Source organism: Capsicum annuum, chromosome 11 (genome assembly GCF_002878395.1).
Source record: "Capsicum annuum cultivar UCD-10X-F1 chromosome 11, UCD10Xv1.1, whole genome shotgun sequence".
In the NCBI taxonomy this organism is placed as follows: Eukaryota; Viridiplantae; Streptophyta; class Magnoliopsida; order Solanales; family Solanaceae; genus Capsicum; species Capsicum annuum.
Window position 1 is genome coordinate 220,097,638 of NC_061121.1, and position 72,089 is coordinate 220,169,726.

Consider the following 72,089-nt stretch of genomic DNA (forward strand, 5'->3'; position numbering starts at 1 on the left):
TCTTTATCTTAGCATGATTTGCGCTATAATGAGTTCTGAAAATGATGACAGGCTTAGAGGGTTAGCTTGAGGCCATGTGTTGGCTTAAGCACCATATGGCGGCTCGGGATAGGTTCTTGGGGCGTTATAGTTGCAGTGTCTAGTTGGTGAGCCTTTTATATTTTGGAAGGCCTGTTTATTTTCATACAATTATTAGTGGTTACGGTTTTAGTCTACTGGGGGCCTTGTCTCAGTTTTCAAATTATGTTAGAGAGTATGTAGTAGAGATTTTGCAGACAGTTTGCAGATGTTGCTAGTTAGTTTTGGATTTCGCTCTTCAACACTAAATTCATATTAGATTTATGACTATGATTCTGTATTGCTATAATTTTTGTATTTCCATATTTATGTATGAATGATGTATATAATTTCAAGATAAAAGGGTGTCCGGGCCTTCATAGTTTGGGATGCTCGTCACGGCTAGGGCCTCAGTTCGGGTCATGGCAAACTTGGTATCAGAGCATGGTTCATGGTCCCAGGGTGTCTGTATTATCACATTGGGTAGAGTCTTATTTATAGGTGAGAAGCGCGCCATACTTATAAGCAGGGGGCTACTAGGCATTTAGGAATGTTTCCCCTCTTTGTAATCTAGTTCGTGCTTTGGAGTCTAATCTGCCTCCAATCAATGCTCTCTAGATTTTTAGAAAAATCGATCATGCCTCCTCATCACACTATCGATCAGAATGCACAGACAGATGAGGTCTGTCCCAATCACGGGATGCAGACCCATAACAGAGCTCTCACCCTAGAACCTATTCCTACTTCGAGAGTACCTCCAGTACCAACCAGTCCACCTCGGGCTCCACAGACCAATGTTAATCGTCCCTGACTTCTCAGAGGGATATTTCTAATGCAGAATTCAAATAGTCTATTCATATATTGATCGAGTTGGTGGCCAATCAGGCTCAACGATCGAAAGATGTTGGGTTTGCATCTGTTACATCTGATGCTACTAGGGTGTTTCAGTTCATAAGAATGAACCCGCCCAAGTTTACAAGCACCAAAGTATAAGAAAATCCACAGAAGTTTATGGATGAGATGGAGAAGATCTTTAAGGTGATGCATGTGGAGGAGATAGAAGGGGTGGAGTTGGAAACTTATCAACTCAAGGATGTTTCAAATCAGTGGTATAACGAGTGGGAGGATGCGAAGGGAGAGAGCATTGAGCCCACAGTTTGGGGTGAATTTGTGAAAGCCTTCCTTGATCGGTTCTTTCTTCTAGAGTTAAGCGAGGCCAAAGCTGAGGAGTTTATGAATCAGTAGCAGGGAAATATGAGTGTCCAGGAGTACACTTTGAAGTTTAACCAATTACCCCGCTATACACCTGAGATGACTAGCAATATGAGAGCCCGAATGAGGAAGTTTACATCTAGCCTTTCAGATGATCTAGTGCTTGAATGTCAAGGGGTGGTGCTAAATAGGGATATGGAATTTGCTAGGATGTCAGTCCATATACAACAGGTAGAAGGAAAGAAAAAGAAAATTGTTGAGTCTAAAGAGAAGGACAGGCAGGCAAAAGAGCTAGAACAGTAGATCAGCATCACATCCAGCCATAAAGTGGTAAGTGGGGTAATAAATGGTAGAAGAAGAAGAATTGGGGTAATGCACAGTCTGAAGGCAACGCCCTGGTACCCAAACCTCCAGTTGACAAAAGATCTCAGAGTTTCCAGACTAATCAGGGATCCAGAGCTCAGGATACTCAGTCACAGGGTAGTGTGGCTCCACAGCATCGTACTTTTCTGCGGTGTGAGACTTGTGGTAGAAATCATCCAGGAAGGTGTCAGTAGGGTGCATTTGCATGTTATTAATGTGGTCATCTGGATCACTTACAGAGGGATTGTCCATCTACTAGAAGGAATGCGGTGGTGTAAAATCTCAGGAAAATTCTTTCGCACCACCACCACCTCAAAAGGGCACCACTTCAGCTGCCGAAAGCAGTCGCAATCGACTGTATGCTTTGTCTAACCGCCAGGAGGCAGAGACCTCACCAGATGTTGTCACCAGACGTTACAAATCTTTTCTCGTGATGTTTATGTTACTTGATCCCAGGTCTACTTTGTCTTATGTGACCCTATATATGGCTGTTAGTTTTGGGTTTAAGCTCGAAGTCATTACCGACCCATCTCTCTATTTCCAATTCGGTGGGTGATTCTTTGTCACTAGGAGGATATATAAAAATTGTGTTGTGTTTATTCTTAACTGGGATACTATGGCAAATCTCATAGATCTTGATATGGTTGATTTCCTTTCTGAATGAGCTAGCAATAAAATGGGAAGGGCACTCTTTAGCACCTATAGGGCACTTCATATCTTATCTCAGGGCCCATAAACTTATTTCCAAAGGTTGTTTGTATCATCTAATTTAGGTTAAAGATTCTAACACCAAAAGTCTTCCTCTTCAGTCTGTCCCTGTAGTAAATAAATTCTCCAAAGTCTTTCCAGATGATCTCTCAAGAATACCACCTGATAGAGAGATATATTTTGGCATAGATATGTTGCCAGACACCCATCCTATCTCTAATCCACCATATAAAATGGCTTCAACAGAGTTGAAAGAGTTGAAAGAGCAGCTAGCAGACCTCCTAGATAAAGGTTTCATCCATCCTAATGTTTCTCCCTGGGGTGCACCTGTACTTTTTGTGTGAAAGAAAGATGGTTCCCTGCGTATGTGCATAGATTACTGCTAGTTAAACAATGTCACTATCAAAAATAAGTATCCTCTTCCTAGGAGTTAGCAAAGACTCGTGTGAGGACGGTAGGTGGAGATTCAGAGCACTTCATAGTTTTGATAAGGTTGCACCAGGGATCGACTCTTAGCCCGTTTCTATTTACCTTGGTGATAGATTTTTTGATGTGACATATTCAAGAAGAGGTGCCTTGATGTAAGTTATTTGTAGATGATGTGGTTCTAATCGACTAGACTTGGGGTGGAGTTAATGATAAGTTTGAGATTTGGAGACAGACGCTTGAATCTAAAGATTTTCGATTAAGTAGAACAAAGACGGAGTACTTGGAGTGTAAGTTTAGTAATATGTCGCAAGAAGATGGAGTGGCTATGAAGCTAGACTCTCAGGCCATCCATAAGAAGGAGAGTTTCAAGTATCTAGGGTCTATAATTCAGGGTAATGGTGAGATTCACGAGGATGTCATGCATCGTATTGAGGTAGGGTGGTTGAAGTGGAGGCTCGCTTTGGGAGTCCTTTATGATAAGAAGGTGCCCCCAAAGCTTAAAGGTAAGTTCTACAGAGTGGTATTCCAGACGGCTATGCTGTATGGAGCGGAGTGTTGGCTAGTTAAGAACTCCCATATCCAAAAGCTTAAGGTGGCGCAGATGCTAATATTGCGATGGATGTGTGGACATACTAGGAAAGATAGGGTGAGGAATGAGATTATTCGGGAGAAGGTGGGAGTTGCCTCGGTGAAGGATAAGTTGTCAGAAGTGAGGCTACATTAGTTCGAGCATGTGATGAGGAGGGGCCCTGATGCTTCAGTGCGGAAGTGTGAGACTCTGGCTATGGATAGTTTTAGGCAAGCTAAAGATAGACCAAAAAATTATTGGAGGGAGGTGATTAGGCATGCTATGGAGCAATTACAGCTTACAGAGGGCATGACCCTTGATAAAAAAATACGGAGGATGAGGATTAGGGCAGAGGGTTAGGGGGTGGGAGCGTGGCAGTAGTAATAGGTGAGTGATCCTTTAGGTTTGGAGTTTCTGGTTCATAGTGTTGGGGCTATAGTTTTTGGGGTTAGTGGGGTTGGCTTTTTTGCATCCCATACTAGTTTATTATGCACTTATCTTTTGTGTTTGTTATACTGTTAGTTTGTTTTATGTACCATACTAGTTTGTATCCATTTACTTTTTGTATTTGTTATATTATTATTGGTCCTAAGCTGGGGGTCTATCGAAAACAGTCTCTCTACTTCTCTTGAGGTAGTGGTATGGTCTACGTACACTCTACCCTCCCCAGACCCCACTAGGTAGGAATACACTAGGTATGTTGTTGTTGTTGTTCCTAGGATTGATGATCTATTTGACCAAATTTAGGGTGCTAAGTGCTTTTCTAAAATAGACCTTCGTTCAGAATATCATCAATTGAAAGTTAGGGAGTCAGACATTCCCAAGACAGTTTTCCAAACTAGATATGGTCATTATGAATTTCTAGTCATGTCCTTCGGGTTGATTAACGTCCCTGAAACCTTCATGGACCTAATGAATAGGGTCTTTCGACAGTTTCTAGACTTATTTGTCATAGTTTTCATTGATGATATCTTGATTTATTCTAAAAGTGAGGAGGACCATGTCAATCATCTTCGAATTATCCTCCAGACTCTCAAAGATCATAGGTTATATGTAAAGTTCTCTAAGTGTCAATTCTGATTAAATCCTTTTGCTTTCTTGGGGCATATTTTGTCTAGTGGGGGGATTAAGGTTGATCCCTAAAAGGTTGAGGCAGTGAGAAAATGGCCCAGACCCACGACTCCAACCGACATTCGAAGCTTCTTGGGTTTGACGAGTTATTACAGAAGGTTCGTAGAGAGTTTTTCTTCCATAGTTGCACCACTTACTAAGTTGACTCAGAAAAAGGTGAAATTTTTGTGGTCTGACTCTTGTGAGAATAGTTTTGAGAAGTTGAAAGAAAAGTTGATTACTGCTCCTGTTTTGACTCTTTCGAAGGGTACAGAAGGTTTTGTTGTATACTATGATGCATCCCGAGTGGAACTAGGGTGTGTTTTTATGCAGCACGGTAAGGTAGTGGCTTATGCATCTAGGTTGTTGAAAGTGCATTAGCGAAACTACCCTACTCATGACTTGGAGTTACCGGCTCTGGTTTTTGCACTTAAGATCTGGCAGCACTATTTGCATGGGTACATGTTGATATATTTACTGACCACAAGTGTTTATAGTATGTTTTCTCGCAGAAAGAATTGAATCTCAGGCAGAGGCGATGGTTGAAACTTTTAAAAGACTATGACATGAGCCTGCACTATCATCCGGGCAAGGTGAATGTGATAGCCGACGCCCTCCGCAGGTTATCTATGGGCAATCTTTCTCATGTGGAGAAAAAAATAGGGAGATGGTGAAGGATATTCACCAACTTACAAATCTAGGAGTGCGACTTTTGGATTCCGAGGATGGAGGAGTGGTTGTTCATGAGATAGCAAAATCTTTCCTTTGTGCAGAAGTTAAATAGAAGCAGGTTGAAGATCCCATCTTGATACAGCTCAAGAAAGATGTGGGTCAATAAAAGGTAATGTCATTTGAAATTGGTGGTGATGGTATTTTGAGATACCAGGGTAGGTTGTATGTGCCAGATGTAGATAGTCTGAGGAAGAGAATGCTTGACGAAGGTCACACGTCTAGGTATGTTCTTCACCCTGGCTCTACTAAGATGTATCATGATTTGAAAACCATTTATTGGTGGAATAATATGAAGCGTGATGTGGCTAACTATATTGCCAAGTGTTTTAATTGTCAACAAGTTAAAGTGGAATATATGAGGCCAGGTAGTTCTTCTCAAGAGATAGCTTTGCCTTTGTAGAAGTTGGAGATGATTAATATGGACTTCATTACAGGACTTCCAAGGTCCCAAAACTAGTATGATTTTATTTGGGTGATTGTTTTTAGGCTGACCAAGTAAGCTCACTTTCTACCTGGTAGGACTAATTATTCGGGAGAGAATTATACCAAGCTGTTCATTGCAGAAATAGTTCATTTGCATGGGGAACCTGTGTCCATCATATCTGACCGAGGTACATAGTTTTCTTTATAGTTTTGGAGATTGTTTCAAAAGGGTTTAAGTCCCCAAGTGAATTTGAGCACGACTTTCCACCCTCAGACAGAAGGGCAAGCTGAGCACACCATCCAGACCTTTGAGGATATGTTGAGGGCCTGCGTAATTGATTTTAAAGGTAGTTGGGTAGAGTACTTGCCATTTATAGAGTTCGCATATAATAATAGTTTCCATTCCAATATTAAGTTGGCACCATTTGAGGCATTGTATAGGAGAAGATGTAGGTCTCCGATAGGATGGTATGAAGTAGGTGAGATGCAGATGTTTGGGCCTGATCTTGTTCATCAGGCAATAGAGGATGTGAAAGTCATTAGAGAACGACTTAAGATAGCTCAGAGTCGTTAGAAATCCTACGCTGATGTTAGGAGAAGAGATCTAGAGTTTGAGGTTAGAGATTGGGTGTTTCTCAAGGTTTCTCCCATGAAGGGAGTCATGCAATTCGGGAAGAAAGGTAAGCTGAGTCCTCGCTATGTAGGGCCATACTAGATTTGGAGAAGGATAAGTGGAGTTGCATATGAGTTAGAATTGCCTGCCAGTTTGGGTTCTGTTCATCCGATGTTTCATATATCTATGTTGAAGAAGTGGATTGGAGACCATTCTTTAGTGTTGCCTGTCGAAGAAATCAAAGTGACAAACTCATTATCCTATGAAGAAGAGCCTGAAGAAATTTTGGATCGCGAAGTTAGAAGATTGAGGAACAAAGAGAGCCTTAGTTAAAGTGTTGTGGAGAAATCAGAAAATTGAAGAACCAACTTGGGAATAAGAAATTGACATGAGAGCTAGATACCCAAACCTTTTTTATCCAATGGATGACGAATTGGAAGGTACAATCCTTGCATTATTCATTATATGCCTTAGTATGCTTGAAATTATGCTTGTCTGTGTCCCGCATCAACATTCGGGGACGAATGTTCCCAAGGGGGGATATTGTAACACCCCGAAGTTTTTTCTAGCTAAATTTTTATCCCTAAAGTATCAAGCATTGGCTTCTAAAATGATTTATACTTATTTCCCTATGTAATTCCTTAGATTTCAACTTTTCATTACATAGATGATTGAATAAGTTTTTCGTCGACATAAGATTCATCCAAAACGGACACTCGGTGAAGGAGTTATGGTTAATTTAAGTCCTAGTCATAAAACACTATCATTCCTGTCCTTGGCACATAGCGGAGAGGGTTTAAATGACGATGGTCAATTTCCAGTGAGATTCCGTGATGGTGGCGCATCGCAGACTGGGCCGAATTCTCATTCGTCAATTTCCAGTGAGCCACCGCGATAGTGGCGCGTCGCGGTGGTCCATAGGATCGGGTTCTCAGTTTAAATTTTTCCTGTTTCGTTCAGAAGCTGACAAAGGTAGTTTGGACTTTTTCCAAGTTTCTTAAAACATACAAATAGGAGATTAAGACCTCTACAAGAATAATATAAGACATTCTTAAGATTTTCCTCAAAACAAAACCCTAGTTCATATACTTCTCCTCCAAGAAACTCAAACTCAACCGTGGGTTTTCGAAATTGATCGTAGATTTGGAATCCCTAAATCGTAGGCTTCAAGGATCAGCCATTATTCTTCATAATCGAGGTACACGGGGTTTTCCTAAAATCTCATGGGCATAGAAATCATATTTTTAAGAAAAAGGTTTTCGGATTTGTGAATAAATTCATGTTTTAGAAGTTTTGATGGTATTGTTTTGGTCTTTAGGCCTTTCCCCAAATTGATTTGAATTGTATATATGTACGTATGCATTGAACAGCGTGAATTTTGAATCAAGAGCATGAAATATATAATCTCCCTCTCCTATTACTTTATTATTTGATTTACAAGTTATGAATCCTTACATTTCATGGTTTACAGAATAATTCAAGATACTATTTGTCTTATGTGAAATTTATGATGATTAAGAATGGGAGAGAGGAATTCTTTAATGATTTTAAGTGTTGAGATTGATAAACAAAGAAACTTCAGGAATGTTTTTGAGAAGTTGGCAACTACTTATTGAAATTGTTGAATGAATAGAAAGCCTTTGCATGATTTTTGACTTATGATTTGAGATATGACTCTTCTTACACTATATGCGTGATCAAGTGGCCTGAACATTGTTTTAGAATGAAATAATAATATATGGCTCAGAATAACGACTTGCAAGTCTTGGTATGACGACACCAACTCAGACAATGTCATAACAGACACAAACTAATACAGAAATCATAATACAGAAATCAGACTTTCCTGTTTTAGAATTTTAAAATGATGCATGTTCAGAAAAGGCTAAAATAGGGCATAAAGAGAAGTTAGGGCACGAGTTCAGATAACTCATTGTCCAAAACTGTGATTTGTCCATCCAGGTATATAATATTACACTGGTCTAGTGTCGTGTGGCGTATCAGAATCAGAGACTCCAACCCTTGCGGCATACTTGGGTTGGGGGCTTCCCCTCCGAGTCAATGGCGGATTCCATATAGCCCGTGGAATATCAGAGTTGTATGGGAGTGTCACCTAACTCAGAAGTAATACAAAGAACAAACATTGCATTGACAAGAATGAGTTATGATTTTCAAAAAAAATACCCATGTGTTTTGAGAACTATTTATGCATGATGTTTTAACAACTTGCTCTCCACTATTTTACTTATATAAAAGTTTTATTTTGGATTACTTTGCGTACCAGTACATCTGTATTGAGCCCCCCTTCTCCCTTCAGGTTCTGAGACTCAATCTAGGGGTCCAGATAAGCAGTAGATTTCATCAGACAGAGTTGCAGTGTCCAGTTGGTGAGCCTTCTATATTCCGTAAGGCCTATTTATTTTCAGACAATTATTAGTGGTTATGATTTTGGTCTACTGGGGGTCTTGTCCCAGCTTTCAGATTGTGTTAGAGAGTATGTAGTATAGATTTCACAGATGGTTTGCTGATGTTGCTAGTTAGTTTTGGATTTCGTTCTTCAACGCTAAATTCATATCAGATTTATGACCATGATTTCGTATTGCTATAATTTCCGTATTTCCTTATTTATGTATCAATGGTGTATATAATTTCAAGATAGAAGGGTGTCCGGGCCTTCATGGTTCAGGATGCTCGTCACCGCCAGGGCTTCGGTTCGAGTCGTGACATTAGTTTAGTTGTTGTTTTTTAGATGTTAGTTGTTCAATTTTTTAGGATATGGCTGATCATGAAATCATATACAAAGTAGTTGCTTAATTATAGGCTTTGGTTGTTGCATTTTTTTATCTATTTAAGCACAATTCCAGTTTAATGAAAAATATCTTTCCAGCTGCAAATATTCTTCTCTCTTTCTTGCCTTTGTTCTGTTTCTAAGAGTTGAAGTTAACTTAAAACTCTAACATTCCGGAAGACCCTCGGCTTAAGTGTAGCAAATTCAGGTATAAATAAGAGGAAAATAATATAGAATATATGACAACTAATCAGACACACATAAAAATAAAAGATTAATTAGCCATAAAATAGTGTGATAATCGGAATACAATAGACAACAACAATTATTGATATCTATGGTTAAACCCTACACTACCATACTACAGTGCACGACAACACTTCTACCTGATTAGCATTCCACTCGAATAACCTTATTTCTGATTCTATCATACATCCATCTAACATCCCTTTGCGACATGCATCTTCTAGATATGCATTTTTTGATTGGCCAATGCTCTGTCCCATATGCAATTTCGGTCTAACCGTCACTCTGTAAAACTTACCTTTAAGTTTCGATAGTATCTTTCTATAGCACAAGACTCTGGAAGCAAGCCTCCACTTCATATACACCTCATCAATATGATGAGGGACACCTTATATATATAAGATTTTGACACAGTCACTGACTAACTAAGCAAGATTAATACAGTAAAAATTGACTTTGCAGAGAAAAACTACTCTGGTGCTTTTTGTTCCTTTATTTAGTCACTTAATATTTGTTTTTAAAATTTTCCAAATATTTATAGGAAAAGAAAATAGTAAATGTATGAATATTGAACTAGCTCTAGGAAGGTAAAGAAATACGAAAAGGGATATACATGATGATCAAAATAATAAGTCACCTAACATTCCTAATATTTCTGTATTAGGAATAACATCTGCAAGTCCCTACTATATCAGGTCCAAAAAGAGTATCAATTAAGAGATCTCCCCTCTTTTAAACTATATGACTCAAAATTCCTTATCCACACAAAAAAAAAAAAACGAAAAGGCTCAAATATGTCATTGAACTATCAGAAATGGCTCATTTATGTCATCCGTTAAAAGTTGGGCTCATTTATGCCATCGCCATTACAAAATTGGCTCATCCATGCCATTACTTTTTAACAGCCGATTTTTAAAAACAGCCTTGTCACGTGGCAGCTTATTAGAGGGTCACGTCATTTTTTATTTTTTTATTTTTTAAAAAAAAATTAATTTTCTTTTTAATTTTTTTTTGATCCATTAAAAAGAATCCACCCAATTTTTTGATCCATTAAAAATTAATTTGATCTATGCTTTTAAAATTTGATTAATTTTTCATGATCAAACAAATATTTAATGATTTTTTTTTTAAATCTACTACTATAATTTATAACCAAACGCTATTCTAATTAAGCATATAGTATGTCTTAACATACATGAAATATTTTGTCAGCCGAATGTAAGTAACTTTTTAGTTTTTTATTTTTTTACTAAGCATAGAATGGCATCATCAGCATCAGGGGTGGCTAAAGCAAATTTATGGCCTAAGGCAAAAATCAAATAGAGGCCTTGCATTTTATTTTTTTATTTAAATTTTTTCTTTTTTCTATAAATAGTATTTAATATATTTCTTAAAATTTGTAATTTATTATTACTAAACAAAAATAGGCCCCTCAAATTTTGGGGTCTTAGGCGACCGCCTTTTCTCCTAAAGGGTTGAGCCGCCCCTAATCCGCATTCAACATTTGTATGTAACACTTTATGCATCATCATTTATCATTGCAAAAATAGGAAGGCGACAACATGACGACATATATAGTATACGTAGAGTTGGCAAAATGAGAAGCTAACTATTAATAATATAATAATAATATTTGATGTTTATATATCCCTTCAGTTTCAACTGAAAAATGACAAAAGCTTTAGTTAACGTGAATCTTTTAAAAAAAAAGTGATAAAAATCGTGGAGTGTATACTCTCTCCGTTCCCTTTTAGTTACTCTCCCGTCAATTAAAATAACTATTTTATTATAATATATTTATTAAATGATGTTTACTATTATATTTGAAATTAATTTGAAGAAAAAAATAATTAATATTAAAGGTAAAATATGAAAACAATCTTAATATGTCAAAAATGACAAAAAAAACAAATCGAACGAGAATGTTTTAAGAATATATTCATGAAAAATTAATCAAATTTTAAAAGCATAGATCAAACTAATTTTCAATGGATAAAAAAGTTGCATGGATTCTTTTTAATGGATAAAAAAAATTAATTTAAAAAAAAAAAAAAAGACGTGACCCTCTAATAAGTTGCCACGTGGCAAGGCTGTTTTTAAAAACCGACTGTTAAAAAGTAATGGCAAGGATGAGCCGGTTTTGTAACGGCGATGGCATAAATGAGCTCAACTTTTAACGGATAGCATAAATGAGTCATTTCTAATAGTTCAGTGACATATTTGAGCCTTTTCCCAAAAAAAAATTATAAGGCACAACGAAAGAAAATTGCGCTTAAGCTGAATTAAAAATAAAGCAATGAAACATATCGTTCTATATGTGTTAGAGACCATCAAGATAATATCTAAAAGAGATTTATAGCCTTGCACATAGAGGATGCAAAAGTGGCATACACAAGCTTGCTGCTATCATGTAGATTATATAGTTAAAAAACCTTAGAAGATATGCATTAATAACAAATTTGCACCCATTGTCACAAATACTTATGACTTAACATTCTCTTATGCTATTGGGAGAGGTGATAAGACAAGACAAGATAATATCTAATACAAGCTAAATTGCCTCTGAACATTTGGATGAGATACATATGATGCTCGAGGTGCTTGTTGACTGCTTAGTGCTTTTAAAAGATGACACATGGATGAATATTACCATTAAGGAGGGTCAAAGGAGTGAAAAATAGGGCTCGAAATTTTTGATAGAAGTTGTTGTCTTTGGTACTAGTATTATTTTACACTATCCAGGAACTTCCATAATGTTGGCGTGATTCGGTTTGAGCAACGGATCCTGACGTGATACATCCTCATAATGAAAATAGAGTGGAAACATGAGTTGATCCATAATGAGTATTAGATTGAAGTTCTCTTAAAGAAGACTGCCAACTCCTATCCCGAAGATACAAAGCGCCCGGTCCTCTACCCTTGGAAGGTTAATGCACCCAAGGCGCTTTGGATCCGCTTTTGATCCGCTCTAGCATTTCAAGAGCTAGTCAGAATAACCATAGTGGGTCTTTTATTACATTTGGGTCACTTTTGTCCCCTAACTATGTAATACTTTGTCAAACTATAAATACTTGGTAGCTAGACTTATTTTAGTTAGTTTTTGTTGATTGATAATGATGAATTCATGAACCTCCATTGGGAGTGTTTTGAGAGCTTGAAAAAATGAATGTTGATCTTTCATTAGAAACTTCGGTTGTGAGGGAGATTCAATCTCCTTTGTGGTCACATAAGAGTTAGGTGCTATTTGGTAATCTTTAAGGGAGGTTTTTGGGTTTGATACACCTTTTGATTGCCCTTTTGTTATCATATTTGTGTCTATCTTTCTATCTTTGATATCCTATCCCTCTATATTTACTTTTTTGCATTTAGGTTAGAGTCTTCGTGGAAAGAATCGAATCATTTGGTATCATAGCCAAGCTTGATTTCGATCCTATGAAGTCAATCTTGGGTTTGATATCTTTAAAATCAACAAAAAAAGAAGTTTCAAAATAAAAAAGTCACAAAAAAAATTACGATTCACTTTTTTTATTCTTAGGCTAAATTTTATATTTTTATTGTGTTTATTGTGTTCTCTAACACTATAGGAGTCTAGGTTTCAAATTTAAATTAAATTGGAGCTTATTTGAGTGTTTTATCCTTGTTGGAAGCTTGGGTCGAAAAAGTTTGCAACGAATTGAAATTCTAAAGATTTTGGTGAAAAAATTGGGCAAATTGATGAATTAAATGAGTTTATAAGGCTAAGAAGTGCTTACGTCCAAAATTTCAACTCATTACGAGTTAAGGAGAAAAAGTTGGAAAAGTTGGCGTTCTTGGAGAGATTGTTATCTTCATCTTGAAAGTTCATCCAAAATTGGTTGTTCGATCCAAAAAGAAGTAATAAAAATAGTGTACAAGTGTTTGTACTAAATCATCTCAAAATAGTTCCAAGCATATTCTAAGAGAAAGTGCAAAAAGGACCAAAAGAAGGCATTTTCGGCCATTTAGCAAGCAAGGGGCAGCCAACTTGCCTTGAACCTGCGCCTAGCCTGCTTTGCAGCTATGCCTGAGCTGCTACAACATGTCAAGGCAGTATTTAAGCTACTCACCCATGCCCAACATGTGTTGGACATGCTACCTCATTGTTTCTTTACCACTTTGGTGTTTTCTTGAAAGTATTCCAAAGACAAACACAAAGCCTTGTCTCTCTCTTCTCTTTTCAAAATCAAACAACTCCTTTTGTTGAACACCACTTCAAGAACAATATGAACAACAACAACAACAATATGAACAATAACAACCTCTTAGCCGTCCACCCTTCAACAAAACTTTGACAAGAGCTTAAATCTTGGACTTTAGACTCAAGGGATGTTGGTGAAAAACAAGCTAACACAAAAACTACTAAGACAACAAAAACACACCTAAATCTAGACACAAATCTCAACCCAAAAAAACAACAAGACACAATTTCGGCCAAGACAACAAGAATGGAAAGATTTGCTTCTTTTTGGAATTTTTAGTTTTTCAAAACTTATGTTTTTTATTTTTCGACTTAGAGAGCCCAAGATTGGTAGCGTAGGAACACAACCAGCCTTAGCTCTGATACCAAATGATAACGGAATCAATCCACAACACGGAAATAAGACACAAACACAAGACTAGGCCAAGAACAATAATACACTAACTCTCGGCCACAAGTCCAAAATCGAGAATACAAAAAAGAAAACAATGTAACAAGGTCTTTTTCACACCAAAACAGCAAACAACAAGATGAACACGAGACGAGGATAACAACAACAACACACTAATACACGGTTTTTACTAGAACAAGAACACAAACACGATTACAAGAAATGTAAAGATAGGTAGTGAAATGTCAACTCTTACAAGAACTAATAACCTAAGTGTATCTTAAACACTAAGACCCTTAAATATTGTAAAATCAACACCAAAAATCTTACCACGACACAAGAGGGAGTTAACCACTCAAGCACCAAGGTTTCTAACAATGTTTTGCAATACTAGTGATTCCACACTAGCATTACCCTCATTTCAGTTTTGGTGGCTTTTTCAAGCCCTACAACTAAGGTATTATACTCTGATACAAGAATGACCAAGGAAGACACAAAACCCACACACCAAAATAGTCCACTAGTCAAGAAACTATGGACTTCTTTGATAACCACACTCGGATTCAAGAATAATGACAAGAACACAAGAGAATAAGGTGTTTAACACCTATTGGCAGCTAACAATCCCAAACTATATTAATAATAATAGGATAAAGGACAAGAACATTATAATAACAAGAACAATATGGGTTACAATACAAGACACTACCAACGTTTACAACAAAATAAAGATAGAAAGATAGACAAATGGATGGTATAACCTAAGAACCCAAGAGCTTATTCCACTCTTAAACCCTTAACACTACACACAACCATCACCTATCTCTTACAATTGACACAAGAGAGGCATCCACCACCCAAGAACCAACGTATCAAGCAAAATACAATACATAAATAATTCCACACACTTGTGCAATGCCCTAGTTTTGGTTGGACTCTCTCTCACTCTAACAGAAGTGTTCTTCAATAATAATGATAAACTAAAGAAATAAATCCTACAATATTTTATTTATACTACATTACAATAATAGACAAAATAACAAAAGGGCCCTTTAGTGACTAGTCTTCAAAAATACTCAAAAGTGTCACGATCATGATCATACTTGTATCATCCTCTCCATCTTGAGAGAAATTTGACCACAAATACACGGTCTTACCTCTTTTACAAAGGCACTTCACAATCTCCTTCTTTCGGCCACATATCTTCTTCATACTCTTTATTTTGCTTTTCGGCTTCTTTTTGCTCTCCATCTTGCGGTTTGCCATCATTCTTAACTGACTCAATGCTCACCTCTTCTCCAAATAGTACAATCTACCCTCCCTTAGGATTATATTCCTCTGGTTTGGACATTCACTAGACTTGTGCCCCTACCCTTAAAACTTGAAGCATTTAAAACTCTTGGGATTGGAAGTAGAATTCAATTTACCTTCATACCTTGGTGGATATTTTTGGACAGCCTTGGTGACCTTGGGTTGGGCATCCATGAATGAGTTCTCTTTGAGCTCCCTCTCAACCTCTAAAGCTGCATGGAATATGCCATCTATGGTGTAGAATTTGTGAAGCGTCATATTAGTGGAGATGTACTTGTTTAACCCAACCTTGAAGTGCACAATGTCATGACTTACTTGCTCGTCTCGACGGTCAAGTTTCAATATCAATTGTTGAAATTAATCATAGTAAGCCATGACACTCTTGATCCCTTACCTCAAATTATACAATTTGGCAAGGAGCTCATGCCTATAAGTCTCGGGCAAGTAACTTTGTCGTATAAGGTTCTTTAACCGAAACTAAGGAGGAGCTGTCCTCCAATCATCTCATTCCCAAACCGTTTAACATACTCCCACCATGTATTAGCATATCCTTCGAAGTAAGCTATAGCATAGCAACTTTTCTTTTCTTCGGTAAGATCATTAAGTTGGAAGATCTTTTCACAAGACGACTCCCATGCAAGGTAGGCTTCAGGATCACTCTCACCTTTGAAAACGGGAAGGCTCACTTTGATGGAATTGAGACCTACACCTCGGTTTGGGTGGCCATCTCTCACCTCTCAGTCTAACTACCCATGTCTAACCCTCATTCTTTCTTCCCTCAAGTAAACATCATCATACAGCCCATAACCATCATGTTGTCCTCCCCTACCATAGCCCTTAACATGGATGGGTCTATTTGGGTTAAGTGGAGTATTTAGTGGCGGGATTGGATTTGGATAGTGAGGTCTTTGGTCAAGTGGATTTTAGATGAGAGGGTTCGGGTTTGGTGGTGGTATTTGGGTTCCAAGATCTTCTTGTTAGACTTGGTGGAGTGGAGGATGGTTTGGTCTATCTTGTTCTCGGCTTCGGCAGTAAAGATTGGTTGGATTTGTGGCAATTGGTGGATATAGCATTTGGTGCAAAGTCTTGGGAGTATTAGTTGGGGAATTATTTTGAGGGGTGGAAGGCGACTCCTTTGGCTTTACACACGTTCTAATCTCCCACTCATTGATGCCACATCCGCATCTAATTTCTCAAGACCTACATTCAACCTAGCCACATCTTGGGACATAGTTTCAAGGCAAGCCAAAATGAGATTGATGGCATTATTGTCCATTGTTTGAGCATTTGAAGCCTCCGGTTCCATTGTGGTTGCACCATAAATAACCCTTTAAGTTACGGTCCAACAAGAAACCCAATCAGTCCACAACATCTCACACAATAATAAAATACAAATCCTACAAAACAAAAAACACTCTAGTTCAAAACAACCTCTCACAATGAGATCCCACCTTCAAGTTTCTTCAAACTCAAGCTCAACAATGGTGGATGGCTCAAATAACCTCTAATTTAGCTCAAATTCAAACCCTACACTCCTATAGTGTTAGAGAACACAATTCTAACACTAAAAACACAAGAAAAACACAAAATCAAAAATTCAAAATTTGACCTAAAGGTCAAAAACGGATTTAGTATTTTTTTGGGGGGGAATTTTCGATTTTGACACTTCTTTTTTGTTGGGATTTTCAATTTCTAGACTCTAATAGTATTATAGAACAAGGATCTAACACTAAAAACACACAAAACAGACAAAAATCAAGTTTTTTGAAAGACCCTAAAAACGTGAAAAGTAACTTTTTCCTTTTTCTTCTTTTTCACTTTTTTTTCAAGATAATAATCCCAAGATTGATTTTGTTTGAACAAAATCAAACCTTACTTTGATACCAAATGATACAAGAATGATCAAGGAAAACATAAAAACCACACACCAAAACAGTCAACAATTCAAGAAACCATAGACCTCTTTGATGACCACACTCGGATTCAAGAACAACGACAAGAACACAAGAGAATAAGGTGTTTAACACCTATTGGCATCCAACAATCCAAAAATATTAATAATAATAGGATGAAGAACAACAACATTATAATAACAAGAACAATATGGGTTACAATACAAGATACTACCAACGGTTACAATAAAATAAAGATAGAAAGATAGACAAATGGATGGTATAATCCTAAGAACCCAAGAGCTTATTCCACTCTTGAACCCTTAACACTACACACAACTATCACCTATCTCTTACAATTGATACAAGAGAGGCGTCCACCACTAAGCACCAACGTATCAAGCAAAATGCAATACACAAGTGAGTCCACACTTGTGCAATGCCCTAGTTTTGGTTGGATTCTCTCTCACTCTAAGAGAAGTGTTCTTCAATAATAATGATCAACTAAAGAAATAAACCCTACAATATTCTATTTATACTACATTACAATAATAGACAAAATGACAAAAGGGCCCTTTAGTGACTAGTCTTCAAAAATACTCAAAAGTGTCATGATCGTGATCATACTTGTATCATGGTGACACCTGAATGTACATTCATCCGGTCACTGTACTAGAAGAGGGCACCTCTGGAGCGTGGCATGGGGTTGACACTAGGACCTCAACTTGCAACCATCAGTTGTTGGTGGCACCAGAATGTACTGTCATCCAGGGGTGAATCTAGGGGCCTGAGTGAGGGTTTCGGAACCCAGTAACTTTCGTGTGAATCTAGTATTTATATAGAGAAACCTAGTAAATAGATAAAGGTTATAAGTTGGGAACCATAAAAAAAGTGTGTTGTTGGTCTAGTAGAGTAGAGGGACTTGTAAAACTTTTATTAACCTCCACTTACCTTGCAACCATCGATTGTTCCTGGCACCAAATCACTTAGCTTGCAAGCAGTTGGTGGCACCGGAATGTACATTTATCCAGTCAATAATGTTCGGTGTGATCTTGAAGAGCTAATGACCAAATGGTTGGTTGGAGCCAGTCAAGTAGGTCCTTCCGTTAACACTGCGAGTTCATGGTTGTACAGCTTCAAGTGGTGGTGCTGAGATGGTTTTGCAATCAGCATGGCATTTCCTGAGAAAGGTTTTTTTGTCCATTCCATGCAATTACCATCTATTCCTGGTAGAAGTGGCAGTGGAACTTATCCCTGTGGGACTTCTAGCAGCAAGACTGATAATATCTTTGATTTGGAAGGCCTGTTCCCAGATCACATGTTTGGTCTTGGCAAATAAGAATCTGTCATTTATTGTGGTAAATGGTAATCTGTCCCTGGTTTCACTAGAGCGACTACTACTTTGTTGCGGATGAGCCAATGCAGCTGGGCCCTATTACTTCACTAACTTTTATGCCATTACGCGTTCCTTGTCCAGCTGGTTCATTTGCAGCATCTTCTGGTGGATTGTTCGTCATGTCCCTAGTAGAGATGTCTCTATTTGTGTATATAGTGTGTGGAATAACAAACTTTGTCAGTAGGCTATGTACATAGAACTCCTTTGTCAGCATGGCTTTAAACTCCTTTTTAGTAGTTTTGAACCTTATTTTCTGTCTACTTCAATGATATCTTAAATTATATACCTAATCAAATGTCGTCATATTAAAAAGAAGTAGGCAGTTAAAGGGAAATGGTCAAATAATTAACAATAATATCTAATAAGCTTTTTGAGGAATAACTAGCATTTAAAGATTTTTTTGTGCTAACCGTGGTTCGTTGGGACAACTTGCGCGCACCTTAACTAATTCCACGAGATGCTTGTCACCTCCCACCAACAACAAGTACCAGGTAACTCTATCCGCCAAGGCTAGAACATATGGAAAGAAATCACCTGTTGGAAATCAAATTTGAAACCTCATGGTGCTCAATTGAACTTCAAGGAACCACTAGGCCATACACTTGGGTGCCATTTAAAAATCTTTTATAGTTGGGCTCCAATACAGGTATCGAACACTGGATAAGAATACAAAAAAAAAAAAGACATGAAACTACATTACATAAGAGTAAATCTAGTTTATTTGATATTAAAGTTCACTTATTATCATGGACAAATTATACACATATATCTCATCATAGGCAAAGTATTATATGTAAACTATTTAGTGGCTTTGAGTTGTAGGTGACAAAAGAGTTTTAAAATGAGGTGTAGGTGACACGAGTCTTAATTATTGAGTGGAGGTGACAAGTACTTTATTATGGATTAAGAAAGTTTGTTAAGTTTGAGAATAGCCCAGAAGTTTTTAAAAAACCTACGACCTGGATTTTTTTCAGTCCAAGATGTCTTCAATAGAGCTTCATGACCGCACTTACAATATCGAAAATCTTTATCACAAAAAACAGTGGAAGATGCGCTCGACATTGTCAAGCTCGATTGGAAAAAAGATGAAAAAAAAAGATCAAATGCAAATAATTTGAAGAATTTGGATAGATAAAAAAAAGAAGTTAATGAAGAGAAGATTTGGGAATTTAGAGTAAAATTTTAGGAAGAAGATGAATATATATGACTATGGGGAAAAAACGATCATTGGAGGCCAAATCAGACGTCAAGTCAGCAAAAATGGGGTTCAACGAGCCTTGGCTGCGTGAATTACACGCAAGCAGCCAACAAGGCAAAAAGCTCCAAACTGACACATTTGATGCCTATTTTATTTTACGTGATTAAAATGAACATTGTCTACTTAATGTTAGGTGTTTTAAAATGAACACTGTCGATAGGTACCACCTTTTTTATTTCAATTCACTTTCACTTTTTTACATGTAGTGGTAATTATTTATGTCCAATGAAAATTGAATTTTTATAATGCAACAGATTCTCCATCCGCTGTAACAGATATTCTACTTGTTCTGACATATAGTTTATCTGTTGCAATAGGTTGGTCATCTGTTGCATTATGTCGATGTTTCTATCTAAGTCTATCTGTTGCAATAGTGGGAGGACTTGTTTGATAAATTCCAACAGACTAACTACCTATTGCAACATATGTCTAAATTTGTTTGATATTTTCCAAGAGATGTGTCGTCTGTTGCAACAGATACATTATTTGTTGTAATATTTGAATCTAGTATTCCATTTCAATTAATAAGTTCAAATCTAAGGAAAAAAATAAAATTCATAGACAAAATAAAATAAATCGAAGCCTTCAAAAATTAGTTGAAATAAATCAACAAATAAATGAAATGTAAAAAAAATTGTTATAGGTACAAATCTCAACAAATACATCAACAATTTAAGTATTGATGCCAAGGATTCCTAAAGAGGGATCAGGTTATTACTTTGACAGACTCAAGCCATAAAGATCTGCTTAATATAGACAAGTTGTTCTTCATCAGGTACGATGGAATTCTGTTTTGGTCGTCCTGGATCTTAATTGTTGCTTACATACGATTTATGCATTTTCTATTCTCCGTATTTCAATAAAAAGAGTAGCATATTATCAATGTTGTTCAGCAGTAGCTTCTACATCCACCTGGAAAGCCAAAATTGGTCAATGCTAATTACGGAGATATAGCAAAACAAAAAAAGATAACTCATCTACTCTATCAAATCAAATCGGTTTTCCTCTTATTTTAAATTATCCTAAATAGATTATATTTCTGTTGTAGAAATGAATCAACTGTTGGGATAAATTTCTACTGAGGAAGACCTGTATGATTATTTCCAACGGATGAACCATCTGATGCAACATATGACTCATCTATTGAAGCAGATAGGTCATCTGTTGGTACTAATAAAAGAGGTGCGAAGATCTGTTTGATTTGCTAAAACAGACGAGACATATGTCACAACAGATACTTTATCTGGTGCAACAAGTTAGTCAACTGTTGCAACAGATATATATATATATGTGTGTGTGTGTGTGTGTGTGTGTGTGTGTGTTTGATAATTTTCATCAGATGTGTCATCTGTTGAAACATATATGTGTCTATTTGTTAGTTGGAACAGACATATATATTCACCTTCTTCATCTCGTGTTGCTCTCCTTTGGACATTGTACATTGCTCAGTGCAACACACGAACAAAGGAGTTATAATTTTGCTTTTTTTACACTTGATAATGCATTGTAAATCACTCTCCTTATCCTCTTAGCCTTAATCTCTAATGGAGTGGATGAATATAAAATTCTCTTTGATAGAATGACACCCCTTTTAGATGTCAATTCCTTTACAAAAGCATTTAATGCATTAATAACATTAATCACTACATCATGTTTAGCCCTACAGTCTTGACATTTGCATGCAAAACATTCGCTGGGAAAGGCAAAATCTGTATAACCAGTATGATTATACTCATAATGATTTATTTTAAATACTATAAGAGGAGCATCATTAGCACCAACAGCAGCACCACTACCACCACCAACAGCTCCATTACTACTAAGACCATCAACAACAACAAATCCACCCTCCAAAATTATTTTTCTTGTAATGGTTATTGCTCCAAACAATTTTATTTTTATTCTGTCAATGGCCTTAGGGTCTGATAAAGTTTGTACAGACCGTAAAGTAAAAAAAAGACATCTTCAACTCTCGATTGGTCAGAACTAATGACAGATGCACAATCTAACATAAATCATTACATATATTAGAATGATAATTAGATCATTCAAGAAAATCATTAATTAAAATAAAAACTTAATTATAATTATGCTTACTGTATCCTTCGAGGGGTTGAAGAGATCAATAAATTTTGTATTTTTATCAGTTTTGGCAGACAACCATCTCAAGATTCTTGGACAGAAAACTTCTTCCTGGTAGTTCACTTGTTGTCTCAAATAAGGAATGGCTTCAAACGCTCAAGCCTATAAAATAACGCCAATAAATCAAAATCATTATTGAGGAAAAAAATGAATGATATCATAATAAAAGAAAGAAATATTTACCATGAAAGCCCATGGAAAGCCATATAAGTTGACTGTCTTTGGCACTAATGGAGTCAACAAATATGTGACAGTCATTTTGAAGCTTTCATAACCCTAAGTATAGCTCTTAAACACCTCAAGATCCTTGGAGAGCTTTATTAAACCGACATTTATGTTGTTGTTAATGTCTCTCGTCCAAAGAATATTATGTACAAACCAAACCAAGCACAATGACTGCTTGTGCTTCTTTGAAAGTCCTTTACCTTTCAATGTTTCTATCAAATTTTATTTTTGAAGCTTGGACCAACAATGGACACTAGTTCATCACGATCACACGACTTACTTTTTCCTTTTTTGGGTATGCGGGGTGCTTTTTTGGGTTCGAATAGGTATAACTTGAGAAGGAGGATAACATTTTAGTCCAGTAACTATGGCAAACTCCTTCAAACCAAAACAAATAGGCATACCACAGTAATTTATCCACACCTCATTCATCTTATCTTTGTTTTCATACATAAACCTATGCTTGAGAAGTTCATATACCATTTTCATTTGGAAGCGAGCATTGTTGTCCTCCGACAAATCAAGATATTTTTCAAACTACTTATTCCTGAAATAAGCATACAATTTTTGTTCATGAAGTATTTTTCTAAAGGCGTCAAAAGATTTTTCCATAACTGACTTAACCACGAAATCACCCGTTAAATTTGTGGCACCATCGCACTGCATTCTCACAAGATAACGATCAATGCTAAAGATTTTGACCAACTCTTCAGTGGAAGGGATATTAGCATTAGGATCATCTCTTTTGAAACATTCTTTCTCCCTGTGTTCATCATATTTTTTTCTTGATTGAGATAACGCTTGTAAAGCAAGCTCATAGAGTAGTGGATGTAGCCTAGTTGCTTCACTTGTTCCTTTACTTGGAGTTAATTTGATTTCTGTTCTTTTGGGAGCCATATTATCTAAAATTAACTGCAATATAAAAAAATATATTATAGTTAATTAATGCACCATTAAAAAGGATAACAATAAATCTAACAAGCAAAACAGTAAAATAACAGTTTCAACAGATCACTGATCTGTTGCACCAGGTAGTATATCTGTTGCAGTATATAACCAACATATTGCAGCGGATGAGTAACTGTTGCAATAATACAAAACGTATCACTCATCTTTTAAGACAGATGAATGGTTTGTGTAACAGATCACACATTGTTGCAACACATAAGTGATCTGTTGGAATAGTTAACTAACCTATTGTAATGGATGAGTAATATGTTACAAAAATATAAAATATATCACTCATCTATTAAGAAAAATGATGGTTTGTGCAGCAGATCACACATCTATTGCAACATCATTGTTGCAACATATGAGTGATCTGTTGGAACAGTTAAATAACCTGTACCAACGGATGAGTAATCTATTGTGATAATACAAAACATATCACTCATCTGTTGAGAAGGATGAATGGTCTATGTAACAGATCACACATCTGTTGCAATATATGAGTGATCTGTCAGAACAATTAACTAACCTGTAGCAACGGTTGAGTAATCTGTTGTGACTATACAAAACATATCACTCATCTATTGAGAAAAATGAATGGTATGTGCAACAGGTCGTACATCTATTGCAACACATGAGTAATCTATTGGAACAATTATCAACGGTCAATATTGTTTAGATTTCATCCAATAGAAGGGTCATCTATCACGGCAGATGAATGATCAGTTGGAAAAATCAAGTCTTGGACATATCTTGTTAGAAGAGTTGATAGGATTTTATCCAATAAGAGGTTCATCTGTTGCGTCAGATCTTTAATCCGATGGTTTCTTCGTTGCATCAGATGGTTAATTTGTTGCATCGGATTTTTTATCCGATGATTCCTCTGTTGCATCCGATAGTAAATTTGGTGCATCAGATGGTTAATCTATTGCAACATATGGTTAATCTATTGCATCATATAGTTAAATTGTTGCATCAAATTTTTTATCCGATGGTTTCTCTGTTGCATCAGATGATTAATCTATTACATCAGAATTTTAATTTGATGATTCCTCTATTGCATCAGATGATTGATCTGTTGCATCATATGAAAAATCTATTGCATCAAATGGTTAGTATGTTGCACCAGATGAATAATCTATTGGAGAAAAAAATAGTAGGACAATTTTGTTCAACAGAAAACAACAATATCACTATTTTTATCAAGAACAAGAACAGAACAAATCAACCCAAATCGTTGTTTTGTTTGTATAAACACAAACAACGAAAATCAAACTTCAAAAAAATGCAACAAACAACAAAAAATTATAATTCACTTCGAAAAGAGAAGAGAAGAAATACCAGGAATTAGGGATTTATTCAAACTGCATTTCAAATTAAAGCAACAAATATTGAAATTGTTAACCAATACTATAAGAGAAGTTGGCTCAAGTTCCTCGTTTTCTTCAAAACTAAAAAGGCCATAAATTTTTACCTGTAACGATGAAGAATTTGAAGTTGTTGTGGCCGGAGAGCAAGGTTGTCATGTCGATTAACGATTGAAGTCGAAAGGGAACTCGAAGCCCAACTATTTATCGTTGGAGGTTGAAGTCGCCGAGGATTGAAAGGAGAAATTTGTAGAACTGTTGGTTGGGAGAGAGTTGAGAGAAGATGTCGAGGGAGAGAGGAGAGAAACTGGTTGATTTGGATTGAAGAGGGGTATGGGCTGGGTTGATTTGTATTTTTGAAAACATTAAAAAGTTCTGAAAATATTAATCAAGTCCACAGTTAACTTAATCAAGTTTCCTAATTATGTTTGACCCTTTAAGTTGGTCAATGTCACCAATCCTTCATTCAAGACTTAAAAAGCACCTTTCCTTCAATTTTCTCAACTATTTATCCAAAATATCAACGAAGCTTAAAGAATTTACACGAAATACATACACATTTTACTTTTGAGGTAAAATGAGAAAAACATATAAGGTAAAGACGTGATCCTAATAAATCAATCATTGCATAAAATGAGATTTTTCATCATTATTTAACCATGAAACTTCATGATGAGATACAACAAATTAAGTAACAATTAAAACAAAATATTACGAGTAACAATACAATAGCATGGGTAACAACCATCCAATAATTGCATTATTAAAGTTGAAATCCCAAAATTACGGATCATATTAAAGTGTTATTTTTAGTGAAAACACTCATGTCCCCTTTCTTCCATTGTCCTTCTTCAGTTTAAACTCTCCTAAAAACTTATAAATCTCCCCAATTCACAACATATTTGCATTATCAAAGCTGAAAGATTGAAATTGTGAATCATATTGAAGTGTTCTTTATAGTGAAACACTCTATGTCACCTTTCTTCCATTGCTCCCTCCCCTCCCCTCCCCTCCCTCAATTTAAACTCTCCTAAAAAACAGACAAATCTCCTCAATTCACGATATATTTGTGTATCAAAGCTGAAAGCTCGAATAGATTGTATCAAAGTGTTATTTTTGGTGAAACACTCTGTCACATTTCTTTCATTATCCTCCATAAATTTAAACACTCCTCAAAAACTTATAAATCTCCTTATTTCACGAGATATTCACATTATTAAAGCTAAAAGCCCAAAATTAATGTCATTTTTCTTCTATTGTCCTCCCTCAATTTAAACTCTCCTGCAAAACTTACATTGTCAAAGTAGGAAGTCTGAAAGTATGTATCCTGTTGAAGAGTAATTTTTATTGAAACACTCCATGTCACCTTTATTTCATTGTCTTGTCTCAACCTAAACTCTCCTCAAAAACTTACAATTGTCTTCAATTCATGACATATTTACATTATCAAAGCTGAAAGTCCAAATTATAAATTGTATCGAAGTGTTATTTTTGGTGAAATACTCTATGTCACCTTTCTTCCATTGTCTTTCCTCAATTTACACTCTCCTCGATTCGTGAGATATTTGCATTATCAACGTTGAAAACCCAAAATTATGGATCGTATCGAAGTGTTATTTCGGGTGAAATATTCTACGTCACCTGTCCTATAACGTCCTCCCACAATTTAAACTCCCCTTAAAAGCATACAAATCTCCTCAATTCACGACATTTTAGCATTATCAAAGTTGAAACCCCGAAATTATAAATCGTATCAAAGTGTTATTTTTGGTGAAACTCTCTATGTCACATTTCTTCCATTATCTTCCCTCAATTTAAACTCTCCTAAAAAACTTATAAATCTCCTCAATTCATTAGATATTTGCATTATCGAAGCTAAAAGCCCAAAATTATGGATTATATCAAAGTGTTATTTATGGCAAAACACTCCATGTCACTTGTCTTCTATTGTCCTCCCTCAATTTAAACTCTCTTCAAAAACTATAGCTTTCCTCAATTCACAATACGTTTGTATTGTCAAAGCCGAAAGCTCGAAATAATGGATCATATCGATGTGTTTTTTTTTGGTGAAACAATCTATGTCACATTTCTTCCATTGTCCTCCCTCAATTTAAACTATCCTTAAAAATTTACAGATCACCTCAATTCACGATATATTTGCACTCTCTCCTCAAAAACTCACAAATCTCCTCAATTCACGATATAGTTGCTCGAAATTATTGATGATAGCTAAGTGTTACTTTGGATGAAACACTCTATGTCACATTTCTTCCACTGTCCTCCCGTAATTTTAACTTTCCTCAAAAACATCAAATCTTCAAAATCAAGAAGCTTGCTACTACGTTTTCTTTATCTCTTTATCATCCTATAATTTTTGCTTGTTTTGGTAGCTCCTGATTGTTCCTTTTTTTCTTTGGTGAGTCATTCTAACTCTGACTAAAAAAAAACAAAATTAACCAACAAACTCTAGAAGTTCTAGATTATTAGATAAGACATGGCAGAGTTTCAGCTTACCGAGGATATGACTTTAGATAGGAGGTTATGGATTACAAGGATCTAGGTAAAATGTTAGTTAGATAGTTAAGAGTTGTCTCACTTATCCTTCCATTTGCTGCTAGTCATACTAGTAGTAGTAGAAATTACTCTTGCTGTTTCTTGGTTACTAGTTGTTGTTGTTTGTAGTTTGATTATTGGTATTATCTTGTTATGAATACTGTTTAGGATGATTTGTTAGGTTGTCTATAGTATGGTATCGTGACTTTTTTAGTTTTGTTATTTCTTTATTTATACTGCTTTAGACGGGGTTTTTTCTTGATCTAAGGTCTATCGGAAACAACCTCTCTACCTCCAAGGTAGGGGGTAAGGTCTGTGTATACTCTAACCTCTCAGACTTGTTGTCCATCTCAAAAATAACAGGAAAAAATAAATGTTTTATTGCAAGAACATCTTGAAGCCACTTTTCATTCTTTACTGTAAACAATAAATCCTTAATAGATCGATTTAGCCAGAATATGCAGGAACTAGATCCCTTTTAATTCTTACAAAATATGCAGGAAAAACCTCACCTCACCTGTGTTCCTCTGCGGTCCAAGCAATCCCTTTTCGTCACTCTACGGTAGATCTGGGTAAAGCCAATGTTTTGGCTGATGGCCTTAATAGATTGTCTATAGGAAGTGTTGCTCATATTGAGAATGAGAAGAAAGAGTTAGTTCATGAGGTTAATTCACCAGCTTGCTAGATTGAGAGTTCGTTGGTTGATTCAATCGAAGGTAATATCTTGGTTCAGAATCTTCATTAATAGCTGAGGTGAAGGAAAAGCAAGATAGTGATCCCATTTTGCTTAAGTTAAAAGAAGTGGTCAGAAGGTTGAGGTTTTTTCCCAATAGGGAGATGGTGTTCTTCATTATCAGGGTAGATTATGTGTTCTAGATGTAGATGACTTGAGATAATGCATGCTAATAGAAGCTCACAGTTCTCGATAGTCTATTCATCCAGGGGCCCCTAAGATGTACCATGATCTGTGGGAAGTCTATTGTTGGAATGACATGAAGAAGGATATCGCTAAATTTGTGGCTAAGTGTCTGAATCGCCAACAGGTTAAGGTTGAACACCAAAGACCTGACAGTATGCTTCAAGATATCAGTATTTCTACTTGGAAGTAGGAAGTGGTGAATATGGTCTTCATTACAAGGTTGCCTTGGGCTCGTCGACAGCATGATTCTATTTGGGTTATTTTAGACTAGATGACCAAGTTAGCTCATTTCCTTCCTGCTAACACTTCAGATTCAATCGAGGATTATGCTAGACTCTATATTAGGGAGTAGGTGAAATTGCATGGAGTCCATTTGACCATCATTTCAGATGGGGTACTCATTTTACCTCTCGATTCTAAAAGACTTTTCAGGAGGGTCTTGGTACCTAAGTTCACCTAGTATGGCTTTTTATCCACAGATCGATGGTCAGGAAGTGAGGATCATTCAGACTTTGGGGACATATTGAGAGAGAGTGTCATCTATTTCAGGTGTAATGGGATGATTATTTAGATTGTTGCATTCTTCGATATTTAGATTGTGGAAATACTGCCAGGAATTGATGGTAATTGCATGGAATCGACAGAAAAATACTCCCTCTAGATCTCCCATGGTGCTCATAAAACCATTCGTAGAGCCACTGCTTGAAGTTGTACAATCATGGACTCCAATATGATCAGCAATTGGTAATGGCAAACTTGCAGTGTTAACGGTAGAACCTACTTGACTGGCTCCAACCAACTGCTTGGTTGTTAGCTCTTCCAAATTATACCTAACATTATTGAATGGACAAGTGTACATTCTGGTGCCACCAGCAGATGTTGATGCTTGCAAGCTAAGTGCTGGAAGCTAAGTGTCCTAGTGTCAACCCCACGCCTCGCTCAAGAGGTGCCCTCTGCCGGTATAGTGACTAGATGGGTGTACATTCCGGTGCCACCACCAATTGATGGTTGCAAGCTAAGTGTCAATGCCACGCCTCGCTCCAAAGGTGCCCTCATAGTCTGGATGAGTGTACATTCCAATGCCACCAGCATGGTTGCATGAAAAGTGATGCAAATGTCGTAGTGTCAACCCCACGGCATACTCCAGAGGTGTCCTCTGGCGGTATAATGACTAGGTATTCTACACTCCGTAGGAACTCAACTACACCGGGAAGTGAACTATTGAACTCGCTACCAACAGCAACACCAAGCGGGAATTTCTCCGGGTTAACAGCTGATGGTCCTTCAATAGCATCAGTCGTACATTTTTTTACTGGCCCGGGTAAAGATAGCATCCCTGTGTCAAAAGCATCAGTCACATAGTCGGTGATTGGCCACTGTAATTGTCCTCCACAAGGTCCTTTCAACTCATCAGATTTGTGTCCTTGTGAAGGTTCAGCAAGATCAGCAGCACTACTGACATCATGTATGCTTCTTCTCCTCTTTGCTTTATTGTTTTCATTTAATCGAGTGTAGAACTTCTGGGAATGGCTTGCCACCTGTGCTGGTGTTCTAGATAATACAAAGTTCCTCGATATACCCCGCCAATCACCCTTTCCTTATTTCCCCAACCCCTGCAGAAACTACCTAAGAAAAGAAAGAAGATAAAAGAAGTTACTAGCCTTGGAATATAATCCATGCAAGACAATATCTGCTTAAAAGTAATGCATCAGTATATAGCGAACATATCTCTGGGGAACTGAGCAACTTCTTGGCATTTGATCATATTCAAAAGTTTGTCATCTGTGATTTGTTCAAAATTGAAAAAGGATTTACAATTTGTTTGCTTCTAACTGGTGTCCATTTGATAAATATCCATCTTTGATGTTTCTACAACATTGTTCTTCCACAAGAGACTTTGTGGAAGTTATTCACCTTTTTGATTTTTTTCGAATTACTTGAACATATTTGTCTCTCCGGCGAACTAAATCTTGAGCATTTCGTTAGAATTTCATGCCAAAATATCTCAAAATCAAATCTTTTGGTACACAATTTGTTCAGCTTGTGCCTTTCTTTTACTTTATTTGGTGTGAGGCGAAAGGGAGATTAAGGATTTTAAGTTAGTGGGCGTAAATTTGTTTTACTTTATGTGGTGCGAGGCGAAAGGGAGATTTAGGATTTTAAGTTAGTGGGCGTAAACTTTTTAGAAATATGTTTTTCAACTATATAGTCTGCACGGTACCAGCGAGTGTGCATAAGTCGTTGTTGCATCCTTTATGTGCAAGGCTATATATCTCTTTCAGATATCCTCCTCTTGACTGATCTCTTAACTAATATAGAAAGATATGCTTCATTGTTGTAGTTGTAGTTCAGCTTAACAGCAATTTTCTTTCGTTGTATTATAATTTTTTATTGATAAGAATGTCATTTCTTACTGTATTAATCTTGCTTAGTTAATCAGTGACCGTGTCAAAGTCTTGTGTTTGTGTGCCACCTGTGAACTTTGGTTGCTTCCCACCATATTGATGTGCACCTTAACATCTAGTCTAGATACAAAAGTCATGTTTGTGGTCATTTTGTTTGAGTGTGCCACCTGCCTTTTCTCCTTAACAGTTGCTCACTACTGTAGTTAAAATCAACAACAACAGGAGTCTCTATTTAAATCAATAGCTGATTTTAATAAGAGTTTTGCCGCCATTCTTTCTGTTAACCAAGTGTCACAGGCTACAGAAAATCATAGCCAAATATATATATGCGGGCCTTTGTCATATATTTAAGTGAACCAACTTGTTAAAACTCTTCATACACTTTCCATAAGTAATCCATTTTACAATAACTCCTCATAACTTTCCAAAAGCCAAATTTAGAAAACACTTCGTAAACTTTCCATAAGTAAGCCAATTTGGGAAAACGCTTTGTGAATTTTCCCTTTCGTCTTAAAACGTCTCACTGAAGATCCAACAAAATGAGCCTCGACCGAACATGCAAGAGGTCCTCCTGGACTAAGGAGGAAAACAAAGCATTTGAAAATGCCTTGGCTGATTATTCTGGAGATAGAGATCTAATTCAGCAGATTGCTGCTGCAGTTCCTGGGAAATCTCTTGAAGAAGTTATCGAACATTATCTTGTATTAGTTGAAGATATTAAAGATATTGAGTCTGGTATAGTTCCGCTACCTAAATATCGGAGAATGCAAAGTTCTACCGAACGGCGAAAAGGGATTCCTTGGACAGCAGAGGAACACAGGTGAGGTTACCAACTTACCATGTTAGTTTGGTTTGGAACATCTGACTTAATAGATGGTTAGTTTGATTTGGAACATCTGAGTAAATTGATGGTTAGTTTGGTTTGGAACATATGACTAAATTGATGGTTAATTGATCTCTTCAATCATGTGTTTCTTGATAGTTAAATAAGTTTTATTGGTTTGAAACATCCGACTAAAAGTTGTTTTACGAAGTTCTTTGCAACAAAATGCTGCTTTTTTCCTGTTTGAGATTGCACCCAAAAAATTGACAGAAGTTGTGTTATCTTTAATTGTAACTAAAGTTACTTCTACTTTTATGGTAAATTATAGTAGAATCTAAGTTGATCTGGTGTGACATTTTTAATAAGAATATGTCATTCAGAAAATTTGGTGTCTGAATCTGCTTTGGTTAGTAATTTCTTAAATTTTTCTTTAGATTTCTTTTTCTTAAGAAAAATTAAATGCAGTTCTTTTTTTTCTGTGTAAGTTTGTCGGTGGAGAACAGCTTGATATCAGTTTCATAACGTAAGTCATTGCGTCGTCAGTATTATTGTTATTCGCAAACAAATGAGTGGCGTATTTTATATGAACAAGTTACTGTAGACATTAGACTTTTAAAGGCTTCAATCTACTCGTGCTGTAAACACTTGTGCACTGTTGCTGACAAACAGTGATGTGAACTTATTGGATGTGTTCATTGTATACAGATGGAAGTAAAAAATGTCTATATAATCATAACAACTGTAAGTAGAAATTCAAAGATGCATAAGAATGTGCTGATTGAGAGAGTGCATTAGTAACTTCTTTAATCTTCTTTCCTTTCTTAGGTTGTTTCTCCAGGGGTTGGCGAAATATGGAAAGGGTGATTGGCGGGCTATATCGAGGAACTTTGTGTTATCTAGAACTCCAACACAGGTGGCTAGCCATGCCCAGAAGTTCTACACTCGATTAAATGACAAAAACAACCCGAAGAAGAGAAGAAGTATTCATGATGTCACTAGTGCTGCTGACATTACTGAACCTTCACAAGGACCTTGTGGAGGACAATTACAGTGGCCAATCACCAACTATGTCACTGATGCTTTCAACACAGGGATGCTATCTATACCAGAGCCAGTCACAACCCGCATAAGTACTGATGCTATTGAAGGAGCATCAGCTGCTGACCTGGAGAAAATCCCTATTGGTGCTGCTGTAGGTAATGAGTTGAATAGTTCATTTCCAGGCATGGTTGAGTTCGTGCAAAGTATAGAAGGCCATATCATTGTACCAGCAGAGGGCACCTCTGGAGTGTGTCATGGGGTTGACACTAAGACATCTCCATCGCATAGCTTGCAGCCGTCAATTGCTGGTGGCTCTGGAATGTACATTCCTTCATTCAATAATGTTAGGTATGATTTGACAGCGCTAATGAGCAAGCAGTTGTTTGGATCCAGTCAAGTAGGTCCTACAGTTAACTCTGCAAGTTTGCCATTACCAATTGTTGATCGTATTGGAGTCCAGGATTGTATAGCTTCACCATCCATTCCTGGAAGTAGTAGCGGTGGAACTTATCCCTGTTGGAATCCTAGCAACATTGATGACAATACCTTTGATTTGGTAAACCTATTCCCAGATGGACTAGGCAAATAAGAATGTCATTTATATGTTGCTGGTTTCACTAGAACGACCAATGTTTTGAGATGGTTAATCCAATGCAGCTCTGGGGCTTATTACTTCGCGAACTCTCATGCCATTACTGGTTCAGTTGCAGCATCTTCTGGTGGATTATCTATCATCGCGTCCCTTTAGATGTCTCTATTGGCATATTCAATGCTGTAACGATTTGAGTATATAGTGTATGGAATATCAAACTTTTCTCAGTTTCTGTATTCAGGGCTTTAGTAGTTTTGGATCTGACAAAGATGTCTCACAAAGTTGGGGTTGACATTGTATATATTAGTAAACTAACCTTATTAATGATGTTTTGGAACTCTAAATTTGACTAAATTTACTACTTAAATAGTTATTAAATACTATTAAGGAAAGTATGAGAAACAAGTAATAAAATACTCTTGATATGTAAAAATAAACAAGTAAATTAAAATATCTGTTTTTTATATAGTAGATGTAGGTAGCATTTAGGACTTGAATATCTTCCACTTCAATAGTTAAGTGTCTAATTAATGTTAATTACTTTTCCTCTTTAGTCCTCAAATTTGTATTTTATTTTTGTTCTTTACCCTCGTAATCGGATTGTTCTCCCAACCCTGTGCAGAAGCTTTATCATATTGTACTTTCTTTATTAGATAAACGGGTAATTTCGCATTGATCACATTTTCAATCTTAAATCTTGTTTAAAAATATGTGTCGCGATAGATTAACAATCGACACAATTAATCAATCTATGATAATCCTAACAATACAAATATCATGATAAGGTTCACTTTATTAAAGGTAAAGTATTTATCCAAATTTACCTGTATGTAAACTATTTTTCTTGAGATACCCACAAAGCTCAAAAAATTTACACAAAATTTCCACATATTCTTTGGCATAATTTTACTTTTTAGGTGTCAAATTGAATCTTGATTATTTTTTGCCAGCTATTTTATCCTTTTCTGCCAACTGCTTTTGTCGTTTTACCAGTTTCTTTTCTTGATTTTTTTTTTTAATTGACATAAAAAGGTATAAAAGTATCTACTATATCATTTTTTTTATGGGATATATCTTAGCAAATATAGATTCCTAATTATCCTATTTAGCCTGAATTTTAATTAATTATAATTCATACACCCTTCTTACCTATTAATTATTCCTAATTACAATTCATAACTCTTCTTTTTCTCTTTTTCTATTTTCTATTATTCTCCCTTTTTTATACTTTTTAAAATTTTTTCTTCATTTTTTCTTTTCCTTTTTTTTTTGTTGGTTTCTCTTTCTTTTTTTCTTATTTCACTTTTTTCTTTTTTTTGTTTTTTTTCATCTTCTTTTTTTCCTTTTCATTTTTTCTCCTCTTTTTTTTCTTTTTTTTTTTGTATTTTTCCCTAATTTTTATTATTCTTATATTTTTTTTTTGTATTTTTTCTCCTTTTTCTCTCAGTTTTCTCCTTTTTTTCTTTTTTTCTTTTCATTTTTCTCCTTTTTTTTATTTGTGCAAACTATAAAATACAAATACAAATGCGAACTATAGCATACAAAAATAAGCGTGAACTAAAAAAATACAAATGTAAACTATAACATATAAATACAAGTGCGAAATATAAAATGCAAATGCAAATTATAACATGCAAATACAAGTACGAACTATCATTTGTATTTTTTAATTATTGAAAGGAACGATTGATTTTATTTCTACGAATACTTATTTGTATTTATTGATACGAGTTGTATTTATTGATACAAATAAATACAATTTAAATTTTTATACAAATACATATTGCATTTGTATTGTAAAATCACTTGCTCCATTTGTTTGTAATTGTATTTGTATCAAATGATATTTGTTTATTTTACAAATATGAATGATAATTTTGATATACAAATACAAAATGGTATATTTATATTAAATGATAAATTATATATTTATATATTTTAGAATCAAGAAAATACAATTAATGCATTTACTTATTTGTATACAAATACAAATTGTACATAGTCACGGCTAAATACAATATGCAATCAACTTACAAATACAGATACAAAATAATTTTTTAAAAATAAAAAGACATCAAAAAAAATAGAATACAAATACAAGTATAATCCAAATAACATCTAATTATACAAACACAATAAAATCATAATATAAATATAATACAATATAATATGCAGTCAATTATAAAATACAAATACAAAACAGTTCTTTAAAATACAAGTGTGAATTATATCGAATATAAATGATGATGCAAACTAACAAATACAAATATAAGTGCGAAGTATAAAATACAAATACAAATGTGAACTGTAAAATATAAATACAAGCACGAATTTTAAAATACAAATACAAATATAGTTGTATCAATTAATAAAAATATATAAATAATGGTGTGACTACAATTACGATAAACAATTATGCTCACTTACGTTATCATCCATGACTTGTGCTCGACTAGTCATATTTTTTTAAAATACAAAAAATATAAAATAGAATCAAAAAAATAATAAAGAAAATAAATATAAAAAAGAAAAAAATCAAACAAGAAAAGAAAAGAAGAAATATAAATAGAAGTAGAGAGTGAAGAGAGAAAAAAATAAAAAAATAAATAAAAAGAAAGAAACGAAAAAAATAAAAATAGGAAAAAAAAGAAGAAGAAAAATAGAGAAAGCACGAAAAAGAAAAAAAATAATGATAGTGTTTTTGGCGAGACTAAATATGTAGTGTATTTATATTTTTTATGAATACAGACCATTGAGTAAAAGCGAATACAACGGCTTAGAATCGAATACAGCGATTATAAATGGTAATTATGTAAAATGTGGCTATGAAAGGGAAGTTTTGTAGGAAATTGTCGCTATTTCTGAAAGATCCACTTTTTTTACTCATACAGTCAAAAAAAGGGATAAAAACAAAAGTAAAAGAATAAAAAAAGACATGTAGAATTAGATCATGAAAAAATAGAAAATAAAAAAAAAATAATGATATAAAGTTAGAAAGGGAGAAAAACTTTAAAAATAAAAAAAGAAGAAGAGAAGAAGATAAAAGTATTAAAGTACATAAATTGAGAAAATTGAAGGAAAGGTGTTTTTACGTCTTGAATGAAGGATTGGTGAGATTGACCAACTTAAAGAGTCAAACATAATTAGAAAACTTGATTAAGTTAATTATGGACTTGATAAATATTTTTAAAACTTTCTAATCTTTTCAAAAATATAAATCAACCCACACCCCTCTCCTCTCCCCCGTCTCTCTCGACAATTTATCTCAAACTTCTTCCAACCAACAGTTCTGTAAATTTCTCCCTTAAATCTCCGGTGACTTCAACCTCCAGCAACAAATAGTTAGGCTTCGAGTTTCTTTTCGACTTTCAACCGTCAATCGATGAGACAGCATTGCTCTTCGACGACAACAGCTTGAAGTTCTTCATCGTCCCTTTTCTTCTTTCACGGGTAAAAAATTAGGGCTTTTTAGTTACAAAGAAAAAGAGAAACTTGAGCCTACTTCTCTTCTAGTATTGGTTAACAGTTTCAATATTTGTTCCTTAAATTTGAAATGGGGACTGAAGAAAACCCTAATTTTTAGTATTTCTTCTCTTCTCTTTCTAGAGTGAAATATGATTTTTGTAATTCTTGTTGTCGAACTGTTGATTCAATTTACTAGTGTTTGTTATGTTTTTTGAAGGTTGATTTTTATTGTTTGTGTTTGTACAAACAAAACAACAATGTTGGTGTTTTTGTCACTGCTGATGTTCTTGGTTTGTATGTTTTTTGTGCATTATGTTGGTGTTGGTGGGTTGATTTGTTATTGTTCTTGGTAAACAAAACAATAATATTGTTGTTCAATGAAGAAAATCTTGCTACTTATTTTTTTTTTTTTTTGCAATAGATTAACCATCTGATGCAATAGATTAACCATCTGATACAACAGATTAACCATCTGATCCAACAGATTTACCATCTAATGCAATAGATGAACTATCTGATCAAACAGATTTACCATCTGATGCAACAGATGAACCATTTGATGCAATAGATGAACCATCTGTTGGATGAAATCCTATCAACTATTCCAATAGGACGACATGTCTAAGACTTTAATTTAGTCCAACAAATCATTCATCTGTTACGACAGATGACCCTTCTATTGGAAGAAATATAAACAATGCTGACAGTTTATAACTGATCCAAACAGATCACTCATATGTTACAACAGATGAATAATTTATTGCACAGGCCAGTAATCTGTTTCAACAGATAAGTGATTTGTTGGAAGAAATCACAACAGTATTGAAATTGTTTTTATTGTTTTTAAGAGATTACTCATCCGTTGCAACAGGTTAGTTATATGTTGTAATAGATAACTTATCTGTTGCAACAGATGAGTGATCTATTGAAACTGTTATTTTTACTGTATTGTACATATTAGATTTACTGTTATCATTTTTTTAATGATGCATTAATCAATTATAATATTTTTTATTTTCCTGTCATTCTTAGATAATATGGCTCCCAAAAGAAAAAAAAATTGAATCAAGTCCAAGTAAAGGAACAAGTGAAACGGCTAGGCTACATCCACCATTCTATGATCCTGCTTTACAAGTGATATCTCAATCAGAAGTAGAAGATAATGAACATAGGGTGAGGAATGTTTCAAAAGAGATGATCAAAATGCTAATAGCCCTATCACTAAAGAGTTAGTCAAAATCTTCAGCATTGATAGTTATCCTGTGAGAATGCAGTGTGATGGTTCCACAGATTTAACTGGTGATTTCGTGGTTAATTCAGCCATGAAAAAATCTTTTGACACCTTCAAAAAAATACTTTGAGACCAAAAATTGGATGGTTATTTTAGGGACAACTGCTTTGGGCAAAATTTTGATTTGCCAATAGATAACAATGCCCATTTTCAAATGACATGATATATGATCTTCTCAAGCGTTGGTTATGTTTGAAAATAAAGATAAGATGGATGAGGTATGGATAAATTACTATGGTATGCTTGTTAATTTTGGTTGGAGGGAGTTTGTCATAGTTACTGGACTAAAATATTGTCCTCCTCCTTCTCAACTTATTCCTATTCTAACCCAAAAAAAGCACCCCGCACACTTAAAAAAGGCAAAGGCAAGTCAAGGGATGGTGATGAATTGGTGTCCCTTGTTGGTCCACGCTTCAAAAATAAAAAAATTGATAGAAGCGTTGAAAGGTAAAAGACTTTCAAAGAAGCATAAGCATTCATTATGCTTGGTTTGGTTTGTACATAATATTCTTTAGGAGAGAGACGTTAACAACAACATAAAACTTGGTTTAACAAAGTTCTTCGAGGATCTTGATGCATTTAACAGCTATCCTTAGGGTTATGAAAGCTTTAAAATGAGTATCAAATAATTGTTGACTCTATTATTGCCAAAGACGAACAACTTATATGGCTTTCCATGGGCTTTCATGGTAAATATTTCTTTTATTATGATTCATTTATTTTTTATTGAATAATGCTTTTGATTTATTTTTGTTATTTTATAGGCTTGGGCATTTGAAGTGATTCCTTATTTGAGATAACAAGTGAACTACTAGAAAGAAGTTTCATGTCCAAGAATCCTGATATGGCTGTCGGTCAAAACTGATAAAAAAGAAAAATTTCTTGATCTATTCAACCCCCAAAGGAAGAAGTAAGTCTAATTCTAATTAATTTTTTGTTTTGATTAATGATCTTTTAAAATAATTTAATCAACATTCTAATATATATACTGATTTATTGTAGATTGTGCATCTGTGGCTTGTTCCAACTAATCGAGATTTGAAGATACCATTTTTATTACTATATAGTTTGTACAAACTTTATCAGACCCTGATACATGAATGACCAAGAACACAACAAAACAAACACTAAAAATAGTTCACAAGAAGAGAAACCGTGGACTATCTAGGTGACCACTCTCGGATTCACTACTTATAACAAGAATAGGGAGAATAACAAGTGTTTTACACACGAAGACAACCAACCAACAAACTATATTAATATAATATAATGAAGAACAATAAGGTTACACCAGTAAGAACCTACAGGTTCAACAACAAAACATGGAAAACCAAAACTAAAAACAAGAAACAAGGATAAATAGTTAGACACAATGAAGTCGTAATCTTAGGAACCCAAGAGCCTATTCCACTTTTGAACCCTTAACACCACACATAACATGCATCTAACTCTTACAATGACACAAGAGGGGATTCTACCTCTCAAGCACCGATGTATCAAGCAATGCACCACACACAAATGATTCCACCTTTGTGTTAGGCTCTAGTTTTGATTGGAGTCTCTCTCTCTCTAAGAGGGGTGTTATTACAATATCAATAATAAAATAAAGACATAAAACCCTACAATTTTATATTTATATTATAATTCAAGTAGTGGACAAAATATAAAAGAGCCCTTCCATTAAAAGGCTTCAAATATGTCCCATGGAGTGCACTTCAAAACCGGTTTTGGGCCTTATTCACACTTGGGCTTGTGTACTCTTTAGGTGGTCTTCAAAAATTCTCAAAAAGTTTCCATGTTTATGATTATACTTGTATCATCCTCTCCATCTTGAGAGAAATTTTTTGACAAATTTATGACCTTACCTATTTTAGAGAGGTATCTCACACGGCCACGCATCTTCTCCTTCCTCCTCAACTTGAATCTCAACCTCTTTGTGCTCTCCATATTTAGGCTTGCCACCAACCTTAGTCAATTTAATCACCACCTTCTCTCATAGGTAGTATAAATTTCCCTCCCTTAGGATCACATTCCTCAGGTTTGGACACTCACTAACCTCGTGCCCCCACCCTTGACACTTGAAAACTGAAACCCCTTGAGATTGGAAGTAGAATTCAATTTACTTTCATACCTTGGAGGCTATTTTTGGACAGGCTTGGGGATCTCGGGTTGGGAAGCCACGAATGAGTTCTCTTTGATCTCCCTCTCTACCTCTAAAGACGATTGGAAGATGCCCTCTATTATGTCGAATTTTTGAAGTGTCATGCGAGTGGAGATGTCCTTGTTTAACCTAACCTTGAAGTGCACAATGTCATGACTTACTTTCTCTCCCGGTGGTCAAGTTTCAACATCAATTATTGAAATTCATCGTAGTAAGCCATGACACTCTTGCTCCCTTACCTCAAATTGTACAATTTGGCAACGAGCTCATGCTTATAAGTCTCGGGCAAGTACCTTTTCCGCATAAGGTTCTTCAATCGAAACCAAGGAGGAGGTTGTCGCCCGATCATCTCATTCCTAAACCGTTTAACATACTCCCACCACGTATTAGCATACCCCTCAAAATGAGCTATCGCATAGCAACTCTTATTTTCCTTGGTAAGGTTATTGAGTTGGAATACCTTATCGCATGATGAATCCTAAGCAAGATACACTTTGGGATCACTCTCACTCTTAAAGATTAGGAGGCTACTTTGATGGAGTTTAAGCTCAAGTCTCGATTTTGGTGGATTTCCCTAACCTCTCGGCCTAGCTCCCCATGTATACCCCTCATTCTTTATTTCCTCAAGTAAGCATTACCATAGACTCCATACACTCCATTTCATTCTTCCTTACCATTTTCTTCCACATAATTTGGTTGGTTTGGGTTAGGTGGGTTTGGATTGGGTGGAAAGTAAGGTCTTTGGTCTAATGGAGCTTGAATTGGAATGTGAGGCCTTTGGTTAAGTGGAGGGCTAGGGTTTGGTGTTGGTATTTGGGTTCTAAATTCTTCTTGTTGGACTTGGTGAAGTGGAGGGTAGGTTGGTCTATCAAATTCTTGGCTTTGGGAAGTATTTGGTGGTTGTCTCGGTGGATTGATTATTTGGTGTAACATTTTGGAGGAGATGGTAGGGAAATTGTTTTGATCATGTCCAATCGAGGACACATAATAGTATTGAGGAGTAGAGGGGAGGCTCCTTTGGCTTTCCACTCGTTCTAATCTCCCACTCATAATAGATACATCCCCTTTCAACGATGACACATCCATTTCTAACTTCCCAAGACTCACTTGTATTCTTTCCAAAGTGCGGTTGAGGCCCTTAATAGAAGTCATGAGGATATTGGTATCATTGTTACCCACGATTTGGGAGGTCGTTCCCTCCATTGTAATGTACCTAAGAAAAATACCTACAAAATAATAAATGAGTTAGTTGTAAAGAAAGGTCCTCACACTCTTTCTTTAGTTCTTTGCCTCTCGATTTCTTCACTCAATCACACAAGTGTGGAAAGCTTGATTGTATTCCGTGCTTGAGAGGTGAACCAAAACTCTACAGCGACTCAAGGAAACAATAACAAAAGGACACATGAAGGATCATAAATACGAATAACGGCTACAAAACTAACTTACAATTTAGCGTTAACACTTAAGTTAGTAATGGAATCAACAAGAGAAACAAAAGATCAAAAATAGAAGATCTAATTTTGAGCTTAAAATGGTCGTGTGAACAGTAATTTTGGTGATGTGGCACCCCTTAATTGGTCACGGCCCTCATAAATTTTCAACAACTTGAAGTTTTTAGTCCTTATACACCTTTTGGAATGGATGACTTAATATTGGAGGGAAAATAAAGTCTTGTAATCCTTGTCAACTTTTCAAACTCAAAAGGGTGAGATTTGACTTTACTAGTCCCACAAAACAAGGCACCTTGATTTAAGGAAAAGTGGTTGTCAAGTCTAGGAAGTGATGTGCGCAAGTCTTCCCATAACAACTTTACAACCTTTGTCTTACAACTTTTTGGATCTATTTTAGTCTTTTGGTTGTCTTAAGTTGCAAGAATAGATGAAGAACAATATGAACACCAAAAAAACCTTCAAGAACTCAACAACAACACAACAACAAGGTTCATTCCAATGTCAACAATTGTAATGCCCCAATTTTGGTACCCAGGATGCTACACAGTGGTAATAATCTCGAAGGACCACTAGCTAACCCATGACTGATATCTTTAACTGAGCACTTAATAATAGTAATATTGTAATAACAATATAACTTAAATAAATGTGGAAATCTGGCAGAAAACTTACCGTAAGGTTTAAAATACTAAACAATACTGAATAAAATAACGTCTGAACAAGGTATGATAATACCAAGACTGAAATAACTGTTGAACATGCTATAGTCTGAAAAAGCCTCTAAATTGTCTGAATAAGAAGTTGATGGGACATGTCCCTAACTAACTCCATCTACTGAAAATGACTAAATACTAAAAGAATGAAATAATCATGTCCTCAAAATATAAGGACTCACCACTGACTCTGACTGCTGATATCTGAGTTGCTAAACGAGATTGGGAACCTGAGTGTTCGAACGTATGGTATAAAACACCATAGCGCAAAAACAAAGTATGCATCAGTACGTGTGAATGTACGGGTACGCAAAGTGAGGTAAGGCTGAATGCAAGAGTTCATATGCATGAACTAAACTGACTGAATAACATGAACATAACTACATTAGGATACATGCATAAATACATAACTGTAACTAAATTCATAAGGATTCTGAATACTGAGTTTACTGATAACATGAATTACTGATAACTGATAGAATTGATAACTGAGTGACTATGTCTGACAGTCCTGATTCTAATGGAACTAGCTGACTTTCGTACTAAGCTGAGTGACTGTATCTGACAGTCCTAAAATCTATAGAACTATCTGAGTTTTTTACTAAGGACTGAGACTGTGGGAGGTAGTCATCTAATTGATATGCCCCTAATAAAATATTATAACTGAGTTGGGGTCCAATCTGTAACCCCAATTAGAAGGGTGTCAATTCCGTGCCACTGGTAAGGATAAGTTGTGAGTGACCCTCATTTGTCAGTTACTCTAACGAGAATGGCGGGATCCTCATCTGACAGGTTAAGCCACCTTATCAACACTCATCTGACAGGTTTTTATGTCTCAAACTACGCTGGCTATATAGTTCTTGAATACAAGGACTGCTTCTAAGAATCACACCCTCTTCTGGTAGGTGAGTTCCCATCCTTGGATTCACTCGATGTTGAATCCTACTCCCAACTGAATAGACACTGAACTGAGTATACTGGACTGAACTGGACTAAATTCACTGAATTTCGTTGATAGATGGAATATTACTGAATTCTGTTAACTAACTAAGTTACTGAGGACTGAACTAAAAATTGCCGAGTTTTCCTGAGTTTTAAGACTGACTGAATTCTACTGATCATGGCTTGACTGAGGTTATCTTGAAAACTGACACTAGCTCTAGGCACACAGCTAAATTGTCGGGTATTAAATACCCCCAGGACTTGATAGCATTAAAATAAATGAGACATGACACTACTTGAACACATGACCATAGTCAACAATTCATAATACTATCATTGAGGGATTTCATGAAGCATACGCAAGTCATAAGCTTACACATGAATGGGAATACATGCTAATGTAGTATAATTTCATAAATCCATACTCATGATTATTCCACTAAATCATTACAAGACATAGCTTTAGCATGGGAGTCATTTTGAACATGTGTGTACATCATGAATTCATCATTGAGATCACAGATAGATTATAATACACAATTCTTATTCACTTAGGCATCTTTACAAACACATGGAAGGCATAACCTTTTCTAGGGAATGAATCAAAAACTAATAACATGGATATATCAAGCACTTTAAATTTAAGGATTTCAATCCACATACTAACATAAAGTCATGAGAATTCAGTAAAGATTCAATCTTGGAAATTATATCACAACATAAACATGTATACAAACAAACCTCCAACATGGAATTCAAATTCATATTTTGAAAAGGGTTTCTTGAGCTCCAAGGGTGGAAGGAACCCTTGGATGAACACTTTACATACCTTGGTTGACAATTTCTAGAAGATTGATGGAAGAATGCTTGAGTTCTTGAATTGAAATTAATCACCTAGGGTTTCTTGTTCTTGAGCACTTGTGAAATAATAAATGTATTTAGCCAAAAAAAGGCTAAATTTTGTGTTATGAGGGCTGAAGGTCAGGGGAAAATGACCTAATTACCCTCAAGTACTTGGGTTTAAAAGACCGAAAAACATGCCCAGTGATGCTGCATCTGACGCGGAGCGTCGAGGGTACCAATGCGATAACTGATACGACATACTGACATCGCGTTGGTTTACTTGAAATTACCATAAGCTGAGAAACATTTTCTCTATCGACGTGATTGGCAATGCGACGCGCCAATATCATATCGACTCACTATTTTAGGATTTCAAACAAGGTCTAAACGAGGTCCAAAAAATCCAAAACTCATCCGAGAACCCCTATAGACATTCCTGATCATGAATTAACAAAAATATAGACCATTAAAGGACATTAAGGTCACAAAAAGAGATTGCCAATTTTTGAAGGCTAAAAATAAACTAATTTTGGAAACTTAGCAAGAATTTTCTAAGTCTGGGATCCCTTGACAAGCTTAAAGGACTGAATTAAACTAGGAATTTTGTGGGGTCTTACAATATCCCCCCCTTGGGATCATTCGTCCTCGAATGAGATTGACTGAGATAGGAGAAATAATAAGTTGAAGTACATACTGAACATGAATAACTGAAACATAATTACATGACTAACATTACTGATTTTCTGCGATTCATACTGAGCATGCAAATCTGATGCATGATTTCATGATTGATCTGATACATGAATGCATGACTGGGAGTACTGATAAGCTGATCATGAATATCTGATGCATGAATACATGACTGAACTAACTCATAACATGCAACTGAACATGCAATGGTAAAGGATACCAAGTTTGTAATGGAAAACTGAGCATGAAACTGAATACCAAGTTTATAACTGAAATCTGAACATCAAATGGAATACTCTTAAGGAAAGCTATTACCTTGGGTTGAGCTTGAATTAGCGGAGAAGGGGTGAGGATACTTGGTCCACATGTCTGTTTTTTCTTCCCAAGCAGCTTCCTCAATGGATTGATTCCGCCAAAGGACTTTGACTAGAAGGAATTCTTTGTTCCTCAATCTGCAAATCCGAGAGTCAAGGATTTTGACTAGAATTTCTTCGTAAGAGAGACTATTCTGAATATCTACGCCCTCAATAGGGAATACAACTGTTGGGTCACCTATGCACTTCTTAAGCAAGGACACATGGAACACTGAATGCACTGAAGCTAGATCTGAAGGCAATTCAAGCTCATAAGCTACTTTGCTGAAGTAACTGAGAATTTTAAAGGGACCGACATATGGGGGACTGAGATTTCCCTTCTTGCCAAACCTCTTCACGCCATTCATGGGAGAGATTTTTAGTTATACATAATAACCAATCTCAAACTTGAGATATTTTCTGCGCACATCTACATATAATTTTTGTTGGCTCTGAGCTATCTTGATCCTCTCTCTGATTGACTGAACTTTCTCTAAGGTATCAAAGACCAAGTCAGGCCCTACCACTGTGGCCTCACCGACTTTGAACTAACCGATTGGAAATCTGCATCTCCTACCATAGAGAGCTTTAAATGGAGCCATTTGAATATTAGAATGATAGCTGTTGTTGTATTCAAATTCAATCAAAGGTAAGTGGTCATCCCAATTACCCTTAAAGTAAATTGCACACGCTCGCAGCATATCTTATAAAATCTGGATGGTCCTTTCTGCTTGACCATCGGTCTAAGGATGAAAGGCTATACTGAGGTGAACTCGGGTACCAAGCCTGTTTTGGAATGCTTTCCAAAAATAAGAGGTGAATTGGGTACCTCTATCTGATACAATAGACAACAAAACATCGTACAATCTAGATAACTCTCTGATGTAGAGTTTGGTGTAATCCTCAACTGAATAAAAGGTATGGACTGGAAAGAAATGAGCTAATTTGGTCATTCTGGCTACAACAACCCAAACTGAATTATGCTGACGACGAGTACGAGGGAAACCCATCACAAAGTCCATATTCACTTCTTCCCACTTCCAAGTAGGAATACTAAACTCCTACATGGACCTACTTGGCTTCTGATATTCACTCTTAACTTGCTGACATGTTGAGCACTTAGCCATAAACTCTGTAATATCTCTCTTCATCTCACTCTATCAATAGATCTCCCACAAGTTATAGTACATATTTATGGCCCCTAAATGAATAGAGTAATGCACACCATGGGCTTCTACAAGAATTCACTGCCTTAAGTCATCAACACCTAGCACACACAGATGACCCTGACAATGCAAAAACCCATATCCCCCTTGGGAGAAAACTTCTACCTTCTGATCTTTGACTGATTCTTTCATCTTGACTAAACTGGGATCTCTATCCTACTTTTCCTTTACTTTAAAAACTAGAGATAATTCTGAACTGTTCTGAACCCACACACTACCTTCTGCTGAATCGACTAAGAGAACACCTAGTCTGGCTAACTGATGAACTTCCTGGGCTAAATTTTTCTTACTATCGTCAACATGAGCAACACTACCCATAGAAATTCTACTGAGAGCATCATCCACTACATTGGCCTTGCCCGGATGATAAAGGACACTTATGTCATAATCTTTTAACAGTTCTAACCACCTTCTCTGATGGAGATTAAGATCTTTATGAGAGAACATATACTGGAGGATTTTGTGATCTGTCAATACATCAATATGCAACCCATACAATTAGTGCCTCCAAATCTTTAAGGCAAAGACCACTGCTGCTAACTCAAGATCATGAGTCGGATAATTATTCTCATAGAGATTAAGCTATTTGGAGGCGTAGGCTATGACCTTACCATTCTGCATGAGGACACAATCCAAACCTACCCTAGATGCATTGTAGTACACGACATACCCATCGGGACCATTTGGAAGAGTCAAAACTGGAGCTGAGGTGAGTCCAGTCTTCAACTCCTGAAAACTCTTCTCGCATGAATCTGACCACTGAAATTTAACTTTTTTCTAAGTCAATCTGGACATAGGGGATACAATAGACAAAAATCCCTCAACAAACCATCTGTAATAGCCAGCCAAACCCAAGAAACTCTTGATATCTAAAGGAGTGATGGGTCTAGGCCAGTTTCTCACTGCTTCGGTCTTTTGAGAATCAACTCTAATGCCATCACCGAAAATGATATGACCAAGGAATGCTACTAACCTTATCCAAAATTTGCACTTATTGAATTTAGTGAATAACTAATAATTTTGTAGAGTTTGCAATACTATTCTGAGATGGTCTGCATGATCATGCTCACTGTGGGAATAGACAAGAATGTCATCTATGAATACTATGGCGAACATGTCCAAGTACTGCTTGAACACCCATTTCATCAAGTCCATAAAAGTTGCTAGGGCATTAGTAAGACCAAATGACATGACTACGAATTTAAAGTGACCATACCGAGTATGGAAGGTTTTTTTCAAAATGTCACATTATCTAACTCTGAGCTGATGATAGCCTGATCTGAGGTCTATCTTAGAGAAGTAACTGGCACCCTGGAGTTGGTCAAATAAGTCATCAATTCTAGGAAGTGAATACTTGTTCTTGACTGTGACCTTATTGAGCTGACGGTAGTCTATGCACATTCTAAGAGAATCGTCTTTCTTTTGCATGAATAGAACTGGTGCACCCCACGGAGACACACTAGGTTTGATGAATCCCTTATCTAGGAGATCCTTCAACTGCTTTTTTAATTCTTTAAGTTATGTTGGTGCAATTTTGTATGGTGGAATAAATATGGGTTGAGTATCTGGGAGAAGATCGATGCCAAAATCTATGCCCCTTTCGGGAGAAATTTCGATAAGGTCTTCAGGGAACATATCTGAATATTCATTCACTACTGGAACTGACTCAATACTGGGAGTTTTATAACTAGAGTCCTTAACTTAAAAAAGATGATAGACACATCCCTTAGATATCATTTTTCTTGCCCTTAGGTAGGAAACAAGTTGACCCCTGAAGGCTAAAGTATTACCCCTCTACTCTAGGATGGGTTCATTTAGAAACTGAAACTGGAAAATTTTATTTCTGCGGTCGACTGTGGTATAGCAGTAATGAAGCCAATCTATGCTAAGAATGACATCAAAATTAGTCATTTCTAATTCAACTAAGTCTGCTGAAGTGACTTTCTGAAATACCATAATCGGACTGTTCATGTATACCCACCGAGCTATGATAGTTTTACTCACTGGGGTATAGACTGAGAAGGGCTCTACTATAATTTTAGGACTGACTCCGAAATCAACTGCTATATAAGGAGTAACAAAAGACAAGGAAGCTCCTGTATCTATCAAAGCATAAATATATATATGAAAAATCTATAACGTACCAATGACCACATCAGGAGAATTCTCCTAGTCCTGTCGGGACTGAAGAGCATAAAGTCTATTTAGGCGTTGCCCACTAGTGGCATTGGAAGTGGAACCCTGCTGATTCAGGCGATCGGACTGAGCTGAGGAATAGTTAGGCTGACCTTGAAAACCTGACTAGGGATAATCTTTGACTCTATGGCCTGGATTTCCACATCCGAAACAAACATCACTACCAGTTCTACAAATACCCTGATGGTGCTTGCCACAAGTCTGACAAAGAGGATGAGCTCGGGCACTGCTAATGCTACTCTGAGACTTAGAGCTTAGCGCCTTATCTTTGTTGCCATTCCTAAACTTAAGAAATAGAGCACTGGCTGAGGAAGGAGGTGGAATTAAGGACTTTGGGCAGAACTAAGAATAATTCCCACCCTCTGACTTAGGCTGATTGAAATTGAAGCTATCTATTCTAACTCTCTTATTCTTCTTTTCTCTCTCTTATTCTTCTGCTCCTCTATCTACTGATCATGGGTCATTAGCCTAGCCAAGTCCATCTCACTAATCAACATCGTGGTCCTGCACTCTTTGACCATACTTTTATTCACTCCAGACACAAACTTACTCATTTGGGATCTGTTATCTGCCATCACATGAGGAGCATATCTATCTAGTTGAGTAAACTTGAGAGAATAATCTTTCACTGTCATATTGCCCTGCCTGAGGTTAACAAATTCTAGCACCTTAGCTTCTCTCAGCTCCAGGGAAAATAATCTATCTAGAAAAGCGATGGCAAACTCCTCCCAATCAATTGGCCATGCCTCTATAGCCCTCTCTGTTTTTCACTATTTGAACCAAAAGTGAGCCACATCCTGCAACTGATATGTAGCAAGCTCAACACTCTGGATAGTAGTCACTCCCATAATATTAGTAATCTTCTGCACCTGATCAAGATACTCCTAAGGGTCCTCATCTGTCTTAGACCCAAAAAAAAGGAGGATTCATTCGGGTGAAGTCCCAAATCCTAGCTGTAATAGAATTGGACACTGGGTTGGCAGAACAATAGCTGGACGTTTATTTTGGGTGGCAACTGAATGCACAAGAGTAGTGAATTCAGCTTTAGATTCTGCATGGGTGACATGTTCGCCTAAAGGATTAGGCTGATCGAGCTAAGGGGCTGGCTGATCCCCTGTTCCCCTTCCCTGAGTTCTCTTTGGAGGCATTTGTGTAAATGGAAGAGAAGGAAGGATTAGACTGAGAGTTTAACTGGAGCTCATGCTCACTCGTACGAAATGAATATTGAAAGAAGGGAAACTGCTCCTAAAACATCTCATAGCCTCCTTCACATAAATGTGGTGCGCAATACACCCATGTATAAGACTCTACTAGATATGGCTTTTTAGACTTCCTAGGACACTGTTAAACCTTAGGATCTGATACCAAGTTTGTAGCACCCCGATTCTGGTACCCCGGATGCTACATGGTGCTAATAATCACGAAGGACCACTAGCTAACCCATGACTGATATCTTTAACTGAGCACTAAATAATAGTAACATTGTAATAACAATATAACTTAAATATATGTGGAAATCTGGCAGAAAACTTACCGTAAGGTTTAAAATACTAAACAATACTGAATAAAACAACATCTGAACAAGGTATGATAATACCAAAACTGAAATAATATTGAACATGCTATAGTCTGAAAAAGCCTCTAGATTGTTTGAATAAGAAGTTGACGGGACATGTCCCTAACTAACTCCATCTACTGAAAATGACTAAATACTAAAAGAATGAAATAATCATGTCCTCAAAATATGAAGACTCACCACTAACTCTGACTGCTGATATCTGAGTTGCTAAGCGCGATTGGGAACCTGAGTGTCCGAACCTATGGTATAAAACACCATAGCGCAAAAACAAAGTATGCGTCAGTATGTGTGAATGTACGGGTACGCAAAGTGAGGTAAGGCTGAATACAAAAGTTCATATGTATGAACTAAACTGACTGAATAACATGAACATGACTACATTAGGATACATGCATGAATACATAACTGTAACTGAATTCATAAGGATTCTGGATACTGAATTTACTGATAACATGAATTACTGATAATTGATATAATTGATAACTGAGTGAATATGTCTGACAGTCCTGATTCTAATGGAACTAGCTGAGTTTCGTACTAAGCTCAGTGACTGTATCTGACAGTCCTGAAATCTGTAGAACTATCTGAGTTTTTTATTAAAGACTGAGACTATGGGAGGTAGTCATCTAACCGATATGCCCCTAATAAGATATTATAACTAAGTTGGGGTCCAATCTATAACCCCAATTAGAAGGGTGTCAATACCGCGCCACTGGTAAGGATAAGTTGTAAGTGACCCTCATCTGTCAGGTACTCTAACGAGAATGGCGGGATCCTTATCTGACAGGTTAAGCCACCTCATCAAACCACATTTGATAGATTTTCATGTCTCAAACTACGCTGGCTACATATTTCTGGAATGCAATGACTGCTTATAAGAATCACACCCTCTGCTGGTAGGTGAGTTCCCATCCTTGGGTTCACTCGATGTTGAATCGTACTCCCAACTGAATAGACACTGAACTGAGTATACTGGACTAAACTGGACTGAATTTACTGAATTCCGTTGACTGATAGAATATTACTAAATTTTGTTAACTAACTAAGTTACTGAGGACTGAACTGAATACTGCTGAGTTTTCTTGAGTTTTAAGACTCACTGAATTCTACTGATCATGGCTTGACTGAGGTTATCTTGAAAACTGACATTGGCTCTAGGCACACAGATAAATTGGCGGGTATTAAATACCCCCTGGACTTGATAGCATGAAAATAAATGATACATGACACTACTTGAACACATGACCATAGTCAACAGTTCATAATACTATCATTGAGGGATTTCATGAAGTATTCGCAAGTCATAAGCTTACACATGAATGGGAATACATTCTAACGTAGTATAATTTCACAAATCCATACTCATGATCATTCCACTAAATCATTACAAGACATAGCTTTAGCATGGGAGTCATTTTGAATATATGGGTACATCATGAATTCATCATTGAGATCACAAATAGATTATAATACTCAATTCTTATTCACTTAGGCATTTTTACAAACACATGGAAGGCATAACCTTTTCTAGGGAATGAATCAACAACTAATAACATGGCTATATCAAGCACTTTAAATTTAAGGATTTCAATCCACATACTAACATAAAGTAATGAGAATTCAATAAAGATTCAATCTTGGAAATTATATCACAACATAAGCATGTGTACAAACAAACCCCCAACATGGAATTCAAATTCATATTTTGAAAAGGGTTTCTTGAGCTCCAAGGGTGGAAGGGACCCTTGGATGAACACTTTACATACCTTGTTTGACAATTTCTAAAAGATTGATGGAAGAATGCTTGAGTTCTGGTATTGAAATTAATCACCTAGGGTTTCTTATTCTTGAGCACTTGTGAAATAATAAATGTATTTAGCCAAAAGAGGGCTAAATTTTGTGTTATGAAGGCTAAAGGTCGGGGGAAAATGACCTAATTATCCTCAAGTACTTGGGTTTAAGAGACAGAAAAACATGCCCAGTGATGCTGCATCTGATGCGGCGCGTCGAGGGTACCAATGCGATAACTGATACGACGCACTGACATCGCATTGGTTTACTTGAAATTACCTTAAGCTGAGAAACATTTTCTCTGTCGACACGATTGGCAATGAAACACGCCAATATCACATCAACTCACTGTTTTGGGATTTCAAACAAGGTCTAAACGAGGTCCGAAAAATCCGAAGCTCATCTGGGAACCCCTATAGACATTCCTGATCATGAATTAACAAAAATATAGACCATTAAAGGACATTAAGGTCACAAAAAGAGATTGCCAATTTTTGAAGGCTAAAAATAAACTAAGTTTGGAAACTTAGTTAGAATTTTCTAAGTCTGGGACCCCTTGACAAATTTAAAGGACTGAATTAAACTAGGAATTTTGCAGGGTCTTATAATATCTCCCCCTTGGGATCATTCTTCCTCGAATGAGACTGACTGAGATGGGAGAAATGATAAGTTGAAGTACATACTGAACATGAACAACTGAAACATAATTACATGACTAACATTACTGATTTTCTGAGATTCATACTGAGCATGCAAATCTGATGCATGATTTCATGACTAATCTGATACATGAATGCATGACTGGGAGTACTGATAAGCTGAACATGCATATCTGATGCATGAATCCATGACTGAACTAACTCATAAACATGCAATGGTAAAGGATACCAAGTTTGTAATAGAAAACTGAGCATGAAACTGAATACCAAGTTTGTAACTGAAATTTGAACATAAAATGGAATAATCTTAAGGAAAGCTATTACCTTGGGTTGAGCATAAATTAGCGGAGAAGAGGTGAGGATACTTGGTCCACATGTCTGCTGCTGCTTCCCAAGTAGCTCCCTCAATGGACTGATTCCGCCAAAGGACTTTGACTAGAAGGACTTCTTTGTTCCTCAATCTGCAAATTCGAGAGTCAAGGATTTTGACTAGAATTTCTTCGTAAGAGAGACTGTTCTGAATATCTACGCCCTCAATAGGGACTACAACTATTTTGTCACCTATGCACTTCTCAAGCAAGGACACATGGAACACTGGATGCACTGAAGCTAGATCTGAAGGCAACTCGAGCTCATAAGCTACTTTACCGAAGCAACTAAGAATTTTGAAGGGACCAACATATCGGGGACTGAACTTTCCCTTCTTGCAGAACCTCGTCACGCCATTCATGGGAGAGATTTTCAATTATACATAATCACCAATCTCAAACTTGAGATACTTTCTACGCACATCTGCATACAATTTCTGTTGGCTCTGAGCTGTCTTGAGCCTCTCTCTAATTGACTGAACTTTCTTTAAGGTATCAAAGACCAAGTCATGACCTACCAATGTGGCCTCACCGACTTTGAACTAACAGATTGGAAATTTGCATCTCCTACCGTAGAGAGCTTCAAATAGAACCATTTGAATATCAGAATAATAACTGTTGTTGTATGCAAACTCAATCAAAGGTAAATGGTCATCCCAATTACCCTTAAAGTCAATTGGACACGCTCGCCGCATATTTTATAAAATCTAGATGGTCCTTTCTTCTTGACAATCGGTCTAAGGATGAAAGGCTATACTGAGGTGAACTCGGGTACCAAGACCCTTTTGAAATGCTTTCCAGAAATGAGAGGTGAATTAGGTACCTCTATCTGAGACAATTGACAATGAAACACCATACAATCTAGCCAACTCTCTGATGTATAGTTTGGTGTAATCCTCGACTAAATAAGAGGTATGGATTGGAAAAAAATGAGCTTATTTGGTCATTATGTCTACAACAAGCCAAACTAAATCATGCTGACGACGAGTACGAGGGAAACCCATCACAAAGTCCATGTTCACTTCTTCCCACTTCCAAGTAGGAATACTGAACTCCTGCATGAACTCACTTGGCTTCTGATGTTCAATCTTAACTTGCTGACATGTTGAGAACTTAGCCACAAACTCTATAATATCTCTTTTCGTCCCACTCCACCAATAGATCTCCCATAAGTTGCAGTACATATTTATGGCCCCTGGATGAATAAAGTAACGCACACCATAGGCTTCTGCAAGAATTTGCTGCCTTAAGTTATCAACACCTAGCACACACAGACGACCCTAACAATTCAAAACCCTATCTCCCCCTTGGGAGAAAACTTCTACCTTTATCTTGACTAAACAGGGATCTCTATCTTTCTTTTCCTTAACTTCGAAAACTAGAGATCATTCTGAACTATTCTGAACCCACACACTCCCTTCTACTGAATTGACTAAGAAAACACCTAGTCTGTCTAACTGATGAACTTCTTGGGCTAACTTCTTCTTATTGTCCTCAACATGAGTAACACTACCCATAGAAAGTCTACTGAGAGCATCAGCCACTACATTGGCCTTGCCCAGATGATAAAGGACACTTATGTCATAATCTTTTAACAGTTCTAACCATCTTCTCTAACGAAGATTAAGATCTTTCTGAGAGAACATATACTGGAGGATTTTGTGATCTGTCAACACATCAACATACAACCCATACAAGTAGTGCCTCCAAATCTTTAAGGCAAAGACCACTGCTGCTAACTCAAGATCATGAGTCGGATAGTTCTTCTTATGGAGATTAAGTTGTCTGGAGGTGTAGGCTATGACCTTACCATTCTGCATGAGGACACAACCCAAACCTACCCTAGATGCATTTTAGCACACGACACACCCATCGGGACCATCTGGAAGAGTTAACACTGGAGCTGAGGTGAGTCTAGTCTTCAACTCCTAAAAACTCTTCTCGCATAAATCTGACCACTAAAATATAACTTTTTTCTGAGTCAATCTGGACATAGGGGATGAAATAGATAAAAATAACTCAACAAATAATCTGTAATAGCCAGCCAAACCCAAAAAACTCTTAATATCTAATGGAGTGATAGGTCTAGGCCAGTTCTCACTACTTTGGTCTTTTGAGAATCAACTCTAATTCCATCACCGAAAATAATATGACCAAGGAATGCTACTAACCTTATCCAAAATTTGCACTTACTGAATTTCTTCAATAACTGATAATTTCTGAGAGTATGTAATACTATTCTGAGATAGTCTGCATGATCATGCTCACTGTGGGAATAGACAAGAATGTCATCTATGAAGACTATGATGAACATGTCCAAGTACTGCTTGAACACCTATTTTATCAAGTCCATAAAAGTTGATGGGGCATTGGTAAGACCAAATGACATGACTAAGAATTCAAAGTGACCTACCGAGTATGGAAAGTTGTTTTCAGAATGTCACAATATCTGACTCTGAGCTGATGATAGCCCGGTCTGAGGTCTATCTTAGAGAAGTAACTGGCACCCTGGAGTTGGTCAAATAAGTCATCGATTCTATGAAGTGGATACTTGTTCTTGACTGTGACCTTATTGAGCTGACGGTAGTCTATGCACATTCTAAGAGAATTGTCTTTCTTTTGCACGAATAGAACTGGTGTACCCTACGGAGACACACTAGGTTTGATGAATCCCTTATCTAGGAGATCCTTCAACTGCTTTTTTAATTCTTTAAGTTATGTTGGTGCAATTTTGTATGGTGGAATAGATATGGGTTGAGTATCTGGGAGAAGATCGATGCCAAAATCTATGCCCCTTTTGGGAGAAATTTCGAGAAGGTCTTCAGGGAACATATCTGAATATTCATTCACTACTGGAACTGACTCAATACTGGGAGTTTTATAACTAGAGTCCTTAACTTAAAAAAGATGATAGACACATCCCTTAGATATCATTTTTCTTGCCCTTAGGTAGGAAACAAGTTGACCCCTGAAGGCTAAAGTATTACCCCTCTACTCTAGGATGGGTTCATTTAGAAACTGAAACTGGAAAATTTTATTTCTGCAGTCGACTGTGGTATAGCAGTAATGAAGCCAATCTATGCTAAGAATGACATCAAAATCAGTCATCTCTAATTCAACTAAGTCTGTTAAAGAGACTTTCTGGAATACCATAACTGGACTGTTCCTGTATACCCACCGAGCTATGATAGTTTTAATCATTGGGGTATAGACTGAGAAGGGCTCTGCTAGAATTTTAGGACTGACTCTAAAATTTACTGCTATATAAGGAGTAACAAAAGACAAGGAAGCTCCTGGATCTAGGAAAGCATAAACATATATATGAAAAATCTGTAACGTACAAATGACCATATCAGGAGAATTCTCCTAGTCCTGTTGGTACTGAAAAGCATAAAGTCTGTTTAGGCGTTGCCCACTAGTGGCACTGGAAGTGGCACCCTGCTGATTCAGGCGATCGGACTGAGTTGAGGAATGGTTAGGCAGACCCTGAAAACCTGACTGGGGACAATCTTTGACTCTGTGGCCTGGATTTCAAAATCCGAAACAAATATCACTACCAGATCTGCAAATACCCTGATGGTGCTTGCCATAAGTTTTACAAAGAGGATGAGTTTGGGCACTACTAACGCTTCTCTGAGACTTAGAGCCTAGTGCCTTATCTTTGTTACCATTCCTGAACTTAGGAACTGGAGCACTGGATGAGGAAGGAGGTGGAATTGAGGACTTTGGGCAGAACTGAGAATGATTCCTACCCTCTGACTTAGGCTGATTGAAATTGAAGCTACCTGTTCTATAGCCCTCTCTATTTTTCACTGTTTGAACCAAAAGTGAGCCACATCCTGCAACTGATATGCAGTAAGCTCAACATTCTGGATAGTAGTCACTCCCATAATATTAGAAATCTTCTGCACCTGATCAAAATACTAAGGGTCCTCATCTGTCTTAGACCCAAAAAAAGGAGGATTCATTCGGGTGAAGTCCCAAATCCTAGCTGTAATAGAATTGGATACTGGGTTGGCCAGAAAAATAGCTGAACTTTCATTTTGGGCGGCAACTGAATGTACAAGAGTAGTGAATTCAGCTCTAGATTCTGCATGGGTGACATATTCGCCTAAAGGATTAGGCTGATCGGGCTAAGGGGCTGGCTGATCCCCTTTTCCCCTTCCCTGAGTCCTCTTTAGAGGCATTTGTGTAGATGGAAGAGAAGGAAGGATTAGACTGAGAGTTTAACTGGAGCTCATGCTCACTCGGACGACATGAATACTGAAAGAAGGGAAACTATTCCTAAAATATCTCATAGCCTCTTGCACATAAATATGGTGCGCAACACACTCATGTATAAGACTCTACTAGATACGGATTTTTAAACTTCCTAAGACATTGTTAAACCTTAGGCTCTGATACTAAGTTTCTAGCGCCCCGATTCTGGTACCCCGAATGCTACACGGTGCTAATAATCTCGAAGGACCACTAGCTAACCCATGACTAATATCTATAACTGAGCACTGAATAATAGTAATATTGTAATAACAATATAACTTAAATAAATGCAGAAATCTGGCAAAAAACTTACCATAAGGTTCAAAATACTAAATAATACTGAATAAAACAATGTCTGAACAAGGTATGATAATACCAAAACTGAAATAACTGTCTGAACATGCTATAGTCTGAAAAATCCTCTAAATTGTCTGAATAAAGAGTTGATGGGACATATGCCCAACTAACTCCTCTACTAAAAATGACTAAGTACTGAAATACTGAAAGAATGAAATAATCTTATCCTCAAAATATAAGGACTCACTACTGACTCTGACTGCTGATATCTGAGTTGCTAAGTATGATCGGGAACCTGAGTATCCGAACCTATGGTATAAAACACCTTAGTGCAAAATAAAAGTATGCATCAGTACGTGTAAATGTACTGGTACACAAAGTGAGGTAAGGCTGAATGTAAGAGTTCATCTGTATGAACTAAATTGATTTAATAACATGAACATAAATACGTGAGGATACATGTATGTATACATAGTTGTAACTGAAATCATAAGGATTCTGAATATTGAGTTTACTGATAACATAGATTACTGATAACTGATATAACTGATAACTGAGTGACTGTGTTTGACAGTCCTAATTCTAATGAAACTAGCTGAGTTTCATACTAAATTGTTTGACTATATTTGGTAATCCTGAAATTTGTAGAACTATCTGAGTTCTTTACTGAAGACTGATACTATGGGAGGTAGTCATCTAACTGACATGCCCCTAATAAGATATTAAAATTGAGTTGGGGTCCAATCTGTAACCCCAATTGGAAGGGTGTTAATACCGAGACACTAGTAAGGACAAGATGTGAGTGACCCTCATCTATCAAGTACTCTAATGAGAACGGTGGGACCCTCATCTGATAGGTTAATCCACCTTATGAACCCTCATCTAATAGGTTTTGATGTCTCAACCTACGCTGGCTACATAGTTCTGAAATGCAAGGACGTGGGTTTAAAAGACAGAAAAATGTGACTAGCAATGCTGCATCTGACACGGCGTGCCAAGGGTACTAACACGATAACCGACGCGATGCACTGACATCGCATCGGTTCACTGGAAATTGCCTTAAGCTAAGAAACATTTTCTCTGTCAACACGATTGGCAATGCGATGCGCCGACATTACGTCGACCCACTATTTTGGGATTTCAAACAAGGTCTAAACGAGGTCCAAAAAATCCAAAACTCATTCGGGAATCCCTATAGACATTCCTGATCATGAATTAATAAAAATATAGACCATTAACGGACATTAAGGTCACAAAAAGAGATTGCCAACTTTCGAAGGCTAAAAATAAACTAAGTCTGAAAACTTAGCTAGAATTTTTTAAGTCTGGGACCCCTTGACAAACTTAAAGGACTGAATTAAACTAGAAATTTTGCGGGGTCTTACAATAACACACTATACGGACAAGAACAACATCTTCAAGGCTCGGCCAACTCCAAGTTCACTTCAATATTGTCAATATATTAAGCTCAACTTTAGATCTTGACACTCTATGTTCTAGTGAAAGAGATATCAACACAAGAAACACACTATAAAAAACAAAAGAACACCTAGATATAAACATACAAACACAAATCTCGGCAGAGACAACATCACAACATAATTTTCTCGGCCAAGAACAAGATTGACAGATTTCTCTTTTTACTGGAATTTTTAGATTTCAACACTTTTTTTGTATTTTTCAACTCTTAACCCCAAGATTGTTCTTGTTAGAACAAAATCAAATATGGATCTGATACCAAATTATATAAGGATGACCAATAACACAACAAAACAAACACCAAAAATAGTCCACAACAAGAGAAACCGCGGACTATGTAGGTGACCTCTCTCGGATTCGCTACTTATAACAAGAATAGGGAGAATAACAAGTGTTTTACACACGAATCCATCTAACCAACAAACTATATTAACATAATATAATGAAAAACAACAAGGTTACACCAACAAGAACCTACAGGTTTGACAACAAAACATAGAAAACCGAAACTAAAAACAAGAAACAAGGATAGATAGCTAGACACAATGAAGTTGTAATCTTAGGAACCCAAGAGCCTATTCCACTCTTGAAACCTTAACAACACTCACCTAACTCTTACAATGATACAAGAGAGGCATCCACCTCTCAAGCACCAAGGTATCAAGTAATGCACCACACACAAACAATTTCACTTTTGTGTTAGGCCCAGTTTCGGTTGGAGTCTCTCTCTCTAAGAGAAGTATTCTTACAATATCAAGCATAAACTAAATACATAAAACCCTACAATGTTATATTTATATTACAATACAAGTAGTGGACAAAAGACAAAAGAGCCCTTCTATTAAAAGGCTCCAAATCCGCCCTATGGAGTGCACTTCAAAATCGATTTTGGGACTCCTTCACACTTAGGATTGTTCTCTCTTTAGGTGATCTTCAAAATTTCTCAAAAAGTGACCATGGTCATAATCATACTTGTATCAGACACTAAGGTCATTGATAGAATAAAAAATAAATTGTTTGGAGCAACAGCCATCATAAGAAAAATAATTTTGGAGGGTGGGCTTATTGTTATTGATGGTGCTAGTGGTGATGGAGTTGTTGGTGGTGGTAGCGGTGTTACTGTTGGGTCTAATGATGCTCCTCTTGCAGTTTTTGAAATAACTATTATAATTATGATTATACTAATTTTACAGATTTTGCCCCTCCTAGCGAATGTTTTGCTTGCAAATGTCAAAACTGCAAGGCAAAACATGATGGAGTGATTAATTCTATTTATGTATTAAATGCTTCTATAAAGAAATTAACATCTAAGAGGGGTGTCATTTCATCAAAGAGGATTTCATATCCATACACTCTGTTAGAGATTAAGACGACTAAGAGGAGAAAGAAAAAAAATTTCAAGGCATTGTCAAGCATTGAAAAAAGAATAATTGCAAATCCTCTGTCTTTGTTTTGAACTTTTGAACAAAATTGCAACTCCTCTGTCGTTGTTCTAAAAGAGAGGTGCATCCAGGTTTATAACTCGATGTCACGATGGAGATATTCTGGGCCGTCATCTGAGATAGAAAAGCTGGACAAAATATTGCCTACTTACCTTGATATAAGTGGCTTTTTGGACCAAAAGTTTTGTATTGATTGGTGCACGGTTGAAACATACCGGGATAAAATGGGTAATCCATTTGATGTAGAATGTGTTGAAGGAATTGCTCAACAATCCATTGGCAGCCTGTAAGTATCATGATTTAGTTTCATTTCATAAATTTCACAACTCTTATATTAATTGCAAGATATGGATTATCTAATTTTTATAAAAGCAAGAATTGCGGTCTTTTTGTTGCCGCTTATGCTGAGTATTTGAGCGATAGATTACAAGTTTCAAATGATGAACTTGATGTTAGATTATTTCATAAAATATATGCTACTCTTGTATGGAAATCTAGAGAAGTGAAAGCTAAGAAACCGTATGCAAGAGACATTAAAGATTCACGACGATCAAAGCCAAATTTCATAGCACCAGATGAAGAATAACTTGTCAGTATAGAGTAGATCATTATAGATTGAGTCTGCCAAAGTACTAAAAAAAATTTAAATTTTATTTATTTGTTAATTTATTTAATGTAATTTGTGAATGATCCAATTTATTTAATTTTTCTATGAATTTTATATTATCCTTAGATTTGAACTTATTAATTGAAATAGAATAGTAGATTCAAATATTGCAACAGTCAATCAATATGTTGCAACAGATGTCACATCTATTGAAACTAATTAAAACAACATTGTTATTGCAACAGATAGTCTCTCTGTTGGAATAATTCAAACAAGTAGGAAGAACTGTTTGATAATTTTCAACAGATGTCACATCAATTGTAATAGATCCATTATCTATTACATTTTTTTGTTTATTAATTCATAATTTTGCAAATTTAATAAAACTATACAATTGTCACAATCATAAAAAAAAAAGTGACATTACTTAAACAATATACAATTAATTGTCTATGAATTTTAATTTATCGTTAAATTAACATTATTGTGTCTATGAATTTTCTTTTATCCTTAGATTTGAACTTGTTAATTGAAATGAAATATTATATTCAAATATTGAAATAAATAGTGGATTTGTTGCAACAGACGACATATGTATGGGTAATGTCAAACAAATTTTGACATATGTTACAACATGTGGGTCATCTGCTGGAAATTATCAAATAGGTCTTCCGACTATTTTGATTTGTTCCAATAGATGACCTATCTATTGCAATAGATAGACTATGTGTTGCAACAGATAAACTATCTAGCAATAGATAAATTATCTGTTGCAATAGGTTGGTCATCTATTGCATTATCCAGATGTCTACATCTATATAATGCACTTGTTGCAATATCTGAACTTAGTCATTATTTTTTGTACTAATTCATAATTTACCAAATTTAATAAACAAATTAAATTTTCATCAAACATAAAAAAATTTCACTACATGTATACTTTAAAAAAAATTGTCATGGTATTTCTACTTCTTCGTTTTTATACAAAGGCTCCAACCATTTAGTTAGTACCACATAATCTCAGACCTCTTACATCCTTGCCACGGTATTGTCATTCAGTAAGGTCCTTGGGTTGGACATTTTTATGTTGGTTATCCAATATTCAATGTATGCAAATGCGTATGACCCGCACGTGGAACTGGTTAAATTTTTTTTAGGGTCCTTATCATTGTTGCTACCTTCAAAAGTTCATTTTTCAGTCAACACTTCCGCTGGCAAATGATTCATCAGGACACTTTTCTTCAACAATCTGGGGAATAAATCCAATAATGGCTACACCTTGGTAAAAATATTGGACTCCTCATTGGCAGGTAAGTTTTAGTCATAAACCTTTATCTTTTCATCCTCGAATAGTATCTTAAGAGCCAAAAAATGTTTTATGTCCAGGTTCATGACTGCAAGAATTCTCTTTGCCCTGATTCATTCCTTGCCATATCGATATGACCTCCTCTCTCTAACATAGTCAATCATATCTTGATGCCAGTCAAACGTAGAAAATAAAAAAATCAAATCCTGAGCCGCCAGGAGTTGTCGCTAAGTCACTGAGATCGTAGTACCTATTCTTGAAATTGTTGTAGTAGTTGAGGTCCATCATCCTATCGCCAGCATCATAAGCATCTGAGTATGCTAATTGCCTACCCCTCATGAGGAAAAGAATTTCATCAACATACTATAATATAAGAAGACAATTTTTAAATAGGTTAGTAATTTTAAAAAAGAAAAAAAAGTGAAAATATGCAACAGGTGGTCTATCTATTGCATAGGCTCTCTGAATCTGTTAACAGATTACCCATCTAATGCAACTTATGTAACAGATGTATAATATATTGCAATAGATGAACCACCTATTACACCAGAATGTAAGATGACTTAGAATGTAAGACATGAAATAGATTAGAAGGTTAGGTTAGGAAAAGTAAACTTACCGTGTCCACACACCAATACCTCATATCTATCATATTCTTAAAGTTTTAGGGGGTAAGGTATTCATGGTGAAGTCTTTTATGCGATGCCTAGAATTTTTGTACTTTCTCAGAGCAACCTTCGATTTGGCATCAAGTTTCGCATATATGTTTACCTTCTTCAGTGGTCCCTGAACTTCATCAACTTTTGGAGGAGTAGGAGGAGTTGCAATTTTTTTTAGGTTTCATATTTGAGAGTATATGTCTATTTGTTTTTTTCTTCTTCCTAACCTCCACTATATGAGTGTATAGCTCTCTCACCTTCTTGGATGGTATGATACCCCTCTTGGATTTCAAATCCTCAATAGCATCAGTAAATGCATCTAGTTTTTGAAAGAGTTTATCCTGTTTGTTCATGTAATTTTTGCATTTATAATAAAAACATGAGCGTGAAGAGGGGTGAGAGGGACCACTATAAGGGGTGATTTCAAACACATTTATTTTTTCATGAGCATAAACATGCTCATCATCATGACTGGAAGTAGCATCAGCATCAGCATGGCTGCCACTAATATCAACAACTCCACCAACAACACCCCCACAAGCAGCACCCAAATCTGTTACGGCAGGTTGGTCATGAAGAGCCTCAACATGAGGCTGACCTTTCCTAACTGCTCTTCTTATGGATGTTGCTCCAACCAATTTCTCTTTTATTAATTTCACTGTTGGGTCTACTATTGTATAAACAAGACCTAAAGTAATAAGAGAACTCATCCCCAACTTTTCTTTAGTATGCACAAGTGATGGATACATAACCTATAAATAAAAGTAGATAAGTTTAAATCAAATAATAATTTACAGTCAGATGGGTTATATGTTAACACAGACAACTTATGCAATAGATAATATTTCTATTACAACAGATGATTCAACTGTTATAATAGATTAGCAATCAGTTGCATCAGATTACCCATCTGTTGTATAAGTTGCAGTAGATGGGTAATTTTTTAAGTCGGGTTTAGAGAACTAAAGCAACAAATGGGTAACTTAAAGCAAAATATCACTCGTCTGTCGCAATAGATTACATATTTATTGCACTATTTGTTGTAGACGGGTAATATGTTAAGATAGATTGCAACAAATGAACCATCTATTACAATAGACGGCCCATTGTTTCAATATCTTCCTTTGACTCAAATTATTTTCCTTGAAAGAAGAATTATTGCATCATCCGGAGGATTAAAGAGAACAACCTCCTTAATTTTTGTGTTGGTCTTTGCAGCCAACAACCTGTCATGCCCTATTTTCATCAAGGTTAAACAAGCACGACTTATGGACTCTAAGAGAATTGATATCAATATAGAGTCGCCACCTAATTTGTAAGAAAAATAAGAAAACCTATTTATTTATTTACACGTATGATTAATATTTTAATCTGCAAAAATCAATTGAGATCCTAGGTAAGGGTTCAACTTATTCCAAAGGGAAGGGGTTAGGCACCCTTTAGGATTCACAAATGTGGTATCCGGCTAGACTAATTTATCAAAGAGTAAAGAGGTAAGAGATTAATTTTTCTAAAAAATATAAGTATTTTAAAATAATGTAAAAGATGTATATATATTAAGTATAGATTAATTCTTTTGAAAAAAATAAATATTTAAAAACTGTGTAAGGTATATGTATACTAAGTACATAAATAGAACCTATTGTTATGAAAATATGTAAAATATATGTATAAAAAAATGTATAAATTATATGTGAAAAAGAAAAGTATTTCGTGATGTATGAAAATAAATGAATTTTGATATGCCATGAAAAGGAAAAGTATTTACACATAATATTCTTTATTTGATTAAAATTACGGAAAAGGTAAATATTTTCTTGAAAAGAAAAGATCATAATGTTTATGATGTAAAGATGTTTAAATTGATTGATTAATTTAATTTATTGGTGTAAATATTAACGGCCTAAGTTTTGCCAAAATGCGCGATGAGAATTATGTAAATAAACAACATCCCCGCCCAACGCTCCAAAAGAATAAATTTTTCACTATGATTAACATTTGTATAAGTGTAAGAATATATAAAAAAAAATATGAACACATAATTTAAAGTCTTCTTTGAATGTCATTTCTGACAAGTATTCTCAATAACCTGTATAAACACTTGTAATAAAAATGTTAGTAACAAACATATAATTATCAAAATAAATTGAAAGAGTATGTGTGCATATATGTATTTAAAAATATAATTTTTGTTTAAAAGTGGGCTCAGATAAAGTTTTGAAATATTATAAAAATTTCATCACCACCCAAATTTATTTTATTTTTGTTACATATTTATGTACGTAATGTCCATCTTTTATTTAGGAAGGCCTTGAAAATCGACGGAGAATTTCTTAATCGGTCAAGTGTTGATCCTTGATATAAAATAATAAATTTGAGAAAGTAAAGTCCGTCTTTTATAATGGAGTGACCTCAAATATCCGATGGAGAGATGCTGTCATCGACCAAATATTGACCCTCGATATAAAATAATAAATTTGAGAAAATAAAGTCTGTCTGTTATAATGCAGTGGCCTCAAGTATCCGACAAAGAGATAATGTCATTGGAAAAGTGTCAGTATTTTTCATTATCAGTCTAATAAATGATGAAGCAAACATCCAAAGCATTCCAAAATCAGCTAATCAATTAGCTAAGCAAAAACAAGCACCGAATTAAATTTCTTGAATCAAAAATTAACCCTAAATCAATGGAGCAGTCCAAAAAATAGCAACAAAATATGTAAGTAATACAAAAAAAACTAAGCAGCTCAAAAATTAAAAGCAAATGCCCAGACGCATAAACAAATGCCGGAATTCATGGAATTCGTTGAAAATATACAACTCTGGCTAAATAATATCAGAAAATATATTTAAAAATTATACTAAGACGAAGGAGTGACGAGTGGTGGCGTTGCTTCAACGGATTTTGCCGGAGCAATGCCAGAAAAAAGGAAAAACAATCAGATCTGGCTAATTTTTCAGCGGGTATTGTTGTGATATTGCTTACCATGTCGTTCGGTGGTCAAATCTGATGATAGTAGTGAAGAAAGGGTAGGAATGGTGCATAGTGGTGCGGCTAGTGGCTGGAAGCTCACCGGTGGTCAAATTTGGTGAAGCAATGGTGGCTGGTGACTTATGATTTAGACCAGATTTGGTCGGAGAAGAGGGAAGGCAGATCGACGAGGGGAAAGAGGGAAAGGGACGTGCGTGTGGCGTTGCTATTGTTATCCAGTGGATGTTTGGTGGTAGTCAAACGTCCGGTAGTCAAATCTGTTGGTTGGCAGTGAGGGTAGAGAAAGAAAGAGGCATATGGTGTGGTGATGGTGTTAGGCCGGAGTTCACCCACTGGTGATCAAATTCGGCGTGGAATGACAAAAGAGAAAAAGAAAAAAGATCAGTGGAGAGTATTTTCATACATTGTGTGTGTATGGTTTGTGTTAAAGTATTTATTTTTGTGTGTATTTATCTATTTGAGAGAGGAGAAAATGTGGGTGATTTTTGTATTTGGGAGAGATGAGAAATGAAAAACCTGTACGTGTGTGTAAAAAATATGTGTATGGTGTATCTTTTTTTTGTTCAAAAATATCAACCCCACCACTTATTTATACTAAAATTGGACATTCCTTATTCTCCAATGGACAAAGGAGTGTTCATTCTTTTAATAATAGCACGCCCTTTGGTCCTTAGGGTATTGACCAAAAGATTTTTACCTTTTTGACCAACAGATAAAGTTATTGTCCAAAAGGTAGTGTCATTGAGTGGTTGTTGTCAGATTTGACAAGACATCACTGAGAGGTCATTGTCGGATGTGACAAGATATTATTGTGTAGTCAATGTCGGATGTGACAAGACATTATTGTGTGGTCGTTGTCGAATACAACAAGACATCGAATTATTGTACTATGTAAAATTAATTAATCCGACGTAGCATTTGCGGACTATAAAAATGAACAAAATATAGGTATTTATATGTAATTACATAAATATATAAAGAATATTGAAAATATTATTAAAATGTGATGTCATGTCGTGCACGTGTGCTGATGATTGTGAAAAATGTTAAAACGATAATGAATTGATAAAAAATTCTAATATACAGAGAATTATTAATAATTTATAAAAAGTAAAAAATAATATGAAAACAAATTAATAGAATCCTAAAGTAAGGATGATTATCAATAATTTGTCAATAATTATAAAAAATATGTGAAAATTATATTTTGTGCCCTTTAACGATCAAAAAGCCTGAAGACGTTAATTTTGAGCAGGGAGAGTAAGAATTAGGTATCAACAGTTGCTCCTTTCATTTGAGGATGATGTAGAAGTCTTCAACTGAAAATATCGATGTGTAACCAATTTTGTTCGATAAAAAATGATTTTTTGAAGAAAATTAGACCGAACTCTAATTTAGAGTTGCCTACATACCTCGAATTGTCTGAGAATTAGGTTGGGTATAGTTCAAAAGAATAAGAAGACTGTCTCTTGTCTTGTTATTAGGGGCAAATGATTATTGTGAGAAGGACTGTTTGGGAACAGAAGTATTCAAATATTCTCCATGCTCCTTTTGAAACTTCCTCGGTATCAAGTTTTGAGATGCTGGAGATATAAGATTGTGTACTTACGGGAGAAAGAATGATTTTGGGATTATGATGGCCGAACTCTGCATAGAGCTTTCTACATATCTTGAGTGTCATGAGAATCAGGTCGATATAGTTAGAAATGAAAAAATAGGAAAAATTTTGAGGTGGTTCCCAAAATTTGCCCCAGTGTATGATTTATGGCCAGCATTGGACTCTTTGAATGAAATTTGTAAAAAAGATGTCCTGTTGTTTTGATTTGTATTTTGAAAAGATGTATGATGTCTCCAATTGTTTATGGGAACTTAAGGATGAATGACGTCTCCAATTATTTTTAAGGACTTACGGATGAATGTCATCTCTAATTGTCAATGGAGACTGATGTGATGAATGAAAGATGTCATGGATTGTCTACGAAGACTATGTGATGAATAAAAGATGTCTTCGATTGTCTACGAAGACAAATATTGATTCTCATCTCCTATTATCCATGAAGACTGTGTGATGAATGATGATGTCTTTGACTATCCACGAAGACTTGATGCATGATGTCTCCAAATTATCTATGGAGACTAATGTTGGTTGTCTTCTCTGATTGTTTACGAAGACTATGTGATGAATGATGTTGTCTTTGATTATTTATGAAGACTTGATGCATGACATCTCCAATTGTCTATAGAGACGGATGTTGATTGTCGTCTTTGATTGTCTACGGAGACTGTGATGAATGGTGATGTCTTTGATTGTCTACAAAGACTTCATGCATAACATCTCCAATTATCTATAAATACTGGTGTTGATTGTCGTCTCTAATTGTCTACAGAGACTAAATGAATGATGATATCTTTGATTGTCTACGAAAACTTGATGACATCTCCAATTGTCTATGGAGACTGATGTTGATTGTCATTTCTGATTGTCTATGGAGATTGATGTTGAATGATGATGTCTTTAATTATTTATGAAGACTTGATACATGACACCTCCAATTGTCTATTGAGGCTGGTGTTGATTGTCATCTCTGATTATCTATGAAGACTGATGTTGAATGATGATGTCTTTGATTATATGTGAAGAATTAATGACATCTCCAATTGTGTGAGGAGACTGATGTTGATTGATGTCTCTGATTGTCTATGAAGGCTGATGTTGAATGATGATGTCTTCGATTGTATATGAAGAATTGATGACATCTCTAATTGTCAGTGGAGATTGGTGTTGATTGTCATCTATGATTGTCTATGGAGACTGATGTTGAATGCTGAATGGTAAAAATGTAGAAATTATTTTGTATTTTCTTTATTTGTACTGTTGGAAGGTGAGAAAGATATAACCATGCTTTGACTGTAGTTGGTACCAATAATTAGTACTGTGTATAAGAATTCCCCCATCTGTTTCCCAGCTAATCGAGATCGACTTTTGGGTAACTCATATAGTTTCAAGTGGTACCTCAGATATACCTAAGTATGGATAAGATTTGTTCATCTTGATTCAAACAAAGATTTTGAACTGTGCATGTTCTCTTGTTTTAAGTGCACTCTCCAGAAAGAATTTCTCATTTTCACACCTCCTTAAGTATTTTTATTTTTGAATTAAGAAACATCCAGAGATATACACTCAGAAAAAAATTCAATTAATGCAATTGTGATACCATAGGCTTGGCTTTCATGTAAGTATCTACTAATGTGAGAACACTTAGAGTAGGATCTTGTAGGACTCGTTAGCAGCTTGTAATGTAGGCTTGGGGTTGGGTAGGATGACATTTGGGATAAAAGTGATTAAATTCCTCAATGAGCATTGCATTGTATCCGTACTTTTGACATTTGTTGCATTTTGATGCTCGATCTTCTTTGTTGTGCTTCTTTTCCCCTTGTTTTGTATTTGCTTTGACTTCTTTTGAATCTTTTGCGGGAGTTTTTTTCCCTTTTTCGACAAAATTTACTTACTTTTCTTTATTTTCTTTTTTTTTTGATGATTTTCCATCTTTATCGGAGTTATCTCTTTTTTTCTGTGCAGGGGTTTTTGCTCCTTCTTCTTTGAAGTAGTCTTTTATTTTTGTTCTTCTGGGGTTGTACGTCCTTTGTCTTTGGCAGCTTTGATCTTTAATCTTTATCTTCAATTTGCACGTATTTAGTGTGCTCAATGAGGTGGGCCAAGAGAGGGAAAGTTTATGTAAACACTCAAAAGGTGTAGGCTCAGATATGGTTATTCAAAGAAAAGGCTTCAGACTCAAAGGGGGAAATTCTAGGGATTAATGTCATTTGGTGGGTTGTGCAAGGCACAATCAGGTCAAAGAAGGCCTACAATGCTTTCCCAAACCAAGTGTAACTCAAAATTTGTCTCAATACGCATTTAGGTTAAGTTAGGGATAAACAATGCAATGCAATGAACTCGTCTAAAGCTCACCACACAATGCACTTGAAATGATGGAGTTGGATTTGTCCTTATCTTAGGTGTAGCAAGAGAATTTTGGAGTGTTACTCAGGTTTGACTAAGAGGTACCAAAAGAATCTATGGTTTACCATGAAGCCGGTCCTCTCCATCATACCAATTTATTCTTTCTAATGCATACTCCTAACTATGTTTGTACCAACCAAGCCAAAATACTAATAATATTTATTCATTTTTTATTTTTTTAGAAAAAAAAATGGGATCGAACCCAAATGAGGGTTGCCTACGTATCTTTTGAAAATAAGAATCAGGTCTGTGTACTTCATGCAATTTGTATGTAGCATGTATGAACGTACAAGAGTGGCAGCCATCCTTGAAAATAATATAAAAGACAATCAAGAAGGAATTGTTTGTATCATCAAAATTGGTTAGATCAAACGATCGAAAGGATGGATGTCAAGCATTAGGAGGGTTTTGAAAATATGTCGACGAGATTGAGAAGGTCAGACATTGAAGAAGTTATGGCATTATTTCGCCGCAGTTGACAGTACTGTTGTGAGTGAAAGAATATTGAACTCTTGCTTTAAAAGTGAGGATCGATACGCCGTAGATTTATTGGTTTACGACGTTCGAAAGAAGAAGTTAGGTGTTCTCAAATTAAAATCGGGTGAGGATTTGGAGGTAGGCCAGCTAAGCACTAATGTTATTGAGATTTGGATCTGAGGAGTTGTTTATTTGCGCTCTTTGAGACCTTTGGAGAGCATCTTTGAACTGTCACAGAAAAATTTGCCCCAGTTTAAATATCAAAGAAATTATTTTGAAATAGTGAAGAGATCGATCACTAATATAGGGCCGCCTATGTATCTTGTTGTGATAAGAATCGGGTCAAAACGTAGTTCAAACCTATCTGTGAGTTTGTACATGCTGTGATTTATTTCTAGAATAGGAATTTTCCTAAATGATTGAGAATAGGACTGAATAATTGCAAAAAGTCACACAAACATAAATGCACCAATTCTGAAACTATGGAATTCAAAGAAGGTTTGGGAGAGTGTAAGACACCCCCGCATGAACCACAGTGTGTGAAGTGTACAGCCAAAGTCTCAATGGAATTGTGATTATGATTAAATGAAGTAAAAAAACAATATAAACAATTTTTACAATGTACAAATATAGTGTATTAACAAGTAATAAAGAAAAGAATTGATAAGATAGCAAAGCCAATTTGTCCAAAGAATGTAAAAAATTTATGAACAAATCGACACAATTCACAAAGTGAAATAGATAGAGAATCAAAGAACTAACATATGCAAAAGAAAAATGTAAAAATACCTCCCTCAATTGAAAAATGGAGTCTATTGTGGTTAGAAACTGTTGTTATAATCCCTAGCAGAGTCGTCATTCTGTCATGCCCTATTTTCGTCAAGGTTAAACAAGCACGACTTATGGACTCTAAAAGAATTGAAATTAATACAGGATCGCCACCTAATTTTTAAGGAAAGTAAGGAAACCTATTTATTTATTTACATGTATGATTAATATTTTAGTCTGCGAAAACCAATTGAGATTCTAGGTAAGGATTCAAATTATCCCAAAGGGAAGAGGTTAGGCACCCTTCAGGATCCACAAATGTGGTACCCTACTAGACTAAATTTATCAAAGAGGGAGGAGGTAAGAGATTAATTTTTCTAAAAAATATATGTATTTTAAAATAATGTAAAAGATGTATGTATATTAAGTATAAATTAATTCTTTTGAAAATAAATAAATATTTAAAAACTGTGTAAGGTTTATGTATATTAAGTACATAAATAGAACCTATTGTTATTAAAATATGTAAAAGATATGTAAAAAATATATATAAATTATATGTGAAAAAGAAAAATATTTTGTGATGTACGAAATAAATGAAATTTTATATGCCATGAAAAGGAAAAGTATTTACAAATAATAAAAAATACATAAAGTAGCATACTTAAGTATGAAATTACAAAAAATAACAACACTTTGATCAAATTATATTTTGTAGCATATGTATTTGTATGTATTTGTATTTTTGTAGCAACAGTTTACAAAAATACAAAATACATATCGATCATAAGGGCAGTAAAAATCATATGTATTTGTATTTTTGTAGCAACAATTTGCAAAAATATAAAATACAACTTGCTATATTATGTCATTATGAAACTGTTGTTATGAAACTCATAATTAAGAAGATAAGTATGCTATTTCTGAATTTTGCCCTTCTTTAATTGATTAAAATTACGGAAAAAAGTAAAAACTTTTCTTGAAAAAAATAAATCACAATGTTTATGATGTAAAGATGTTTAAATTGATTGATTAATTTAATTTATTGGTGTAAATATTAACGGTCTAAGTTTAGATTAAATGCGCGATGAGAATTATGTAAATAAAACCATCCCCGCCCGAAGCCCCAAAAAGAATAATGCTTTCACTATGATTAACATTTGTACAAGTGTAAGAATATATAAAAAAAATATGAAAACGCAATTTAAAGTCTTCTTTGAATGCCATTTTCGACAAGTATTTTCAATAACCTGTATAAACACTTGTAATAAAAATGTTATTAACAAACATATAATTATCAAAATAAATTGAAAAAGTATGTGTGC

General features: G+C 35.7%; 1 protein-coding gene across 4 annotated transcripts; it reads left to right on the top strand.

The window, feature by feature from the left end:
• Positions 1-26,256: 26,256 nt before the first annotated feature.
• Positions 26,257-33,072, top strand: LOC107847759. 4 transcript variants are annotated; one of them, XM_016692231.2, is made up of 3 exons: positions 26,257-26,955; positions 27,449-31,092; positions 31,921-33,072. In XM_016692231.2, exons 2-3 carry the CDS (start codon positions 30,812-30,814, stop codon positions 32,723-32,725), a joined length of 1,086 nt encoding a protein of 361 aa, XP_016547717.1. In that variant the 5' UTR covers positions 26,257-26,955; positions 27,449-30,811; the 3' UTR covers positions 32,726-33,072. The 4 variants fall into 4 exon arrangements, with proteins under 4 accessions (XP_016547717.1, XP_016547716.1, XP_047255191.1 ...); XM_016692230.2 differs by having other exon boundaries at positions 26,257-26,811; XM_047399235.1 differs by having other exon boundaries at positions 26,257-26,679.
• The last annotated feature ends 39,017 nt before the right edge of the window (positions 33,073-72,089 follow it).

Excerpts from the sequence above, each read along its gene's own strand:
- LOC107847759 (XM_016692228.2), top strand. The coding sequence starts at position 30,812 with ATGAGCCTCGACCGAACATGCAAGAGGTCCTCCTGGACTAAGGAGGAA. Across the intron at positions 31,093-31,920 it reads TGGACAGCAGAGGAACACAG|GTTGTTTCTCCAGGGGTTGG; the intron begins GTGAGGTTACCA and ends TTCCTTTCTTAG.